Source organism: Mercurialis annua, linkage group LG2 (assembly GCF_937616625.2).
Source record: "Mercurialis annua linkage group LG2, ddMerAnnu1.2, whole genome shotgun sequence".
In the NCBI taxonomy this organism is placed as follows: Eukaryota; Viridiplantae; Streptophyta; class Magnoliopsida; order Malpighiales; family Euphorbiaceae; genus Mercurialis; species Mercurialis annua.
This window is the reverse complement of record NC_065571.1, coordinates 11,551,055-11,614,283: the sequence shown is the minus strand read 5'-3', so window position 1 is coordinate 11,614,283 and position 63,229 is coordinate 11,551,055. Positions and strand designations below refer to the sequence as shown.

The following is a 63,229-nucleotide window of genomic DNA, read 5'->3' as shown; positions in this document are numbered from 1 at the left end:
TTATTTATTTACATTTATTTATTTATTTTATAATAAAAGGCAACTAGTTTTTATATGTTTTGTTTCGAAGCATATTGTATATTTACTTATTTTTAAATTTGGACCCCCCCTAAACGAAATGTCTGCATCCGTCACTGTCGGAGAGTATACTTTTTTTTGGTTTTGGCCAAAAGGACGAGAAAATAAAAATTATGGCGGTGGATGGTAAAGTTGTGGCAGTAAATAGTAACATCCTCTTTTTATTATACTAGTACTTTTATCAATATAGTTATAATTCTCAAATATAATATAATAATTTATTTCGTCTTTTTATAATAATTTAGGGTTATAGCACAATAAATCTCGAGTATTTGAGTAGCCACAATTATAATTATTTCTTGTTTTTTTTATCTTTCCTATGAATAATAATAATGTAGAATAATAATAATGTAGAATAATAATTGATGAAAACCTTAGCTAGAGTACGACATTCCCTTATCCTTTTTGCTTTAAATGTCCTTTAAAACAAAATAAATTATTGTTCTTCTATTTGCTTCCAATTGTTTTAGGATAATATACCATTTATCCAATTAATTATTAATATAGTAATCTTCATAATCATTTTAAGGAATAAAATTTTATATATACACAAATGTGATAAAATGGACAAATGATGTTTTTTTAAATTACCCAATAATTTTATTTTGATCTGATTATATTTTAAAATAAAATACAAAATAAATTTTCTATTAATATAAATATCATAAGTTGTTTTTATAGCCCTTTAATCTAAATTTGGAGAAAATAATTACAATTTTTTACAAGAACCAAAATATTTTAATAAGATACAAATTTGGTTGAGTTAAATATATACTTTCTTAAATAGTTAGGCTTAATATCTTAAAAAACCCCGACCTGTTAGCCCCTCTTCAATCCTACTCTAACGTTGAAAACTGGTCAATTTTATCCTATTTCGCATTTTCTCGTTTTAATTGTACCCCAATTTTTCAATTTTTGACAATTTTTTACTTTAAGGATAAAATCATTCAATTAACTAAATCTAAGGATAAAATCATAGTCTTTTTCATTCGAAAGAGTACAAGTTTTTCATCTTTAAAAACTAACAAAAAACCATATTCTAATAAAACCTAATTTAAACTTTTAATAATTTAACAAAATATACATAAATTTAATATATACACAATAAATTTTATAAATAAATAAATGTCAAATTCATTCCGACGTTTAAACGCCTCCGACTACCTCGCAACCGTCCAAAACTGACTCAAAACCGATCCGAAACCGACCGAAACCGACCCGTCTTTTTTAATTAATAACTAAATTATATAAAGTGAAAATAATATTAAATTATTTTAACTTATTATTGTAAGAAGTTTATTTTAGTTAACATTCTAACTCTAATAATTATCTTAATAATTTTTTAATTAATAGCTATATTTATAAATTAAAAGGGGCATTAACGTAAATATGTTCCCCATGTTCTTTTATATAGTATAGATAAATATGTTGGTTGGTGTTTACATAAGAGTTTTATATATTTTTATAAGTGTTTCATATTTGTTTGATATTTATTATTAGCTTTAGTTCATATGTGTTTAATGATTTTTCAATTTGATTCATAATTTGTAATCTGTTTTAACATTGTTATCTGCTTAGAATATGTATTTTTGCTGCCACAATTTGTTTGCTGCTATTAATTTTGCTAAATTTATGCTTATCAAAATTTGTTAGATCATGCTTTTAGGTGATACAATTGCCCATTAACTCAATAATTTTCTTTTTTTCTTTTTTGATAATTTGGGGAGGGGGAGCGCTTGTGGGAGGAATTGAACCCACGACCTAGCAGTTTGCTGCTCAGCGCTTATACCATGTATGTGTTGCAAACGATACCGGTCCGGTCCATTAATTCAAAAAATCTTCCATGCCCATATATAGTAACAAATTCCCTTCACTTACACAGAAATTTTTATGTAGACTCAGTCTAACATGTTATCCATGGACCAGTCTATTATATTATGAAACGTTATTAAAATAGTGGCATTATCGTAATTTTTTTTATACTTTTGAATAATAATATTACGATAGTACCATTATTTTAATGACGTATCATAATATGATAGGTTTAGTACACGGATGACGTGATGGACTGAATCTACTTAAAAATTTCTCTCAATTACATACTAAGTCATCTTCGTTCGTCATACGAAATGAAAAAAATATGAAACTTTTACGGTCACAAAAATATATTAGGATTATGTTTACATTCTGACTGTATTAATGTAACTTCAGATTATAATGTTTGTATTTGAAAAACTGATATTAAACTCAACACAGAAAATACCAAGGCTCTAGTGCATATTGTGATGAAAAATCAAGCCTTGATGCAGCAGCAACTCTTGTAGTCCACCATTGTCTAGACTCTAGACCACAGTCATGGTGACACCACAGCCATGGTGCAGGCCACGATGACACCACAGGCAGTACTAGGATCAGGGACGGACCTTGATTAAGACGGGAGGTGGCCATGGCCCCTTCAAACAAAAATGTACAATTACGTACATCTTTGATAGATTAATTGTTTTGGAAAATTATAAGCTTAATATTGGACCACTATATTATATATGTATGTAATAAGTTTCACTGGCTACAATTGGGTACATCTTTGATGGATTAATTGTTTTGGAAAATTATAAGTTTAATATTGGACCACCAATAATGTACTTAAGTAATAAGTTTCACTGCCTGTCTTCTAATAACGAAAATATAAAGGCCAAATCTCCACAAAAAGGCTAAATGTTTTATAAAAAAAATACAAAAATCCAAATTTTTCAATTTTATCCAATTTGTCCTAAAACACATAATTTTATTTCGATTTTTGTTCAAACCACAATTTTGAATTGATTATGCATATGTGGTACCTATGTGGTACCTATGTGGCGCTGACAAGCATGTCACACGTATGCCACCTTGACGAATGCAAAGTAAAAAGTCCAAATAAATTCTTAATTTTTTTAAAAATAACATTAAAATATTTACCAATTTTATGTTTATGAAATTTTTAAACATTTTCACCTTCTTCTTCATTTATTTTATCTATAAATAAATAAAATATATAAATTAAAACTAATTAAATAATCATCACGTCCCCCTCGCATACGACAATTTTTCCGATAATTTTTTTTACAAAATTAATTATTTTTTCGAGGAGGCGTGGAGGAGCAGATATGCTCCTCGCCTACTCCTCCGCTTTCCGAAAAAAAATTAAAAATATTTATAAAATAATTAGTGCGTAAAATTTTAATTTTTTAAATTAGTTCGTTTAATTTAGTCAAAAAATGGTGTTAGAGGTGGAACGGTCAAAAAAGACAAACATATTTTTATTATTTAAAAAAAATTAAAAATTAATTTTAATTATAACATAGACTATTTAGAATAGTTTTTAAAATTTGAAACAAAATTAAGGTGATGATTTAAAGTTTAAGGATATAGATTTTTTTTTAAGTAAGAACTTAAATGGAGTTTTAACCTATTAATAAATATGGTGGCACATTATGTGGCACGCCACATCAGTGCTATGTAAGTAAAAGCATGTGTCAATTGTGGTTTGAACAAAATTGAAATGAAATCATATATTTTCAGGACAAATTGGATAAAACTAAAAGATTTGGACTTTTGTGAAACTTTCTTCAAAGATTTGACCTTTTTTGGTCATTTGGCCAAAGATAAATTATACTCCCTGTTCCATTCTAATTGACCAAATTCTCCATTTTAGATGTTCCATTCTACTTAAAAATTTCTATTTATAAAATATTTTTCATACTACTTTTTTTACCTTCATCAATTAATGTATTTTTAAAATATATTTTTAAAAAGTGGTGAAGCATTTAATGTAATATGAAAATACATAAATAAAGTTTTTTAAACAATGTGCAATGGAAATTTTTTCAATTAGAATGAAATAGAGGGAGTAACTTATAATCTACATATGTATTTATGGGCACCACTTTTAACTTAAAATCTCAAATTATTTCTTATTTTATACATATTTACTGATTTGGTTGTCAATTTTTTTATTCTAATTTAAATATTAATTTTATATTTTACTTATATACAATAATGGCACAGTATCATAAATTACTATTTTTATTTAAAATTTTATTTTATAAAATATATTTTTTCCGTTCAATTTTATTTATTTTTTATTTTAAAAACAATTTTACATCAAATTTTCCTTTTTATTCTTCTTTTCTTAACTTAAGATAAATTTTATAAAAATAGTGTTTTCTTTTAATAATTGGGAAAAGGGAAGCGCTTGTGAAAGAAATTATACCCACGACTTAACAGTTTTCTGTCGACGGTTATACAATTTGAATATATCTCATTGGTTATAAAATTAGTATTGAACCCCTGCTACATTCCTTTAGTGTGTAAGGCGAAATAACTATAATTAGCATTATTTGAATTTTTTTTCTTTTTTTTCCTCGAAGGCTAAAATTTCCCTTAATAATAACGAAAATTACATGAACGGTTTCTCAATACATTGAGTCAACTATTCTAGAAAAGATGATAATAGCTGTAAAGATATAGTCATAGGGCTAAATTAATCACCAAAGGTCACCCAATTTTATAGGCGAAAATTAGATTTTTTTTTGAGTTGATTAAACAATTTGTTATAATTAAACTTCAGATGTTAAAGGACATTCTCCTACAATCTCTGATATGATATTATAGAGCATATTCATTTTCTCACCCGTGGACATAGCCTGTGAACGTACTCGATTGGTTAAACCACATGTATTTTATATTCATTTAATTGTTTTTTTTATTAGTCTTTTGTTCAATTCGCTGCGCCTAAACTCACAATAAGTTATTATATTTTATGATTTGAATAAGAAATTTGGATTTATCAGAATTTGCTTTTACATGAACGGGATGATTACATATCGTATATTCTATCCGATCGTTTAAAATCTTACGTACCCAATAGACTAAATCCATATTATTTTTTGATAGACTAAATCCATATATATTATTTGTCTTTATAAAATTGTTGAAAGGGGGCAAAGGTCGTTTTTGCAGCTACTAGTGTTTGATATATAATGAAAGGAGAGAAAAATAATTTAATAATAATTGAAATATTAAGGAATATATGGAGAGAGAAATAGGTGTATGAAAAGGAAGTGAAGGTGACATAATTGAAGTAGAAGAAAACAAAAGGGAGGAAAGTGCATGGAAGCTGTGTTCTTCAATCCTATAATTACTTCTGATTCCAAACCATATTCATTTCTCTTGTCTTCTCATTTGGCCTGTCCTTATACTTATATATATATATATATATATATATATATATATATATTATAATTATAGTTTTATTTACATCCATTTTATGATAAATCAGTGGCTTATATAATGATAAAAGTCTATAATGGAAAATGAAAAAAATGATAGAAGACAAAAATAAAAGAAAAATGTTAGAAAGTGTGTAAATAATTAATCACAAATTATTAATTGGTGATTGATGGTTAAGAACAAGATCATATAGATCGAACCGATGTGGCCATCAATTTACGACTCAATCGGTGAATTAATGATGAAACGTTTTGAACAAAAACAAATAAATATTTATAATTATTTTTCAAATTTATATATGTATTATTTATAATCTCTTTTAGGATAATAAAAAGAAAAAAATATAAATTATATACTAACTGAATTTGTAAAAACATCCGAGTTTTATTTTTTAACAGTTCACCAATCTATACGATTTTTCACATTTTTTGTTTGAAAAGTATTAATAACTTTTGATGTGCGATCAAATTAACTGCTTGTCCGGTTCAGTTTTTAGAAAACTAAACCGATATAAAAGATACTCCACATTTCTTTTTTATTACTTTTAGGAATAACAACATAGAAGAAAAATTTATCTTAAGATCTTTTTATTTTTTATAATTTTTATTATTTTATCTCTAAAAGTTTTTTTTTGTCCTTGCCTCCAAACTCCCAAAGATACCAAATCTTTATGACTTTTATCGGCTATGACCAAACCTTTCAAAATCGGCAAATATAACCGGTTTTTACATATTATGTTTATTTTATAGTCATTTTTGAATCGACTCAGTTGTTTATAAGTATGTCGGCCACGTTAGGTCTAACTCAGAAAAACGTTGGATCGAATTAAAAGATTTGACTATAACTAACACAACACACAAAGGTTTGGCTACAATTGACACAACTCGCCAAGATTTAGTAGTTTATTGTGATTAAATCTTTTCTTAGTTTGCGATTAGATAGATGTTTTCAGGGTGATAAGCCATCATATTTTGCGATGAATACTTTCAGGTGAAACATGAACTGAGGCTAATAAGCATTGCATCTACTCTATCAACCAAAGGATTTTTTTTTCCAGACTAGTTACTGAATATTATAGCTACTGAAGATTTAGATATTTTTTTCATGCTGTGAAAACGTACAAAAAAAGTGAAGAATTATATCTTCCTGATGTTGCCAAATATTTTCTAGATAAGGTATTTCATAAATATCGTTACCGTAACTTTGTGAATAACTATATATCAAGCTATGTGGTCCTTTGCATAGGTCACTAGAATTGCTCTATACATAGATTTTCTTGTTTGCCACCATTTTTCATATGCCGAGTTTTCAAAGAGTATATATTGTTCATTATATAACATTTTATGTCAGTTAAATTCTCTAAATTATTATTTGGCTTAATTCATCTGCATGTCTCTATACTTTGTTCTTTTTATGTATAAGGTCCCTGCACTAAAATACCCCATCATTAAATCTCCGCACTTTAACTTCCATCATCCTCTGTTAACCTTCTGTTAGCGCATGTAGTACATGCGCCGTTAATGACAGTAGAAATCATTTTTGTAGTTTAATATATACAAATAAGATCTCTGCCCTTTTAGTTTTAGATTCTTACATTTTTAATTTTAAGTCCTTATATTTTTAATTTATACAAATAAGGTTTTTGTACTTTGATTTTATAGAAACGAAGTCCCTGTAATTTTTTCATTAAAATAAAAATTTGACTTTATTTTAATAAATATATTTAAAAATTATATAATTTTTAATCAATAATATAAGATGTTGATGCAATTTAATTAAGTTTTTATAATATTTAAATTAATAATAAGAATATAAATTAAATTAATAGAAATATTATAATTTTTTAAACTATATAGTTATAAACTTAATATCCTATTTTTTATAAGATTACTTTATAAAAATAAATAAGATTTAAATATTAGAATATATATCGTAAATGAGATCCTTACTCGAAACATATTCAAAATTAATCTTTTAAAAGTTGAAGGCGACTTAAAAAGAATTAATAAAAAATTAAAAATCCACTCAGACTTCCGTCTTATATGTCTCCTCTAGAAATCGAGGTAGACAACTCGGACTTGTAAGCTTATGTAACATACGCAACTTCAAAATTGATACATATCAAAATTGACGTCTGTTTACATCTCTAAATGCGATGTTCTTAAATTATTTGAAAAAACATTATCGATATAGAATATTATTTTAATATTCAATAAAAATATTAAAATTATTTTTATTTCTCTAAGTTAATTTTTATTTTTTAAAACAAAAATTAAATTCACTTTTAATTTTTAACATAATGAAAAAAATTAATAAATTATATTTTTTATTTAAAGCTGAATAATAATAATTTAAATATTCAACAAAAAAATAATTAAAAAATATATATTTTGACATTATTATTATTTAAATATGCTAAATTCATACTCCTTAAAAATTATAAGTTATAATATTTTATATTTAATTTTGATTTTATTAAACTCAAATTAATACATACTTATACACAATTTCTACATTTAAAAGTAAAGGAACATAAATTAAAAAAATTGAAAGTAGAAAGATCTAAAATAAAAAAATTGAAAGTGCTTTAACGGCGTCAATACTCACTTTAACAAAGGGATCTCGGGATGATGGAAGTGAAAGTGCAGGAATTTAATAATGAGATATTTTAGTGCAAAGACTTTATGTGCAAAAAGAGCAAAGTGCAGGAATACGCAGATGTATTAAATCTTTATAATTAAAGTAGAAAAATGTCCTTCAATCTTATAAGCAATAAAAATTAACATTTAAATTAATTTAATAGATAGCTTTAAAAAAATTAATAATTATGCTTAATTAATATTATTTTGCAGTTTTTTTCCTTCATTTTGTGGCTAATCGTCCCTTTAATTAGCAACTTACACTTTAATTTATAAGTTGATTTGCAAAAATAGAATTAATTGATTATAATTACTAATTTTAAATTTTTTGTCACAAAATTAATTAATAATAAAATGAAATTAGAACCACAATTTATATTTATAATTTATCTTCAACTTTTCAATATTTGGTTATAATGTTTTTACTTTTTATTATTTAAAACAAAATATTATTTTTTAATTTTAAATTTGATTTAACTTACATAACATTCACATGTTATGTATCATCTAAGCAAACCACATCAGCTAACTATAACACCTAAAACATATTAAATATTTAATTTTTAAAAATTATTGCTCACTTCATTCCAAATTTATAGATCCATTTTCATTTTACTTGTTTAAAACGGTCATTTATTATATGAATGATTTATCATTAATCATAAAAAATACATTAAAAAGGCAAAAAAAAAGCCATATGACATATGGAACTTATTACTATATTAAAAAAAATAAGTATCTTTTTGAAAAAATAAACTTATTTTATTTAGATAAAATAAATTAATATACCTATTAATTTGAAACTTAATAATTATTTATTAAAAATAATTGTTTTTATGATCAGTGTTAATTATAATTATTATTTCTTAATATAATAATAATATTGTTATTTATTATAAAATATTATTTTTATTAGAAATTATTATACTTTTAATAAATTTTGTGGAAATTATTAAAAATTCAAAACTAATTTTAATAATTATTTTCACAAAATTACTAAAATTATAAAAAAAATAAACATGAAGCATTACATTTTTTTATTTGATATATTTTTACACATAAATATTATATTTTTATTTAGTTTGAAAAAATTTATAATTATTATTTTTCTAATAATTGTTAGAATTATTATTATTTTTAATAATTGTTTTACATTTTTCTTATTAACGTGACAAGTAATTGATGTGTTAGGTTTGATGATACATAGTAAAATAATAATTAATACAAGATAAATATAGTTCTCATGTAGGAAGATTTATGTATGTTGACATTATTTTGGTTAAAATAGTATAAAATATAAATAATTAAATAAAAGAAATAATAATTATCAGTATATAGATAAATGAGTGATCTGAAAGTTTAATACAAATGAGAAAAACATAGTAACTTAAATTCCTGAGTTATGAAAGAAATTATTACAAGTGATAAAGGTTTTTATTATTATAATTAGGAAATAGTGGGTTTCAATGTGGGATCTATTTGATGTAAGATGACAAATGATTGACCATAGTACATTTTGTTGTCTCATAATAATTGGTAAGAGTAAGCACATTATCATGTAACAAAGTTTTGCACACTAAATGCAGCTTCCTAGATAATGTCGTATATCGTCCATATAGTGAAAAATAGAAAGTGAAAAATATCTAATTTAGATTATAAGAAAGAAAATTATAAAAAATCATACATACATTAGAAATAAAAAATTAAATAGCCAGGGACCAAAATAAAAAAGAACTTCATTAATCAAACGTTAATAGGCCAACTGGTATATGAGAAAGAATATAAAATTCTTAGAAAATACCTATAAAACACTTAAATATTCTTAAAAATATTGACCAAAATTATTGTAAAAATACGGGTTGACAAAAAATTATTGTAAAAATACAGTTTTCATTTGCAAAAATACAGTTTAATTTTTTTAATAATTTACCATTGATTTACTAAACATCATTTTTATTATAAGTTTACTAACAATTTACTGACAGTCTAATATTGATTGACTAAAAAAGCAATTTACCATTTTTTGTTTTTTAAATTATAAAATGTTAAAATAAATTAAGTTAGTATACTAATGGTTTACTATTGATTATTTCAACATAAAGCTATTTATGGCCAATTTTTAGTGCATGATATCCCCCTCTCTTATAATCTTCAGTTCCCTTCATCATCTCAATTGTAATCACTTTCTTCACTAAGATCTACATTTATATCCTCCGTCATTGAACCATCTAAAACGCCAAAATGGTTCATCCGACTGCCGTTTTCCTCAAACCCACGAGAATTAAAGTTACAATATGGCTTAATAAATAAAAAAATAAATATTTAAATGTATTATTTTTAACTACTAAAGTTCACTATATAAATATATTTAAATAAAAAAAATCCCAGGTGTATAAATAGATTAAACCTACAAATTGTAATATTTCCATTTTAATATTTGTATTTGATTTAAACCGAACATAACCAAATTAATTTTATAAAAAATTAAATGTTTAGAATTGAACTAAATCAAACCAATTAGATTCAATTGATTTTTGATTTGGTTTGATCATTTAATTTATTGTGATTCTTACCTTTATTAAAATCGAATTATTATTTTTGCTAACAAATTCAAAACAAACTAAATAACAAAATTTATAATTTCCAATTTAATCAAATTATATCTATTGATTTGATTGGAGTAATCAATTATTGGTTCAATTTTACAAACCCTTAACTTCATTTACTCTTCGGTCAACTTAAGCAAATATTTTTAAGGAATAATGTCATAAAAATTCACCAACTTTACACATTTTTGCAATTTAATTACGTTTTTTGAAACTAGTAATAAATATACACCAACTTTCATTTTTTAAATTCATACACGGTGCTGAGGTGGCAATCATTCATTGGTGTAATTTGCTGAGTTAGAGGTTATTTTTAACCGATGAATGAATGCTACGTCAACACCGTGTATGGATTTGGAAAAAAAATGAAAATTGGTATATCTTTGTGATAAGTTTTAAAAGACGTGATCAAATTGAAAATACATATTAAGTTGGTGAATTTTTATAACACTAACCCTATTTTCAGTAGTATCATATTATAATTTACGCTTCTATGTAAAAAGATTATAATTAATTTTTTTATTTTTATATAATTAAAAAATTATTATGATATTAACTAACGGGGGCATCTTATATAGAGATTAAGCTGTCATTACATCTACTAATTCCATAAATTAATTACAAATTACAATTCCTTCTCTTTTTGTTTTTGCAATTCTTGTTTTAGGTGAAGTTTTTCATGCTTCATGTGCCCAGTAATGGCAAGCAACATGGCATAATGTTATTGACAACGTGCAATGTCAGTTATTAAGACAAATTTTCTACTGTAAGTCTGATAAACATAGAACACAAAAAATGTAAACTATGATCTTATAAGCTTTCATTTAACAATAAAATTAATTTTCAATTTAAAACCTCATTTTCATGATTTAATGTTTGAAATGTGAGTACAATTTATTAGTGTATAAATTTAGTTTTATAAAATATAAATTATGAAATTGACCACAATCACTGGTAGGCAAGTAAGGACAAAATATTATCATTTAAAAAATACAATACATCTTAATTTTCTAATATATTCAATTTTAAAAATAAAAATAAAATGAAAAATTAAAAATATACGGTCCATTAATAAATAAACTTCACGAAAGCTTAATACATTTTGGTTTTGAAGAAAAGGTCAACGCGCCTCCTAAATTTATTACACAGAGTCATTTAATTTATTTTTTATTTTTTTGAGTAACTAACTTCAAAATTCTCCATTTTTGATCAGATAACCTCATAATTGTACTTTTAAAACACGTGAATTAAAATCGAAGACGAAGGATGCGAATTGTTTTAGAAAGTTCACTAATTGTTGCGACAAAATTATTTTAAACTTATTTTTTACAATAAAAATATAAATTATGAAATTATCTAATATAAAAATGAAGAGTTTTGAGATTAATTGTTTAAAAAAATTTAAAATTAGATTAAATAATTTTATGTTACAAGTTGAGGGATCCCGTCGATCTTTAATTAATTTGATTTTATATAGATAAGTTGAGCACACATACCATTTCAGCTATAATATTTAATCGGTAATACACGTTTGTCAATTATTGACAACCCATCAGTTGCAAAAAATGGTAAAAGAAGGGTGATTTAAACATCTTGTTAATTTTTGTTTCAATACCGATTCAAAATTTAATTACACGACAAACTTAAAAGAATTGTTGAATTTGAAAATATCCTCAATTTATTTTGTTCACCCAACCAATAAGCTAAAGATAAAATTGATGAGTTTTGTTTTTGTCAAAGATGGTAATCGACTTTTTAGAATCTCAATTGTTAGTTTGTTAGTTACCGAGGCGTGGTTCGAACCCACAACCTCTTGATGAATTGAAGAATTAGAAAATTAATACCGATGCAACGGTTTCCATGGAGAAGAAGCTATCTGTTCCTAGTGCAGTTTGTAGGAATTCTAAAGGCGCTGTTATTCGATGTGGTGTGTCAATGTTATATGGCTGCATTAATGGAGAAATTGCAGAAATAAAAGCAGTAAATTTTGATCTCCAACTTGCAAGGGACCTAATGGCTGCTCGTGTTATTTTTGAGATGGATGCGCAGAATGTGGCAAACAAGCTCTAAAACCATGATGGCGCTGTAGATTATTTGCAAGTCTTAGTTGAAGACTGCCTTGCGGAAAGTGAAGGGAGATATGTGAGTTTTCAGTTTGAAAGTCGTAAGTGTAAATAAGTGGTTCATTTTTTGGCCAAATGGGGTATTTTTTCGGTAAAATTCCTTATCCGATTAATGAGCTTGTAACTGTTTTTGTTCATTAATGAAAAACTATTTGTTTCTAAAAAAAAATTCCTTTATCATCCTTGGAAAAAAAATACAATTAGTGAACTCTTAGCTCAATTATGAATCATTTCTATATGTCACTAAGTGATATAGAACTCAGTATGATTCCACCTTTCAAATTTTATATTTTAATTTTAATTATAACCATTTATTTAAATTTGAGTAGAACATCCTTTATATTGTTTCAGGATAAATTTTTTATAATAGAAATGTAAATTAGAATAATATAAATCAATATAAAAAATATATTGATTTTTTTCCGCTCCAATTTAAACAAATAGCTATAATTGTTTAAAATTGAAAAATGAGATAAAATTGACAATTTTGAAAGGGTAGATCACAAATAAAAAAATAGGAAAAGTGAGGTCGTTTTGGATGATTATACCACTAGCTTTTAATTAAATAATTTAAATATTTATAACTTTGATCATTTTAACACACACACATATACATATATATTTAAAAAATTAAACAATGTATCCTTTGGATTTAATGTGTTCTGATTTTCTTTTTCAAATTCAATTCAATTAAAGTCATAAATTTCTCTCTAACTAGCCGGACATAAAGCCATGTCGCGTTGGACTACACACATTTTAAATATAATTGTTTCAATTTATAAAATTAATGAACAAAAGAAGAAATTTATTAAAAAATATGTCTATTAGAATAGTCAAAGTTATAAATATATAAAATTATTTTTACCTTCACCCTTTAAATTTATTGATTAGAGATCAAACACAAAATTAAAAAATACAAGAATCAAAGCATATTAAATAATTGAATCAGACAAATTTTGGTTCCTTTTAATTTGAAATTATCAAAATTTAATTTTTGATTTATTTCGGTTAAAAAAAAAGTAAAAGTTTCAATTTTTTCAGTTTGCTAAAATTTAAAAATTTAAAATTTAGAATTAGTTTTATTTAGACAAATTTTAATATCATTTTAATTTAGTTAAATCTAAAATTTAAAAAATTTAAAATTTGAATTGTATAAACAATCATATCAAAATGAATTATCGAACTTTTGGATTAATGGACTTCAAAATATGAATTATTTTATTATGTTCGAATATTGTTTTTTACACTTTTGCTTCAAACAAAATTTAAAAAATCAAATTTAATCAATAATATTTTATTATCGATTTAAAATATTCAAAATTTAATGAAATTGGTATGGTTTAGTCTTAAAAGATAAATAATAATATGATATGATTCAATTTAGTGTGTGTTTAATTCAACTTCTCGATGGAGCTTTTAATTTTTACTTTTTAAAAAAAATTTTACTTTAGTATTCGGTAAAGTTTTTTTATAAGTTGTTGGTAACTAACCTTCAACAGTTTCTATTAAAACAAACTCCAATTTAAAGTTTTTTTTGCCAACAACGGATAACTGCTTTGATTTTATTAATTATTTAGATAAAATTATTTCTATTAAAATATATTATTTTAATAATAAATAAAATCATTCAATTATTTTTAAATGATTATTAAAAAATTATACTATCTATATTATTGGTAGCTATAATTAAATAATTTATTATAAATTTATTTTTAATATTAATCATTTTCAATTATTTTTAAATTTAATATAAATTATTTAATATATATATATATATATATATATATATATATATATATATATGTATATCTACTATATATATATAAAGCAGGACGTTTTTTCCCATGGTTTGAGAGATTGACACTTGGCACAATCCTATTTGTTTTAAAAAATATTATTTTAATTGCTTTGAAAAAATATTTGCCATATTTAAAATATTTACTAACTATAATAGGCTAATTACTAAGGTAGTAACAAATGTATTAAATGCTAATAAAAGTATCAATAATTTCGAAAAAATCTAAAATGGTCAATAAATTGTATAGCTCATAAACTTTGGTCAAATAACCTAAGAATAAGTATGCCTTTAATAAAAAAAAACCTAAGAGTAATTATCAAAATTAATTTTACAGTTACAAAATTTAAAATTCAGTTGATAAGTTTTTTATACTCTCTTATTCATTAGATTTTTTTTCTTTACAATTCTTTAGTTGTTCTAATTTCTTCTTCTTTGTTCTATTATTCAAATACTATGCCCTAACTAATAATTTTTTATGCAGATATTAACAAGACTTGCTGAATGAAGAATAAATCAACAGGTTTTATCACCATCTTTGTCTTCAAATTTTTATATTTTTTGTTCTCTTTTATCTTTTTTTTATTCGTATCTAGCGCTCTTATAATCATTCTCATATTTGTTTTTTGTTCTTTTGACATTTATATACCATTGTTTTTAAATTAATATGGCAAGATCTACATTTTTAGTTAATATTTGACACTCTCACAATCATCTCATACATTTTTGTTTTAAATCTTCTTTTCTAAATGAGTGTGGCAAGAATAAATTGATTTATTAATCTAATTTGGCAATATTTGTTTTTTTTTTAATTTCTCCATTTTTTTTTTAAATTATAGGTAATATTGGAGAATTTAATACATCAATTGATTTCCTATTCAAATTTGGTATTTGGTAACATTTTTCTTTAAAATTAAAAAATAATTCTTTTTAATTGGTATGGCAAAATCGGTGAAGTTGAAACATTACTTGATTTTCTAATCTAATTTACATATGGCAAGATCGACATTTTTTTAGTTGATAGTTGACACTCTCACGATCATCTCATATATACTTCTTTTTAATTTTTATTTCTAAATGGATGTGGTAAAAATAAATTGATTTATTAATATAATTTGGCAATATTTTTTTTTTAAATGTCTCCATATTTGTGTTTAATCTATATGGTAACATTGAAGAATTTAATACATCAATTGATTTTCTATTCAAATTTGGTAACATTTTTTTCTTTAAAATTGAAAATTGATTCTTTATAATTGGTATGGCAAAATGGGTGAAGTTGAAAATTACTTAGTTTTCTAATAATTATGTCTTCTAAATTGTTAAATTACTTCATTTTATTTGTTATTATAAATTTGGTCAAATTTAATGCATGTGTTGGTTTGATGAGCTAATTTGTTTTATTTGTATTTGACAAAGGAAAAGTGATTAAAATTTAAAATAGAGAAAATAATAAATTATAATCATGCTCATATTAATTTTTTTTAAAATTTTTACAACATTCCTTTTTAATTGGTATAGTAAGATTTAATTGACTTGTTTAATTAATTTTAAAATATTTTTTTCTTAAAATTGCAATATCATTTTATTGAAACAAAATTGCAATGACATAGTTTTTGATTGATAAGGTAAATTGACGAATTTAAAGTTTAGTTATTATTTTTTTTTGAATAAAGTTTAGTTAGTTTTAAAAGCTTATAACTATGACTTTGATTTTAACAAAATTCTTTGAATTTGGTAACAGTTGACAGTTTTAAAATATAAAAATAATATTAATTATCAATTGTGTAGTATATCAGTATTTGTTTTTTGAATTTTAATTTATAATTTAATAACAAACAAAATAAATTGATATAACAAATTTTAATAATAGTTTAAAAATTAAATAAAAAACGTGCAACGCACGGGACAAATGCTAGTATATATATATATATATATATATATAAACATTATATCCTTGAAGTTCATTTAATATAGTAATAATAACAACTAGTAAGATCTCATCAAATAAATATGAATAAATGGTCAACGCGGCTCTCAAACTTATATCTCAAAATCAAATAAATTCATTTTAACTTTTTTGCGTTAATTAGATACAAAATTTATACTTTCAGGGTCAAATAAGTCATTTGAGTCAATTAGACTCCAAATTTGCGTTTCAAATTAAATAAATTCACATTTTGAGATGTACAATTTTGAGATTATTGACTAAAATTAAAAGATTTTTAATCTAATTGACCTAAAATGTTAAAATGGACTTATTTAATTTCGAAAACACAAGTTTTGGATGTAATTGAGCCAAAAAATTAAAATGAGCTTATTTGATCCCGAGACACAAATGTTAGACTCGCGTTGACCCTCTATTCATATGTCTATCAACTTACAACAATTGGTTATAAAAAATAACTCAACCAAACAGACTCTAAAATTAATGCACATCCTACTAGAAAATATTAGAAATTCATTATCAATTAAGATTGATTATTTTTACTTCTCATTGTACAACAAAAATATGAACGTTTTAAAGGTATTTTGGCATATAAAAAAGTTTTCCGTACTTACCTCTTAACATTTTACAAAACTACAATTTTGAAGTAGAAAAAAACAACTACAAACCTCTCAAATATACTTTACATATATAACTCTCTCTCTGTCATCCCCTCCACAATCTTCACTTACCAACCAAACCAAATACTTCTCTCTCTTCCTTTTCAATTTTCTTTCATGGCTACTCATACTCAAGAAATCTCACGTGCCCCTCACATGCAATATTTCACAGACGATGACGACAGTGACAGCGTGGCAACAGAAGAAGAAGAGGAACAAGATGAAGAAGAACAAGAACAAGAAGATAAAGTAATCAACAAATACAATTCCAAGAATACCCTTTTCATGTTAAGCAGACGTTTTGTACCTCAAAGAAGTGGGCGGTGGTGGACATTAGGGCAAGTTTTAGACCCGAAAGCTAAGTGGGTTCAAGAATGGAACCGGGTATTTCTTCTGGTTTGTGCTACGGGTCTTTTTGTAGATCCTCTCTTCTTCTACGCTCTGTCTGTGAGTGACACCTGCATGTGTCTCTTCATTGACGGGTGGTTTGCTATTACTGTGACGGTTCTCCGGTGCATGACCGATGCTTTGCACGTCTGGAACATGTGGTTACAGCTTAATATGGCTAAGAAACCGTCCGCCAGAGGTGGTGGTGTTGGCGGCGGAGATGGAGATAAAAGCGGGCAACAGTCTAGTAGCCCTAGCTCAGTGGCCCTGAGAAACTTGAAGGGAATGAAAGGATTTCTGTTTGATCTGTTTGTTATTCTTCCTCTACCACAGGTCAGTAATTTTTATTAACATTTTCATTTCAAATTTTTCATTTAGGTTCAACTTCATTCAGGATAATTACTAATATACATATAAAAGAATTAGTAATTGCGTTTAACATTTTTCAAGCAATTCATAAAAAAAAAACATTTTCAAGCAATTAAGCAAAATCAAAGGGATGCAGGTAGGGCAGATGTGCTTTGATTTGTTAGCTAATTAGCACAAATATTTATACAATAAATGTTTTTTGTTTTATAAATATGTCAAAAATTTGACATTTCGGATACAAAATTTTATTTATAACATAGAAAATCTGAAATGATGTGTGTCCATGTTTAAAATTTCCGTTCTATCACATCCGCATCGATACTACATAGATCATCAATCACCGATTGTTTTTCTATCAGTTGTGATATAGTTTTCTCTTTTTAATAATTTCATAACATCTATCTTGTTGCAAAACATAAACATAAACTGAGGCGAAAATAATAATTTTTAAAATTTAAAAAGCATAAATATAGCAAAAAAACTACAAATAAGTGTATAAAAATATTATAATTCAATAAAAATAAAAATATAATTCTTATAGATAAGTTTTTAGATTATTGTTATATAAATTTTTAATTAATGAATGGATATTAATTTTTTATTATTTATTTAAGCAGCTTCACAAAATATTTTATGATTTTTTGAAAAACAAAGATATTCAAATTGGGAAAACTAAGTTTATCAAAATTTTCATAGCATCTTTCTCTAATCAGTAATCAGTAATCACCAACCTTTTTTGTTTTAAATCCGTGAATAATGATGGTGATTATCACGTTGATATAGAAATTAATCTCCATTATTTGCATAAAATGACAAGTGAGGATGCAAATATAGAAGAGTAGCAGTATTGGAGTTAATGTATTTGTCAAGTAGCGTTAGAGGTGACAAATGGTTGCGTTATTTTATTTTATTTTTAACTCTATGCATGCAATTTCACTTCTATAGAGGGCAGAGCCACCATGTGAGCTACCTATGTCGTTTTATTGATTTAAGCAAAAAGGGTATAATTGGCAAATAGAAACAAACAAGGGTTTTTCATAACTTCAATTATATGCCTCCACCCTACTCTCTTTCTTTTTAATTCTATCAATTAAATTTTTTTATTTATAAAAAAATTAATTTTTATGATAGATTTATTTTTATTTGGAGAATAATAAAACTTTTTTAAGAACAACATATTTAAAAAAACTTAAATGAATAATTTCTTAAATTAGCATGAGTTCTTTTTCCAGTTATGGACTAATTAGTCATATTAATAAATTAAAAAACTTAAATACATTATATATTTATTTATTAGACCTTTCGTCTTGTTTTTTTTATTGGATATAATTGACACAAATTATGTGGACCAAACTGTCAAATTTTTTTTCAAGATATATTTAAAAAATAAATTATAATTTGAATATATAAACTTATTTTTTCTAAATTTAATGTTAGAAATACCCACCATAACAAATTCCCAAGTCAAAACTATGTATCGTATCACATTATTTTTGCTAAATGAGAAATTGAAAATTATTAAGATTTAATACAAAATTATTACATCTTCTTTCTAGGAGTAAAAATATTTAAACCTTGAATTGACCAAATGCAAAATATTAAAGTACACAACAAAGAGAGTGTGGCAAGTTACATCAAGTACCTATAACATTTTTTTTACATTTTCAGAAAAATAAATTGTATTTTGTTAAAATTTAGAAATAACACCAATTAAAACACCCCAAAAAACAATAAGCTATAATTGAATTATAGTATAAACGCTGGGCATTATTTTATTAGATCATGAGTTCAACTCCTCGCACAAAAATTTTCCCCTCCCAATTATCAAACCGCCCCTAATTGACAGAGAACAAGCATTATGTGATCATATTCACATGTTTTCAGGCAGCAGTAAAAATGGGGTTTCAAGCAGGACAGTAAAATGTGTGGACTTTATATAAATTCATATTTAGATGGGCCATTGGTACAATTAATTAGATTAATTTCCTTTTTTTGAGTCTTCCCAAACTACAATATAAAAGTATCACTGTACCTATAACGTAAATAGGATCAACAAAATTTGTCACAGAAAAAAGATTGCTGGAAACCTTGATATAGTAAGATTTGAATTTTCGGTTTGTTAGCATCACACGCCATTCTCTAGTATATTAATATTTAAGAAAAAAAAATGCAAATTAGTCCTAAATATTATTCTAGAAGAACAAGTAAATCCTTTTAAATTTTTATTTTATTTTAAATAGACTCTCAAAATCTTAAAAACAGTTCAATTATATCCTCTTGTGAAATTATTTCCTCATTTTTCTCCCGTCATATCAAAGCTGAAGATATTCGAAAAAAAAAACACAATGTTATGATTTTCATTGTATACGGATTTTAACTTAAAAGAAAATTGTTATATTGCAGATTGTGCTGTGGGTAGTAATTCCGTCACTGTTAGAAAAAGGATCGGTGACACTAGTGATGACAGTATTATTGATAATGTTCCTCTTCCAGTACCTTCCGAAGATCTATCACTCGGTTTGCCTGCTCCGACGAATGCAAAATCTGTCAGGCTATATTTTTGGGACTGTTTGGTGGGGAATTGCCCTTAACATGATTGCTTACTTTGTTGCCTCTCATGTAAGTGTTCACCTTTATTCGTATCGTATATACTTATCCATATCTTTACTTAAGTTTTAAGTTTAAATTAACGTCGTTACAAGAAATACTATAATTAGTAACGATAGTTTTATAGCCGGAATAATTAATCTTGCTCCTCAAAGGTATTCTATAGCCGTAATTTTAATAATTATAATAGATTTTATAGTACTAGATTTTATTGTTATCATTATTATATTTTCAACAGTGAATTTAATTTTGTTTTTTATACTTGGAAAAATAAATATGATGAAATTGACATATATTATAAATAAATATAAAAAATTATATTTTGTTCTAGTAATTTCACATTTTTAGTCAATTATATTCAAGAAACAAATTAAAAAATGAAGAGCGTAATTAATAAAAAAAAATAGAAATAATTTAATATTTTAAGTAGTTTTTATGACAATGTAGTCCATATATGAAGAAAAATTAATAATAAAAATAAAAATATTTTAAAAACAGCATAAAATTTGAAATATAATTTTTTAAAATCTTTTATGACGTTTTCTCCAATTATGGACTAATTTATCATAAAAACTGGTTAAGAAATTAAAATAAATTTTACTTTTATCAATTAAATCTTTCATTTTTTTTAATGTGTGAATATAGTTGACACAAATTATAAAATTAATAAATCAAAATGTCAATTTTTTTTAAACAAGATATATCCGATAAATCCATAGTATATAGTTTTAGTCCTTTAGATATATCCGATAAATCAATGACTCGTTTTAAATTGATGTGGCGCAATATTGTTCGTTTACATATACACAATTTATCTACATGGTGCATACAACCTTGCGTCATGTCAGTTCCTAATAAGTCGTGAGTATATATATTTGACTAAAATTTAAAAGGCGATGAATCAAACTGGTAAGATTTAAAGATTACGACATACTTGGCAAAAATATTAAAATTGTGGTTAGCGTAATTGTTTTTAAGAGTGCTAATAAACGGGCGCCGGTATGCAGGCAGCAGGAGCATGTTGGTACTTACTAGGAATACAAAGGGCAGCAAAATGCTTGAAAGAACAATGCAGAGAAACACAGGGCTGTGGGCTGAGATTATTATCTTGTAAAGATGCTATTTACTATGGCGGAGCAGCAAGCAAGTTCAGAGATGGAGGCAGATTGGCCTGGGCAGATAACAAAGTAGCCAGGGCTACTTGCTTGGACAGCAGTGATAATTATGATTTTGGTGCTTATAAATGGACCGTCCAGCTTGTTTCTAATGATAATCGTTTGGAGAAAATTCTTTTTCCCATCTTTTGGGGACTCATGACCCTCAGGTATTTTTTTTTCTCTTCTTTTTCTTTAGCATTAATTAATATATTTGGACTTAATCACTGAAAATCCTTCCACCTTTAACCCCTTTAGCAAATATACCCTGACGTAGGAATTTCTCCAATTTTGAGTGATTAGGCCATATATTATAATAGTGATGGAATTGATCAACTTATTTTTCGTTCAATTATATTCAACCAACAAATGGAAAGACCAAGAATCTAGTTAATAAATATAATATATACAATTCAGCATCTCAAGTTATTTTTGTGGCACAATAATCCGCTCGATATCTACTGTTATTTTTCTGGAAAAATAGTCTGTATCTGAAAAAAATTATAAAGTTTTTGACAGTAAGATAAAATATTCATAATTTTTTTTGATAAATTTTTATATATAACTTTTTAATTATTCTGAATTTTTCTGTTCCAAAATAGACAAATATATTGTAAAAATAAGTTAAGAGAAAAAGTAAATTTATTTTAATAATTAGATTCTTCATCTATATAATTTCTTGCTTGAATAAATTGAAACAAATTAAAACATTAGTGAATCGAGTTGATTTAATTTTTTTCATTACAGCCAAAATTATAATTTTTTGCCATATTTAGTTTTGAATACATTAATCCATTTTGCCTAGTTGATTTTTTTTCCTGATCAAAATGAATTAAATGATTGTATTAATTTTTGTTATTTATGTGTTATGATCAGCACATTTGGGAACCTAGAGAGCACAACAGAATGGTTGGAAGTTGTTTTCAATATCATTGTTCTGACAAGTGGGCTCCTTTTGGTTACTATGTTGATTGGAAATATCAAGGTACGTAGGTCCAACATTTAATCGGAGAAGAAGAGTGCTTATCTACATAAAATGTGTTCAGTTTTATTTGATTTAGGCTTATCCCCTTAAAATTCCCCCACCTTTTACCCCCAATTCGTTTACACTCCCACATTGTAAAACCACCAAATATACCCAAATTACGACCTTTCACTTTCAATTGCACCCTCAAACATTAAATTACCCTCTTTTTACTTTAAAAATGTTCAAATCAATACTTTAAATTTTAGCATATATTTTAAAATAGGACTTAATATTTTATTTAAAACAAAAATAAACCTATTTTTTCAAGTGAAAAAAGATCAATTTAATGCTTGAGGGTGCAATTGAAAGTGAAAGGTCGTAATTTGGGTATATTTGGTGGTTTTGCAATGTGAGGGTGCAAACGAATTGAGGGTAAAAGGTGAGGGGTTTTTAAAGGAATAAGCCTCTGATTTATAACTCAGCCCCTCAACTTTTCGGATAATAAATTGATAAAAATAAATTAAATAAGAAAAATATTATTTTCTAAAAGGCGAGACTGTTTTGGTAAATTTATTTCCAATGAAGTGAGTTATAATATTTAAATATAAAAAATTTGGATTTTAATATTTTATTATCACTATGATTCAAAATGACACCTATTTTCAAGAAGATGAAAACAAAAATAAAAAGATTTGATGGGATTCTCATTCGCATAATTGAGTTCTACTGAATTAATATGTTTGTAGAATTTTTGTCCTAGTATGGCTAACAGGCAAAATGAGTGTACAATGTTACCTCAATCAGTACAATTCCAATTAATGCAATATCGTCTCTTTATATTGTTTGAGTAAATTGTCATTACGGTCCTTAAAGTTATGAGTCACTCTCATATTAATTTAATTTACTCTATTTTAACAATTTAATCCATAATTCTATAAAATAAAATCAATTACATATAATATTATATTTTTAAAGTGCACAGAAAGAAAGATTAATTTTTTTAGTTAATATGTATTTAAATATATTTATATTTTATGCCGATTTCATTAAGTTGTGGTTGTGCTTGATTATTTTTGGGTATGAAGGTTTTCTTACATGCGACGACATCAAAGAAGCAAGCAATGCAATTGAAGATGAGAAATATAGAATGGTGGATGAAGAAAAGACAGTTGCCTCAAGATTTCAGGCACCGCGTACGTAACTATGAGCGGCAGCGTTGGGCAGCAATGCGCGGTGTCGATGAATGTGAGATGATCAGCAACCTGCCCGAGGGACTTAGGAGGGATATCAAGTACCATCTTTGTCTTGACTTAGTTAGACAGGTAATTTACAAATTTCACCTCTAGATTCAAATTGAAAACAAAAATGTATACTGCTGATCATCTATGGTTGTACCTTAGTACATTAATTTCTAACATTTATAATCTATTTTCAGGTACCGCTTTTCCAACATATGGACGATCTAGTTCTGGAGAACATTTGTGACCGCGTCAAGTCGCTCATTTTCACAAAAGGCGAAACGGTAAGTTTCAATAATACTGGCAATTCATTTTCAGCTCAAATGGATGTTTTTTTAAAAGAAATTAGAAGTTAATAGTTAGATGTTAGGTTTCCATTTTTTTATATCAGTCGAGCAGGGTTCGAACCCATGATCTCATAGTACGCTTAAAAAGACTAGCCAATAGACTAGGCTGTCCGTGGCTCCAACTTAAATCTAGTCATTAAGGCCTGACCATTCATAAAATTCAAACATTTACTAATATTCTTATCAGTTTTAATCTGAATTTTTATTTTTTTCAATTAACTTATAATTTTGGAAAACATTATTTCAATCAAATCAAATAATTTCAATTAAATTTGATTCCACTTACGTAACAATTATTGAACTGTTACCTTATCCTGATGCAATTTGATAGACTTGGCTATAATAAACAACAACGTCGCTTCGTTTATAATTTTGTATTTGTTAGAAGAATGAAATTGTAAAAGTTAATTATTTTGAAAATAGTAATCACTTAGTTTGTTTTTAAATTTATTAAGAAATTAATGTTTTTTTTAATACATCACATGTTAAAGATGATAAAATTTCCATTAAATAGTCAAAATAATTCAATTCAAAGATATTATTGTATTTTACTTTCCTCTTAAAAATACTTATAATTTTTCCAAACTTTTCTAGAGATAAATTTACTACTTTCCGAAAATTTCAACTTCATTGATTGCCTTACTCCCAACCCAGCAAGGCTAATATTTCATTTCTTTCATATATCAAAATCAGATTTAATTGAAACTTACAATTGAAATAAAAAACCTTAAATCACACTATAATTATTAAAAACGACAAATATTTGAATATTTTATAGATAACAAGAGAAGGAGACCCTGTACAAAGAATGTTGTTCGTAGTAAGAGGACATCTCCAAAGCAGCCAAGTACTCCGAGATGGCGTAAAAAGCTGTTGCATGTTAGGCCCCGGTAACTTCAGCGGCGACGAGCTCTTATCGTGGTGTTTACGACGCCCCTTCATCGAAAGACTCCCGCCATCATCCTCCACGCTCGTCACCCTCGAAACCACGGAAGCATTCGGTCTCGAAGCTGAAGATGTCAAATATGTGACTCAGCATTTTAGGTATACATTTGTGAATGAACGAGTCAAGAGAAGTGCCAGGTATTACTCGCCAGGGTGGCGAACATGGGCAGCTGTCGCGATTCAATTGGCTTGGAGACGGTATAGGCATCGGTTGACTCTTACTTCATTGTCTTTTATTAGACCTAGAAGACCGTTGTCGAGGTGTTCTTCTTTGGGTGAAGATCGGTTGAGGCTTTATACTGCCTTGTTGACTTCTCCTAAGCCTAATCAGGATCATTTTGATTTTTGATTATGGAGTTTTATTGATTATTATATCAAAATCTGTAAAGATTTAAAGCAGATTTTTGGGTGTCAAGATGTTAATTATTTATAACCTTTCCAAGAAAAAGATGTTATTTATATGTAAAGTTAGTTTTTTTTATTGGTCATTTTAGTGAATATTGTAGTTTCTGTTTTGACTTAAATTTGCGCTTAAGTAATTAATTTATCTTTAGAAAATTATGATAAATATTTCGCTAAAGACAATATTTTTAATTTGATGTAAATAATTAGTAACAAAAGGAATATTTTTCGTTGATCAATTATTAATTACTGCCAAGAAGATACACTAATCACTGCCGCCACCAACCTTGGGGCTAGCCAAGTGGCACTATGTTTACCGCTAAAATAATATACTAGATAAATATAAATTATTATTTTTTGATGCCTTAGTATATAAATTTCTTGACTTTGGAATTTAACTAATTTTTAAACCTTGGATGATTAGGATTATCACACTACAGAATCTTCATTATATTTTATTCATTTGGTCTGCTATAGAAGGCTTATCATGATTTGGTTGATAGCATTATCTTTATTTTTTTCTATTATGTTGATAATTTAATAGGTTTATCATAATTGATTAGGTTCGTCCTTTTTCAGATACAATAAATATTTTAAAATCAACTTAGTAATAAAATATTTTAAATTGTTTGTTTTAATCTTCACTAATATTTTTATTTAAAACTAACTTTTAGTCACATAATATGATTGTTTATTTCATTCACTATTATTTATATATCTTAAAGTACATACACTATTTAATTTCATTTCATCAAACAACACTCTTTTATCATTATAAATTTGTATATTAATCTAAATAAGTAAAAAAGATAACACTATTTTCAGAGTATTAAAGGAATAAAGTAAATTTTTTTATTTTGACAAAATTATATGTTCTCCGCTTTTTTATCAATAAATTAATTATGTCAAATTTTTTATTTTATTATTAATATCAATTATTGCTACGGTAATAACGTCATCTAATCAGTAGCGAAGCCACATGGTTAATACACCTTTCTAAGAAAAAAATTGAACCAATATATTGAATTCATTAGGCTAAACAATGCAATTAAATTATTTTTCAACATAAATTGACCACCTTAAGTTTATATTTTATATAAAATATTAAATCCGCCTCCCTTTCGAATAATTTCTGGCTGCGCCCCTGCATATAATAAAAATAAATCTTAATAATTTGGAAACAAATTAAAAAGAAGTTGTTTTCATCTTAATGAGAGAAGTTGAATATAAATAGACTTCTTATATATACTAAATTCCTAAAAAAATTAAGTATTACAAGCACCAATTATATCATTCACGTTTTCTCTCACAATCACAATTTCTTTTTGGAGTCTTTATAGCCACATGGCTAGAGGACCTTTCTGCAATGATGCTAATCTTGACACCAGCGGCGGCGGAGGAGGTGGCGGCGGCGGTGGTTACACTAAGCTAAGCAGAAGAGAATTTACTTCTTCTTCTTCATCACCACCACCACCATCAAATTTGAGGTGTATTTATATGAAGCCAATAACAGAAGATGTATTTTTTGGTAAGGATGATGGGAGAGATATGAAAGAAATTACAGGCGAGGATTATATATTGGAGTGTTACAGAAGGGAAAAAGCATTGAAGAGTTTCAAGAAAAAGAAAAAGAGTAGGTTTTGTTTTGCAAGTTGTTTTGATTTCTTGAAAGTTTTATTTTCTACTAAATTCTAGTTTGTATATATGAATTTAATTTTCTTGGAAAATTTAGCTGCTACTAAGTCAAGTTTAGGCTAGTTTATGCAAAATATGTAAATCTGTGATAAACTGAATTAAAATCAGTTTTGAGTTTATGTGTTTGACATGGAAATTTGAGAATTGCATATAAAATAAGAAGAAGAATATAATCCTGTAGTTACCAGCTTGATTCGTCAAGAATTTATATTGTTGATATAATTTTTATGTAATGATTCAACTTTACTTGCGGTAAACATAATAGCTAAAACAGAACATAAGCAAAACTCAGCAAAATTCTTTGTTATCAGAAGCCATAAAATGAGTAAATTTATTTGCCAGTTTCTGCACAATACCGCCCCCCCTGAACCTCTATTATAGTTTCTGTCTCCAGAATATTAATGAGCTGCAAATTATCACTTTCTGTAATGATAGTCTGAATACTGATGCCATTAGCAAGTTGGAGTGAGAGTAATAATGCCTCTAGTCTCCCTCCACCCTCCGCGATTACTACCTCCTTCCGACCCCAACAAGCGATTTCCGCAATATTAGTGACCACACTCAAGTTGTTGCGGCCAACATACCAGGCCAACTCCCCCCAGTGCCTGTTTCAAGTCTTTCCAGCACCTCCATTTAGCTTGAACCGCCCCAGATGAGGTTTCTATCAATGAAGAGATGGCGTCGGAGACTCTCATGACACCATTTTGATCAGAATTACCATTATTCGATTTTGAGTATATTAAATTTGTTTATATGATTTGAATGTGCGTCCAATTATCTATTTTAATAGAGTATGAATCAACAATTTGCATTGTTAACCAAATAAAGACTAATAATCGCTTAATAAATTCCAGGTCAACAAAACATCTAGGAATCAATTTTACTTATATACACTCGGTTTTAGAATTTATACATATAAATGGAATAAAATCAATATTATCTAGAAACTCAAGCGTTAGATGCTTATTTAGATACATATTCATTTCTTACCATTAACAGTCAAATGAGAGTTATATGCCAGATTTTATTGTATGAATACATGTTTATCAACTTTTTAGTTTATTTTCAGTTATTTCTAGTTTTGACAATTTTATTGTGTTCATGAATACAATTTTTTTAGTATGATGTACATTATTTCATGCATTCACAAGTGAGTGAAATATACTAATCGGTTACTAGATGGCGATTCCATTATAATTCATGTCACCAAACTGCTATAAGTTTGAGCAAAACCAAGCACTTTGGATTCACAAATCGCTCGACTCGTTTTCAATATCGTTTCAACAAGTTGTTCGGATATTTTTCATCCCCCAACAGTTCCAAAAAAATGTGTTATGTTGGTCAGGGCGGACACGATTTTTCATCCCCCAACAGTTCCAGAAAGTGATCAACATATATATAGTCTTTCAGTTGTGCCGCGCTTCCCTGCAATAGCAGAAAGGCAAGCAAGAGAACCTTAATCCAGCAGTGACTTCATTACAACTTGCAAGGGATCCATTCAAGAAACAAGCAAAATGAAGTGTAAAAAACTCGAAAGGATCTTTCATAATCAATGATTACAAAAAATCTTCATACAGATCTACAAAAGAAAAAGAGAGATGCATAACATAATGATAGCATATACCAATTCTTTCAAATTCTTCAGTTTCCTGCAGTTTGTTTTAATGACGATCCAAGTAATTACAGAAGGACAAGATACTCAAATCAAAAAAACTTAAAATATTGCACGGAAACTTCTCTTATCTTACGATCCGGCGTTTCGTTTCCATTCTCAGAAATGCTTCTAAAACTCTATATTTATAATAAATTCTTGTAAAAATATCATTTTGATGTTTTCTGTTTCTGTACTGCATAAATGAGCAGAAACCAGGCTTCACTACTCAAACTGTGGTAATCTGCTGTATTAAAAAATAACTGGAAAACCGAATTGCAAGGTAGGCATGTAGTATTAGAAATTCACGTTTCTGTTAAGTGTAGTTTATTTAAGTTTTGTTGAGCCAGACAAAAGGGGAAAGAAAACACAGTACACTGAGATAAGAAAAGTAAAAATAAACATAACTGAACTGATTAATACACTCGAGGAACAACGAAAATATTAATATTTGATGTAACTGAAATCAACTCCAATACATTTTGACCCTCATTACTATCAAGTTCACAGACATTACTGGTATGACTACACGGACAAGTTGAAGGATATTGCAGAGCAGAATACAATAGAACATCTGACCTACTTTTCTAGGTCTAGCATAATGAATAAGGATATCAATACAACCTTTCCAACAACAAAAAATCTGTTCGGTCATATGCTTCCTAAGATAGCTACAATAAAGAATTCCAGATTCAACAGTTACAAGTTACAACCTATGTAGAATGGAAACAGAGACGTTGAAGTGGGAAATGCCGAAATGGCGAAACAATATATTTTACAAGAATAGATTTTAAATATAGAGTTTCGGAGTTTTAAAAGAGTTTCCGAAACGAAAATGAAACACCGAAACATAATATTCGAAAAGTTTTTGTGAAACATAGTTACCAATGAGAGGATTCCCATCCTTACGCTTAAGAGGAAGATAAGGAGTCATCAATTACTTTGAGAAAGAACTCAACTTCCATGATGGGATTCGGTCACTTCTTTCTCATTGCTGCTTTCTACTTTGCTTTGCATTTCTAGAAGCTTCTGTTGTTCATCCTCCGTCTCTTCTGCTATTACTTCCTGTGCAGGCTTAGGCTTACTTGTGGACTGCTGATACATAATCCCACCGAGCATGCAAATAAGAAGCCCCACTGTCCCAATAAATGATGAATGCTTATCCCATATAACAAAATTGATTACCACCGTCAATAGCTTGTTCACTACTCCGAGAACAGTAAATCCTGTTGCAGAAATCGCCCTCCGGCAGGAAAATCCAAAGAAAGAGATTGATAAACCAAACAAGCAAGATAACCCAACAGGCAGCAACACTCCAAAGGAGTACCAATCTGACTCATCCGAGAATTCATGCTTTATCTTCTTCAGTTCACCCATTATAAGTAATTCCATGGGAAAGAGTAAAAGAGCCTCTAAATTGTTGTACAACACAAGACCCCATGTATTTAAACCTATGGTCATAACAACATGCTTTATGTACACAAAATCTACAGTCATGCTCACCAAATAAGCTAAAGCCCAACTGTAAGCTGTGACGGTAAACTGATAATCCGTTAGAACATACAGCACACTTCCACCAAAAATAGTGGTAAGTGAGAGCCACGTCTTCAATGCCGGCCACGGTTGGTGCAAAAAAAAGGTTTCACCTATTGCAACAAATATAGGAACTACAGAGCGAAAGACTATGAAGGTATCGACATTGGCATGGAGTAAGAGCTCACTGTTGGTAAACAGCGAGAGGTAAAACATAATTGCTGCGGGTAGAAAATGCCACATTGTCAAAAGGTCAAGACGGTCATGCTCAAGAATTTTAAAGCATCCGCATAGAAGGACACCGGCGGCACTAGTGAAATACTGAAGAGCAGTCAGAGCTCCAGGATACGGGAATTTCATTACCGCCCATTTGTTTATGATGGAAAGCAAAGACGCTGAGATGCAATACCCAGCAGCTATGCCATAGATAGAGGAGAGATGCAGCAACCCCGTATACCACGTATTGTGCATATCATCATTGGTACTAGTTGAGGCTCCTGAACTTTTCTCAATATCAACGACTTCAGTTTTTTCCACATCGACATCAGACATCTGAAAATGAGCAGAATATGAATTTTAAACTAAAATCATATACACCTTTGCCTGGAATAGAATCACATATAATATAATAATTAAATTAAATTCAGTTATAGCAAAGGGTAATCATCTGTTTCCATCAAATCAAACCCGAATTCAACTTCGACCTCTCTGAACATTGGAATTCACTAGTAAGAAATTGATTCAATTGAATTCTTTCATTGTAATACTCATCCAAACACTATCATAGTTGCTAAGCAGGGCGGACCTAAAACGAGCTTATGGTGGGCAGCTGTCCAACTTATTATTTAGAAACTTTGAAAAAATATGAATATAGAATTTAATAGTATAGTTTTTCCGCCTTAAAATTCATAGCATTACGGTATTACCACCTTAAAATTCATATTTTATCTAGTGTTTCCATCTTGCAAACTTTCAATACAATTTTGCCCACTTCACAAAAAATCTGAATCTGCCACTATTGCTAAGTAAATATAATATGCATAAACCAACATCTCACAATGCGAAGAATGTAACTTTTTAATACGATTAAAAGTTGTAGCATGTGAAGTAGAATTCTTTGCAATATTTATCAACGAATTGCTAGAAAGAGACGGACATTATTAGATTCAAATGATTATAATTGAAGCTTGCATACTATGATATAATAATAGTGTATAATAAGGAGAAGAAGAGAAAGACTTACCTCGAGAGTTCAGGCACGGTGGCCTTTAACGGCGAGCTGCAGCGTTTGGCGGCGATCCACACGGTGTCGCCGACAGCCTGCCTGCCTCTTACAGAAACAGAAGTACTATCTTTGTATTTCTTCCTTTTTGTTTGCTTTTTTGAAATATTATTTTGCGAGCCCAAGTTATAATCTTTTGGGCCTACTATGGGCTGATTTATTGACCCAAATAAGGAACATTTCAAGCTTTGATGACCAGTCCAAATTAAACTTGGGGCTCTGTTGTCTGCTGCGATTCTGCGAAAAAAACCACCACAAATTAAACTTGGGGTGTTTTTTTCCAAGAATTTTAGCAAAACAAATGCTAATATTTTAATTTTATAGTGACTTAATATCATTTTTTAAAAGTTTATAAAAAAAATTCTAACGTGTTTCGTTTTGGCATTTTGTAGACCAAATCTGTTTTCCGACAATTTTGTCCTCTTTTTTGGGCTACATAGTGCAAAAACACAAAAAATTATAATTTTATTTAGAACAATTTTAAAGGTTGGAATTTAATATGCTTATACATGTATCTAATATGGATGACACCTATGCACAAAATTGCCGAAAAATAGTTTGAGCTATAAAATGTAAAAATTAAAAAAGTTAGTATTTGTTCAGTAACTTTTTAAACAATAGGATTAAATCGCTATAAGTTGAAATGTTAAGATTTATTTTTCCAATAACTTTTTTTTATGCTAGTTGAAATTAAGTTTTTATAAGTAAAAATCTCCACAAAATAATATTGTTGGATCATTAATTTTTATTGCTGTATAGAGATATTAATTAATGGCTAATAGTCTTAAAAACTATCCACCTTTACTTTATTTTAATAACACTTATTTTATAATTTCATCTATTTTACCCTTTTTCGTATTTTTGACTTTCAATACCACCCTAAATTGAAAAAATTAGACGATTCTAATACTATAAGGATGAAAATAGTCAAAACAACTATTATATCGTTTTTTTTCTACTTGAAAAAAATTTAAATAGATCTTTTATCTTTAAAACAATTCAAATAAATCTTAAATAAATCTTTAATTAAATATACAATTAATTAGTTTTATAAATTTTATAAAAAAATTAAATAAATTAAAAACCGATAAACGGTTCCGATGCTTATCTTTAGAGATATTATCCTTATCGGGATGATACATGGTCCCTCGAACCTCGAGAGCGGGATTGTGTCTCAGTGTAATCTCGCAAGTTTCTTTTCTAAGACCTTCATAAGCCTTTTTAATCATAAAGTTTATTGTGCTTCGTTCATCTATTAAAATTCTTCCATGTTTTAATTTTCCACAATCATCGTCACTGCCAGGGCATCATTGTGCGGACTTTTAATGTTCTCAAAGTCTTTCGTGCTATCGCCGGAGTATATTTTATCATAAGATTAAAAAATGAAAAGGACCGGCCGATTGCAACCTGTTAAATCGAAAACTTACCAATTGTCAGTCTAATCCAAAAATTGTTAAAAAAATTGAAATCCTGCTTCAGTTGAATTGAACGGGTAGTTAAACTGGTTATTGACCTGTTGAATCGCCCAGTCAAACCTGATAAAAAAAATCAAGCGACAAAATATTATGTGTTAAATAATTAAATTTTTTCGTCAATTTTATATTTATTGATTTTGATTTTTTTTTAATAATTGTAAAAGAGAGAATGCTTGTTGAAGGATTTAAATTCACAATCTAGGTGCATAACACTTGCACCATTTGAGCTATAATTTATTGCTTATTGGATTTTAATTTGTAAAGCAATTTGTAAATAAAGCTGTGTATCTTGTTCTATTTTGATATATTGAAATAATGTTATTTTTACATTTATAACTGTTTGAATTAAGAGAAGATTGTTTTTATATAAGAAAAAGAAAAAAAATAGTGAAGCAAATTCATAAGGGGTGGTTCATTGACCACAAAGTATATGTTAGTTGATTTACCACAATTTAGTTTCGTATTGATTTAGCTCTTAAACTTATACTTTTGATCAATTAACATTAAAATTAAATTATTTTAATCGATTGATCCTTTCATCTTGTCAATTTTTATTAGTTAGATCATATATGAAATTAGTTTAAAATTAAATAAAAATAATTATAATATTTTTTTAAAATATAAATAAAATTAAAATTAGCAAAATATTTTTGAAAATTATCTATTTTTAATTTTCTTATCAAATAATATTTTCATAATATATAAAAAATCAGTTATGAATAAATATAGATTATTTATCTTATAAATTAATTATTGGTATGTATAGATTAGATCAAGATTAAATAAAATTACTTTAATCGGTTATTATAGAATATTTAATTTTTTTATTTAGTTTAAGTTTAGTTTAGACTAAAAATAAGCTGAGGGGTTTAGTTGTATTTTATTTATGTCATTAAAACTTCTAATACTATTAATTTGATCGAATTGATAAAAATGGATAAGTTGAAAGAGTTAAATGATAAAAAAAAATATTTTAATGCTCATTGACTACAACTTATTAGATTAAAGAGCAAATTGATCCTTATAAAATAAATATTATTGGAGATAAATTACACGCACTGAGTCGAGTGTGAAAATGAGACAAATTGATAAAAAGTAAAAGACAAATTGAGAACTAAATTAACCATAAAATTAAAAATTACGCTAATCAGTCATCGTTTATAAATTGAAGGAGTTTTATGAAAAAGAGCATGATGTCTTGAGATGAAAGGAATTAAAAAATGAAGGAAAAGTTTTTCTTCTTTCTTTCTTTCTTTCTTTCTTTCTTTATTTAACGTTTAAAGAAAAAATGATAACAAAATAAGAAAGGAATTATTAAAGAAAATGTTAGGCTATGACAGACTTAAAGGACTTAAAAGCTGTAAATTGAGTTGGCTCGGCAGGTTCTGGAGCAGCTGAGCCCCTGAATAGCAAAATTGCAAGACTACCAACTTGGAAATAAATAAAACTGCCGGAGCAATGAGTCACAAATGACCCAAAATTAGTTCCTACTATGCATTGCCATCCTCCTCCATACGTCCTATCAAATTCCTGCATCCACCACAAAAAGAAATATTACAATTTAGAATTATATAACACGCTAGGGTTCGCGATTCGTTTTGAAATTAACCCTAAAATAAGTTACATTTAGAAATCAGTTTCCGGGTCGGAATATTTTTCTTCGCACCCCAACTCTCAACTAAACTCGAAATTCCCGTCTCGCTTGACTAGTTACGTTCCTACTGAAAATAAAGAATGAGAAGGACATTAAGTTGGGGAAATTAATTTACCATTTTAATAAAACGAGCAATTTCAGTAGCTTGAGTAACATCAAAGAAATCTAATGCTTTGGAAGCAAGATGAACTGCATCTTGTTGCATCGTTTCAAGCATATCAGTCTCATCAATTACAGCTTTACCTTCTAACATGCTTAACTATTTTGAGAATTAATTCTGAAATTCTTGAAAGAAATTTTGGATATTGAGCTAACTTATGGATGAATTAGAAGTTATTGGCTAGTATTTATAGTATTATAGTAGCAAAGAATAAAGGGCTGGCGGTAGCAGTGTTGAGCAAATGACGGATTCTGATTAAAAACCGACCAATTTAATTAAAATTAAATTAATTTATTATTTTGTATTTTTGTTCTAATCGATCGAGTTAACTAAATAAATTGTAATCTAAGTAATCGAAATATTAAAATTAATTCAATTACACCGATAAAAATATATAAATAAAATACTTATTGGTCTACTGAATTTTTTTAAAATTTAATCATATCTGAATTAATTTTTATTTATTAACTGAGATATTATGAATAAGCAGAACTTTTAACTGAATTCAATCAAATTTATTGGTTACTTTAGTTAATTCTGTTTAATCGAATTTTTATTCTATTCCAAGTGCTGGTGGGTCAGCCACGTATATGGTTCTCCAAGCTTCATGGCCAGTAACTAACTGATGCTATGGAATCCTTTTGATACCAAATGCCTCAAATATGCCACTAATTTTTCACAATGTCAAGCTTTTTGTAATATAGAACTAGAGGTGCATGCAAATTTCTGATTTTAGAGCATATTTTATTACAAATTTACGAGGTTACAAATCTTTTGGGTCCCACCGACACGTGGTCCGCAGTTTGTGGCTTGTCGACGGGATTATGCCATGTGTCGGCCAGCTGGTTATTTCTTTTTAGTTTTGTTCGAGTTATATAATACTGGTTTGGTTGTATGTAAAGAAGATAGATTGATGAATTGTGTTCCACAAGACTCATGTAACATGTTTGTTGTATAATGGCCAAAAGAAGTTGTTAGAATGTGATTCCAAGACAATGCCAAAGTAATTGAAATGGGTGGATGCAGTTGCGGAATCTAATTTTCAGTCGGGGGCACAAAATTTTGTTTCCCGTTGCGCTATTTTTTGTAAGGCCGATTACTTTTATAAATCTTTTGAAAAAAAAAATTATCTAAAAATTTGGTTTAGATGCTCTTATGAGCGAAAATAAAAGAACAGATAAATTTGATAAATGAGCTTTATTTATCATTAAAAATTTGGTCCAGGAGCTTTTATGGATGAACTAGGTAAACTAACTTCATTTAATTTTGAAAAATGGGTCTGAGACCCCTTATGAAAAATTAAGTAAACAAATTTTACTTAGCTTCTGAAATTTGGTGCTTTGGGTATTTGGATGGTTTTGGTAAATCTATCAAATTTGAAAATCAGGGAATTTAAAATTCTGCTTAATTCAAAAAGAGTTGGTTTCCTATTTCACTTTATAAAATTTGGATTTAGTATTTATTAAATGAAATAGCGTCTGAATAAAAGGTCTTTGATTTATACAGATTTTATTTTATAAAATTTGGTTTGGAATAGTTTGATACTTTGATTGTACATTGAATTTGAATTTTAAATTTTGGATTTAATTGGTTGATGGGTTTTTTTTTTTTAGAATCAAATTGTAATTCAATTAAATAAAGCTGCAAAATCAGCCATTACATAAGTATGAATTTCTGGAGGGACAGACCCTCTCCAGACAGTGTGATCAGTCAGCTCCATAAGAGCTTTTCTAGCCAAGTAGTGAGCAGCTAAATTAGCTTTCCTGCTTAAAAAACAGAAACCTAAGCAGCTACCATCTTTCACCATGTTCAAACAATCTCTGGCTATAAGACTAACATCATTGCAAGGCCAATCAGTGTTGTTGAAGGTATCTACTACACTCTTAGAATCAGAGTTGATAATAAAAGGAGTTAGATTTTCTTCTTTCGCCAAAGCAATCCCATTTCTAACCGCCACAGCTTCTCCCACATCAATCTCAGCGAGCCCTTCATAATTCCAGATACCTGAAGCTCTAACATTACCCTGCCAGTCAATGATAATTGCTCCAGTACCATATTTTCCATTTCTCATATCAAAACCAGCATCCACCTTAACACAGAAAGTGTTTTGTCTTGGTGGGATCCATCTTCTGTCTGTCTCTTTAATCTGCTTCTGCATACTCCTCTGGTTTCCTTTTTTAATCTTGCTTTGAATCTTCTGATACGTATCAATGTAATCCACAGACCAATCTAGAACTTGCTCCACTGGTTTGCTTTTCTTGCCAAAAAGACAACTATTTCTATTATTCCATATACTCCACAGCAAAGTTATGAAAATACAGAAATCAGATGTTTTAACACTTCTGTACACATGCAGCATTAATTCCACAACTTTCCAATCTGACCCAGGCTCTATCCTATCTGCAACATTCCAAGTCCTCCAAACCTTCCTCGCTTCCTCACAGAACTAGAAAACATGAATGAGAGTCTCATTTTCCTCTTTGCAACAACAGCAAGTAACATCAATCACCATCCCTCTTCTACTAAGACAAGTTTTAACAGGAAGCCATTCATGAAACAATTTCCAAGCGAAAATTTTAATCTTAGATGGAATCTCTAATTTCCAGAAATGTTTCCACCATTTTATATTCTCTTCCCTGTTAGATGCAGAAACCCTCCCCTTCATTTGAGTAGCTACATAGTACCCACTTCTAACATTGAATTTCCCTTTCTTGTCATAATGCCATCGCAACACATCTCTTTGGGGAGTTTTAGCTAGAGGAATTTTTAAAATGCAGTCTGCATCATCAGTACAGAAATTCTCCATGATCAACTTTTTATTCCATGAACCATCCTCAGAAATCAACTCCTTCACTTTTGCATCAAAACCAAGCTTATGACTACTAAAATTTTTGAAGGTAGTTTCTCTTTGTAGCCATTTATCAGTGTATATCCTGATATCATTACCATCTCCAACTCTCCACCTCATTCCTTCTACCAGAACTTCCTTAGCCCAAACTATGCTCTTCCAGATGTAAGAACTAGTTCTGGGACAAGTAGCTTGCATAAAGCTAGTGTTTTTGAAGTATCTCCATTTGAACATTCTACTCAAGATACAATCAGGTTCCATCACAATTTTCCATCCATGCTTTGCAAGCAGGCTTCTATTAAAACTCTCCACATCTCTGAAACCCATACCCCCATGGCACTTAGCTTTGCACAGCTCTCTCCATTTAGACCAATGTATTTTCTTGTCACCATTTACACTCCCCCACCAGAAGCTATTACAGATATTTTCAATTTGCACAATTAACCCTTTAGGTAATCTGAAACAACTCATGTAGTAAGTAGGAATTGCTTGAATAATAGCTTTTAACAGGACTTCTTTACCACCTGCAGAAAACAGACTACCTTTCCATGCTTGGAGTCTCTGCTTAATACTATCCAGAATAGATTTGAAACTATCCTTCTTCTTCCTTCCCACAGAAGATGGTAAACCCAGATACTTTTCATGACACTTCACCACAGATATTTGGAGGATCTGCTGAAGTTCCTCTTGTAAACCAGCAGTAATGCCCTTTCCAAAGCATAGTGCAGATTTATCCAGGTTTATTACCTGACCCGAGGCTTTGCCATACACCTCAAGTATATTTTTGATCACAGTCACCTCCTGCACTGAAGCTCTGCCAAAGAGTAGACTGTCATCTGCAAAAAACAGATGAGATATGTGGCATTGATCTCCAAATTCAATTCCCTTCAGATTCCCATCCTCAACGGCTCTATTGATCAAGCAAGACAGGCCCTGTGCACATATTAAAAAAAGATAGGGGGAAAGAGGGTCCCCCTGTCTTAATCCTCTTCTTGGATTAACTTTCCCTTTTACAGAACCATTAACAAGAAAGGAAAAGTTCACAGAATTAATACAATTCATCAGTTTATGCACCCAACTATCACAGAAACCCATACTTCTCATCATGGCCTCTAAAAAACTCCACTCTACTCTATCATAAGCTTTAGACATATCCAATTTAAGGGCTAGAGGGACTTTAGTCTTTCTTTTTGAGTTTTTTATAACATGAATACACTCAAAGCCTATAATAGCACTATCCAAAATCTGCCTACCAGGCACAAAAGCACTTTGTGCAACATCAATAACAACATTCAGCACCAATTTAAACCTATTAGCCAAGGTTTTAGCTATAATTTTATATAGAACAGAGCAAAGACTAATAGGCCTAAAATCTTTCATTCTAACAGCTTTTTTAATCTTAGGAACAAGAGCAATTATGGTCTCATTAATACAATGTAAATCAGCTTTATCATTAAGGGATTTTAGACACACCTTAGTAATATCTCCTCCCACAATCTCCTAATACTTCTGGAAAAACATGGCTGGAAAGCCATCCTTACCCGGTGCCTTTGTAGGACCCATCTCCTTCAGAGCCTGAAACACCTCTTGTTCTGTAAACTCAGCACACAGTAGTCTATTCATCTCATCAGTCACAGAATTATTGACATACTTTGTGACCTCTTCAATTTCTGTTTCCTGGGGATCAGCAGTAGTAAAGAGAATATTGAAATAATTTTGAATAATCTCTTTTACCTCCCCAAGATTTTCCTTCCAGTTCCCATTTTCATCTTCCAAGCCAAGAATAGAATTTCTCACTCTTCTATTAGTAGCTTTTCTGTGAAAATATTTTGTATTGTTGTCTCCAAAAGCCAACCAATCAGCTCTTGACTTCTGCTTCCACATAACCTCCTCCTGCAGCATCAACTCTTCTAACCTTCCCTCCAAAGATCTCACAAGCTCAGAAGAAATTGAAGCAACCTCAGAGCCAAGCACACTCATTAGCTCTTTTTTGACTTGTTTAATTTCTTTTTGCACATCACCAACTGTCTCTCTGCCCCAGTTTTTGAAGTTCATCTCACACAGTTTTAATTTCTTAACAATGTCAGTCAAAGACTGAGCTTCATTATCCATGCTCCAAGAGTCTTTAACTAACTCTTTAAACTCTTCCTTCAAGGTCCAACTTTTTTCAAAATGAAACCTATTCCTTCTCCTTCTGTCTCTTCTTTGCTCTGCTTCTCTTTTCCTACTCCACAACAGAATGGGTTTATGATCAGAGCCCCCCACCTCTAGATGCTCTACCAAACAGTTTGGATTCAGATTTTTCCAACATATGTTAATTAGAAATCTATTTAATTTCTCTCTGACAATCTCGGTCCCACGCTTACCCCACCAAGTGAAACCTCCCCTTTTATCTCCTGCATCAAATAAGCCACTATCATTTAGAACATTTTTGAAATTTTGAATTAAATAATTTGGTTTCTCTGCACCCCCTGTCTTCTCAGAACTATCCAGAATCTCATTATAGTCACCTCCACACACCCAAGGCCCGTTGAACATCATACTAAGGCGCTTTAACAAAGTCCAGGAATGCACGCGTTGGGACTGAATTGGATTTCCATAAAAACCTGTGAATCTCCAATGCCCCATGTTATCCCCTTGCACCAAAACATCAATATACCATTTTAAGGAACTGACAATAGAAACATCAAGGGAGCTGTCCCAAAAAAGAGCCAAACCCCCCCCCCCCTTACCTTCACTGTCCACCCCAAAACAACCTTCCATCTTCATTTTCCTTTGAACTTCAAACAGATTCCTACATTGCATACGAGTCTCCATTAAAAACACCAAGTTGGGTTGATATTTGTGAATATGTTCACAAAGTTTTGAGAATGTCCTTGGGGAACCCAACCCTTGGACATTCCAGCTAAGTGTTTTCATTGGACTCGGCGGACCTGCTCAGCAGGTTCCACCGTTGAATCAAGAATGTTAACCTCCCCATTAGAACAGTCTTTCTGATAAGATAGTTCACCTGGTACTTCATCTCCCTTCTCACTGTACTCAAAACCCTTTTTCTCAGTAAATAAACCATGACTTCCTTTGTTTGTTATATCTAGTAACGGTAACAAATTAGAAAAGTTCTTTTTGTTTTTTGGCCCCTTCTTAAAAGAGCCTGGACTACTTCCCAGTTTCATTTTGGTCTTGGGCCCAGATTTGAGCCCATCTTTTGCCTTCGAATTTTGTTTTTTCCGCGCCAAATTTTCCTTCCCCTGATCTGCGTATATTTTTTCAATATTGACTTCCATCAAATCCGTTATGGCAACCTTATCACCCCCCTTCTTCAAGTTATTATTCAAATTTGAATTTAGAGAATTCAAATCTGAAGGAATCATATTAGGAAAAATATGATTTTCCCCTTCATTATTCTCCTGACTTTTCGGCATATCATTAGATTTCCTAATATGGGTTATCTTCTCCACCCCACCATGAACCTCCATTGATGTACCAATTCCAGGTCCCTGAACCTCTCTCCTTTCTACCATATTCTGAATCCCAGCAGTTCTGGGTCGTTTACTTCTTACTCCATTGCCCTGAGCAAATCCAGCACGTATGAGTTCAGAATACTTATATCCTTTCTCATATGTCTCCACATGACATTCTAGGATAGGGTGTCCCAGTATGCCACATTTGAAACATAGATCGGGTAATTTTTCATATCTCAGCGCTGCAACCACCATATTCCCTTTATCATCCACTCTAACACGCAGGCCTCTTTTCAGAGGTTTAAGAATATTCACTTTCACTCTAACTCTGATATACTTCCCTAAGCAGTCCCCTGTTGCACCAGGATCTACATCTTCCACCTCCCCAATTTGCGAACCCAGTGATCCGCCTGCCTCAATATTAAAGCACATAAGAGGTAGATTATGAATCTGGATCCAAAAAGGGGCAACTCCGAACTTCGCACTTCGATAGTCCCCCATTCCAACAGGTTCTTCCAGCACAATCAGAAAATCCTGGAAAGTCCATGGACCTCCCTTCAACACTCTTCGTCTGTCCTCTAAATTCCCAAAATGGATCACAAAGATATTGATGTCCACTACCTCCACCGTCAGTGGTTCCTTTGTTCTCCATATGAAATTTAGTGTATTAATCAATCCTTCTCTACTAACTCTTTTGGTTGATAAAACTTTTCCAAAAAGTGACAAAGCCACCTTCTGTTCTCCTATCGACCTCGCTGCCACTTCAAGATCACAATCCACAATATCATCATCATCTGATAATGATAACGACTGACATAATTCTGGTAAATCCATTACGAAGAGATGTTTTCTCTAGAAACTAGAGAGAAAAGGCTATTCTTTCTTTTTTAGAGAGAGAAACTTCTAAAAATTATTGGTTGATGGGGTTAGCCCTTACATAATTACATTGATAATGCCTGAATCATAAATATTATTTTAGATAATTCTCTTAAGGGTAATAATTAAACTGAGTGCATGAGGGGCCGACTTTAGTCTCCATAATATAAGATAAATCTTTGATAAATCTCCTCACTTACAAGTAGAAACAATCGAGGTACTAGATTGTAAATGATATTTTTTATAAAAAAATTCACCATTCAGTGCAGAGACATGTTCGCTTTATCAAAGACATCAATTTATAAAAGGCCAACCAAAAGAGTATATGAGAAGAGAAGACCTATTACAATACAACATATAGTGGTATGAACGGTAAATTGATAATATTAATAAGGATTAATGTCAATAAAATACTAAACCTTTTGTAAGTTTCGTCAGTTATATCCAAATCTTTCAAAACCGGCTAGTTCAGTCAATTTCGGAATATATTAAACTTTTTTTAGCCACTCACTCCCACATTGCTGCCAACTCAGCATAAGTCACTGAATTTTTTTTTAACAGAGATAAATTCATATTAAAGAAGAAGATTAAAGTACAAATATGAAAGTCATACAACAACAAACAAATACATGGTCTTTCAAATACTCTAATCTAATAAGAAAATATGACACAATAAAAAATACAAGCAGAAGATAATAATCGAAAAAGAAAAATTAAGAACCAAATCCCGCTAAGGTGACGCAACGAAGAACAAAATCCCGTTGGAGTGGCGTCTTAACTTGATTCTCGATCGACTATGCCGTTAAACCGCTTGATCATTTAAAGCTTCAAATCTTGTAGGCACATTCTTCATCATGAATTTAAAGTTAAAAAACCATCAACAACCATCAAAGCATATATTAAAAAAACAAACAATTAAAATAAAATATTGAAGAAAATCTTCAATATTTAAAGGTTCATGGATCATCATCTAGATAAGAAGCTTTTAACATGCAAACCATGAAAAACTTCAAAAAAAAATTCTTTGAATCATAGATCCTTAACATGCAAATCAAAAAATCTTGATAGAACCAAGATTTTTCAAAAAGCATAAAAAATAACCCATAAAACACACCAAACTCCATCTATGAAGTAATTATTTGAAATAAAAACAACATAACAATAAAAATTAAAGAAAAGGGTGGTGGAGGAGGTGGTTTTCCGGCCAAAAGGCCAAAAAACCACCCCCTTTATGCTAAGTTTGTTGAGTTTTTAGCTAGAGAGAAGGGGGAGGGTTTTTCTAGAGAGAAGTCACTGAATAAAATAACAAACCTTTACGAATTTAGCAATTTCGGGATATTTAAAAAAAATCGTCGTTCGTGAATCAAAACAAAAGAGTTGTCATCTCACCCGCTACATTGCTGCTAACTCAGTAGAAGTCATTAAGTGAAACCGAGTTAACAACATTCATAAACCCAACCAAACCAAAAGCATCTCTAACCAAATTATATGATAAACAAACCAAACTCAAATTCAATTTCAAATTGAAAATCTAGTTAAATCCAAATTTAAATTAAATCCAAATTCAAAAATAAAATCTACTTAAATTTAAATTTAAATTTAAAATCTAATTAAATCTAAATTAAATTAATTTATTTGAACAATTTATTAAAATTTATTTAAAATTCTATTTATAAAATATCAATTTATCTCGAAATTTAATTTTTTGTTCCGAAATTTTTTTATTATAAATTTTAATTTCGCTACCGCCATCGCACACTCCGACCAAGTAGCTCCATTAATGTAGAAGACGATAGCTGCTTGCAATAATGGATAAGACAAATTTAGCCTTCTCTAGCTATAGAGAAGACAAAAATGTTGTTCGTCTTCTCTTTTGGAAAAGATGAATTATGGTGGCCAAAGTGGGAGTGATGAGGCGGTGGTGGACGAAGTGAGAGACATTAGTTTCTGGTTTAACTGGTTCGACTAACTCATCCGGTCCGAGTTTTAAACACTAGTTTAAATGCTCCGCATGATTAGTTATGTCACTAAAATCACTTGAAAAAATAATTCGCCTATGGTATGAGTTCAGATGATGCAGCTCATCTAAAAAAATGATATGCTCTATAGCGTTGTTAGTAGCATAGATAAGAACATGCGGAATGGAATGACCAAATAAGGAGAAATCGATACAAATCCAACAAATACCCTTCAAATAAGGCCTAATGTCTTAAAAAAAAACCCCGACCTTTTAGCCCCTTTTCAATCATACCCTGACGTTGAAAATTTATCAATTTTACCCTATTTTGCATTTTTGTGTTTCAATTGTACCCTGAAAAATTAAATTAACGTCTTTTGCGTTTGGAAATTTGTTTAGAACATTCTCCATGTCTCGCATATATTAATTGTATATTTTTAAAATTTATTTAAATTTAGTTAAATTAATTAAGATTTAAATTAGTGTTAATTTGATTATGGTTTTTAATTAGTTTTTAAAAATAAAGTACTTATTTGTACTTTTTTGAATAAAAAAGAATTTAATTTCATGTTTATACTTAATTAATCGAATGATTTTATCATTTAAGTAAAAAAATTAATAAAAATTAAAATATTGGGGTACAATTGAAAACGGAAAATTCAAAAATGGGTAAAATTGATAAATTTTCAACGTCGGGGTAGAATTGAAAAAAAAATTAAAGGTGAGGGGTTTTTGAGTGATTAGGCCTTCAAATAACCATTTTATTCAATATAATGGAATTTCAAATAAGAAGAATACCTCTTAAAGCCCTAGTCGAGGGAATGAAAGAGAATGCAAAATCCAAATTATGCCAGAGATTACGAATTAGAAAATCATCAATTAATTTATTCTTAGATTCCAACAAACCCAAAAAAGCGTTCTTATGTTGAGAAACAAATTTAAAATATAACGATGTTTCTGGGAGCTCGAAAGACCTCCTCTGCAATTCTAGGAAATAAAAGATAATAACATGGACATAAAAGAGAAATACACCTAGAGTGGAAACAAAATCAAACCCTTGTGTTTCCTCGGTCCTTGATGATATTTTCCTATAATTAGGTCATATTAATATCCATGTGTGCTTCATTAAAAACCCGCCAATTTCCCAAAATTTAAAAGCTTTAAACCCTGGGGAGAGAACACAATCTACCACTTTATCCTTGTGTATACAGTTCCTATTCTTAATAATCGAGTTTGATAGATGTGGCTCAATATCATGCTCTGATGCTGAGAAGGATAATAGGTTTCCAGTATTTTCAATTTTTATTGAAGGTACGTTTTTGTTGTTTCATTATAGAGGTAACGTTCGTAGTGATAATAGAATAGCTGATAACAATTGTTGTCTAAATCGTGTCTAAACAAAAGATTTTGAACCAAATATAGAGAAGACGACATGGTAAGTCGTACTTGAATGAGATTCTTTTTGTGGTGCAACCAAAGCAGGGGTTTGGCCAGATAGCAACTTGTTAGCAATATCGTCAATTGTTGTAATATCATGACCAGAAAGAGCTATAGAGTTGTCCTCATTTAAAGGTGAAATAAATGAGTGATTTTTCATTATCCGTAGGTTGCTCCAAATCAGTAATGATCAGATATTGTGCATCCACTAACAAGAACGGGCTTGTCTGTTTCAAAGACAAATATGGTAAAGCTAGAACCATTGTGGTTTACCTTCACTTTCTTGTTAACAAAATCCCTCTTGACTGATATTAGAGAACCAACATCCCATCTATCTTTCAAAATCACCTCTTAATGTATTTTTAAAGTTTCCAGAATTTGGTTGCCAACAAAAGTGAAAATATTGCTCTGACCATAGGCGCAATGAAACGCCAATAACATTAATCCAAGTCAGATGATATCCCGAAGAAGTATATATCGCTCCCTCCTAGAGTGAAAATCTTATCAAAGGTAATGTCTATGTCTTATAGAATATCTTCAATATGCAGAATTTGATCTAGAGAATCTAATCGTACCACCACTAAATGTTAAGTCCAATCCAAATAATCAGGCAACACAACTGAATGTTGATTAGCCGGTATAGCAGTAAAGGTTGAAGGCAATTGATTCGGGTTTTGGATAACATCGGTGTAGCTTCTATTATCTTGGAAAGCTTGCTTAACAGGTCTCTTTGGTGCCGCTATTTTAGGTGTTTCTTTGCTGCCATATAAAATTGATTGCGTATCATGAAAGCGTGCAATATAAGCCCTAAGTCTGAATTTGCTAATCGATATAATACTGAGCTGGGATAGAACAAATTGAGTTGTAGACACTACTAGAAATCCTGCTTTTAGCGACAGATTTTTCCGTCGCTAAAAATAGAAAATCTTTCGGTAAACGTGTTTCCCGACGAATACATTCTGTCAAAAAAATGGCCGCAAATTTATTTAGCGTCGGGATAGACGGTCCACCATTAAATCATTTTGGGCCATCGCCAATGATGTACTTGTGCGACGACTTTGACGACAGCCCATGACGAATTTGCGACGGTTTCCTTCGCCCCCAAATTGGCGACAGTTTCATGCCGTCGCCAAATCTGTCGCTAAAATGACTAGATCCGTCGCTAGTAGGTAATTGAAACCCACTGTTTCAATTACCAACATGTTTAGTGACAAGTTTTCTATATTCGTCGCTAAAAGGTGGTAAGTGAAACTATACTTCACTTAACATTCATTTTAGTGACAAAAATATAATCGTCGCAAAACTTTGCCGAAGGATGTGGTATTCTGTCGGTAAATTCCGCTGTAATTTGGCAGGGAGATGTCCCACCTAATTAGCGACGGAATAAAGACGAATTGGCGGGACATCTTCCCGCCTAAAATTTTCAACAATTAGCGACATATAGTTAACCTGTCGCTAAGTCCGTGCTAAAATTGAATTTATCGACAGATTCTATATTCGTCGGTAAATCCATGATTTTTATTAGTGAGGTTCAGTCGAAGGACTAATAAATCCAAAATTTATTTTTATTTTTTACAAAATTATAATTTTTTTAAATTATAATTATTATGAGTTGTATAATTAGTAATTGGATTAAACGGATTCGCGAATGGCTTATTTATTTTGTATTATAAATTGGTTTATAAGTATTCGATACAAATCCATCAACTTCCAATTTAGATTTGATAATTTTATGTATTTGGCAAATCGACTTATTATGGCATATAATCTATCTTGATAATCCTAATTATCGAGAGGTTGGGAGTTGGATTAGAGATTCAGCTAGGGCTGAAATAAAATCTGACCAAAATAATAATTGAAAAGGTGTGGCAACCCCAGAATTGTATATTGCTTGACATGTAACATTACTTGTCAAAGAAACCTTCTCACAGAGAATGCCAACTCTCACTGACTGAGTGACAGCCAACCCACAACTAATAACAACGTGTCACCGACCAATTCGTGTCGGTGACGCAACTGTCACCCGACCTAACTCCGCCACCTTTCCTAAAACAAAGAATTGTCTAAACATAGAACCAAACCTTGTTCGTAAATTATTATTAACTCCTTCATTTTCTCTTCACCATCAACTTTTTCTTGTTCCATTTCGTTTCTTTTCTTCAACCCTTTAGCTCTCTCTCTTCTTTATTTTTTGATCCTTCATTCTGTTGGTTACACCACATTGTTCAATCTTTCTCGTCAAGGCGGCCGGCCGGCGAGAGTTATCAATGGCGCCGCCGCGTCTTTTTTCCTGCTTCGGCAAGCGAAGTTCCTCTTCCACCTCTTCCTCAAGTAAAAGCAACGTAACAGTGGATGCATCAGCCGAGGAGCAACGCCGCGCCGGAGCTATTCTTGTGGAGTTATTCTCTTCACAGGGCTGCGCTACGTCGCCGGAGGCGGAGCTGCTGGTATCGAGGCTGGGGAGAGGGGACTTTGCGCTTGAGACTCCGGTGATTGTGTTGGGTTTTCATGTGGATTATTGGGATTATATGGGTTGGAAAGACCCGTTTGGAAGTAGTCAATGGACGGTTAGACAGAAGGCTTATGTTGAAGCGTTGAAGCTTGATACGATGTTTACACCGCAGGTTGTTGTTCAGGGTAAAGCTCAGTGTGTGGCTAATGAGGAAGAAGCTCTTTTGTCTACTATCATGTCTGCTCCTAAATTTCCTTCTCCCACTTTTCAGGTTAGCTTTTATTTTCGTTTTTATTGCTATTTTAAAATAGACTTCATTGCATATTAGATTTTGATTTTTCATATGTATTACCGATCATCATTTAAAGAAAAATTATTCAATGTAATCGATGCGTCACCATGTCATTCACATGCTTTATCCATGCTTTTTTTTTTAAGTTCGATTCAACACAACTTATAATAAACCAATAAACATTTTCAATAGAAAATCGTTAAATATTTACATTTGTCTAACGCCTCATTGGTTTCTTGCACGAATAATGTGATACAACCGCTGCGTTGCATAATTATTTTTAATATATGTATATCACAAAATTTGTGTGATCTAGAATTTAGAAGTTATGAGATTTGAATTGGAATTTTTGCAAGAAAATAAAATGGTTTAGCTCAAGCAATAAGGGAGTCATCTAAAATTAATAGATTTTCAACTCGATTCACTATTGATTGATGAGAGTAAAATTTTTTAATTCTTTTTAAAAGGAAAAAAAATAATAAATTTTGGAAAGACTCGATTTCAAGACTTTGAAAGATTCCTATTCAGCGCATACTTCATTTGAGGTAAAGCTCATAGGCATGCTCATAATCTATTGAACTTCCTACACAAACAATTATAAATCATACAAAATTAGAGCATTTATATAAGTATATAATTAAAGCTAGATCTAATTTTCCAATCAAATCATATTCCTATAGTTGTTAACCACCATTGCCATTTTACCCCAACAGGCAACCTTCCAAAAGCCAACACCAGAATCATTACAAGTGAGTTTAACAGGAGCATTAAGAAGTAAAGTAGACAGCAATGGTGCTAACATAATGGTAGCTCTGTACGAGAACGGATTGGTAACCGACTGCCCTAAAGGCGAAAACAAAAATCGTGTTCTGTCTAGTGACTACGTTGTTCGAAACCTACAAAAGCTCATCACTGTCAAAGATATTTCTCCCAAGAAAACTATCTCAGGAACTCTTACTTTTCCTCTTTGGCAAGGTTTCAATAGCACCAAGTGTGGGATTGCTGTGTTTGTTCAAGATAATTCTCATCAAATTTTTGGTTCTCAGAGTTTTCAGTTGCCAGATACCATATGATGATATGAAAAAAAAAATTACATTCAATTATGCACTTTTTTCTTAATTTAGGGTTTTTGTGTACAGGTTTGTGTTAGATTCAAATTTTTTTCTTTTTTTTCCTCTATATGTGGGTGTTTCTGAATTTTTGGTAATTTATTTGATCACAAGAAGAATTGAGACTATGTAGTGAATTTTATTTTTCTTGATGTGTTTATTTTTTTGTGGAAGCCAGATTTTGTGATGTAGCAATCGTTTTTCGGCTGTCACGAATGCATCTTTTGTCTGATAATCTCTCATTGAAATAGCAATAAGTTTAATAATAAAATTAAAAAAATGATAATTAACACTACAAGAAATTTGATCTTTTGAAAACGGCAGTTATCGTTATGAAAACTCAAAATATGGTTGTTAAAATTTTTGAAACGAATCAAAATTTGATCAATAAAATACAAAGAAATGCAATAGTTCGGAAACCTGGTAAACCCTCTATTTTATGGCTTATTCGCTTTGATTTAGTTCATTGGTTAAGTGCATTATATTTATTTCATTGTCATAGCTAGATATATGATTAAAAAAATGGATCAATTACGCCTCTATTTTCTATGATGTATTCACTTTGATTTAGTTAATTTTGATTTTCTTTCATTTTTATTAAAATAAATGGCTACAGCTGAAATTCAAAATTGAAAAATTTAATAAAATTAACGATTTAAAAAATTTGGGCCATAAACAAAAAAAAAACAGAAGGTAAAGTATTATCAATAATTGGGATTTTTGATATTTGGGTGTCTCATAGGCACCCAAATTTCTATTGTTGTGTCTCTTTTGGAATTAATTTCAAAAGAGTGCCTGAACCAACATGTTCCGCATTTCTAGAATGCGGAACACCACTAATTTTGACCCAAAATAGCGGTGTTCCGCATTTTAGGAATGCGGAACCCCACATCCAGGCACTCTTTCGGAATTATTTCCGAAAGAGGCACAAATATCAAAAACCCCAATAATTAAGCCTATATATATATTTCTTTTTCATAATTGATATACATAGAATTAAGTTCTTTTTACATATGACATTACATGGTATAGTCCCTATCTAAACATATTATTCTGATTGATAACTTGGTCTATTATGCTTGTAACATTATTGAGACTCAGGAGCGCGTATTCATGAATTGTGAATTTGCTTGTTTGATTTGGGATGTTGTGCTTCAAAAACCTTGTTTATTAGAATGTATATTAGTGGTTTTTATCGTTCTTACCATGAAGTTGTCATATTGTCATTATTTTCATGATTTTCATTCTAGAAACATGTTTTAAAATGTTTTTATCTTTTTTATGCACATGTTTTGAATATATTGATTTTCAAAGTTTTAATTGGGCGTTTTGATCGTTTTATTTTCGGGCCAATCCTGAACTGATTCGGTTCCTGAGTTGGGTGGCACCGCTGCCTGTTTGAGTGGCGCCGCTGTCGGTTCGAGTGGCGGCACCTTCACTTGCACCAGCGGTATAAGAGTCGAACCCGTCGATTAAAGTTATTTAATCTGTATATATATATATATATATATATATATATATATATATATATATATATATAATGTATTTATTATTACATATATTATATTTATTATACATAAAATATTATTTTATGTTTTTTAATTAAAATTTATTTCAATTAACATTTTAGTTCACATAATATTTATTAAATATGTTTTATTTCATTATTTCTTACAATAATATCTGTGTGTTATTTTATTTTTGAATCATACTTTTTAGTTAGTAATTTCAATTTTTTTCTTGAACCGTCTACTAATTCGGAACCGGTCGGTTCCGAACCGGTCCAGAACTGTCACTTAGACGGTTCCGGATCGGTTCCATTTTTTCATGAACCGCGATCCGGCGGGTACGAACCGAAACCGCCGATTTATGAATTGTAACCACTTCTAATGTGGTATGTGTCTTGATATTCAACAAGTAATTAGTAATTTACTAACTATAATGACATAAACTATCAAGGCAAATCTCACTTCAGTAAAATTTTGGCGGTGTCAAAAATAATCAATGGCAGGGACAGTTAAAATATAAATTTTAAGTACTTGAATTTAAACTTTATAAACAGTAAAAAAAAAGGAGTAAAGTTCGAAAACCATCTGTAAAAATTACCCATAAAAATTCGATTTTGAAACACAGGGAGAAACTCCAAAAGTGTGGTCTAAGATTCTCTTGAAGGTAACATTTCGAACAAAGGATCAATTGACCCCTTCAATTTGACACGAAATATCAAATGAGTCATTTTGGATGTTTTTGGGTCAAATAAACTTGTAACTTGCGTTTTTAGCTCAAATCGGCACCACTGACATAAAAACACCCTAAAAAGAGAGTGAGATTGTTAAATCCAAAAATTAATTCTAATTAAATACAATCAAAATTATAATTAACACTAATTAAACTTAATTATTCCAATTTAACACCTAAACCTAATCTAATCCTTGCCGCCGCCGAGAATCCTTGCTACCGCAGGAATCCCTCAACGCCGCCCGGACATGAGAACAGGTTGTTCTCACCGTTCTAGGGATTTTTTCAAACTTTCTTCATTTTTTCAGAGAGTGTAACACACTTACTTACTTGAGAGTGGGGGAGGGGCCTTTTAACGTAGAAATGCAAGTTGCGGGTCTGCTTGATTCAAAAACGTCCAAAATGACTTTTTTAATATTTCGTGCCAAATTGAGAGGGTGAATCGATCCTTTGTTCATTACATTTCTTATCGAGTGGGATGTAGGAATAAATTCTTATGTTATAGAAGAATCTTCAGTTCCATGCTGTGTTGTCCCCTTTTCAAGCTTTTAAATTTGAGAAAATTACACATATGGGCTGATAGCGGGCTTTTATTACAAAATTGCTAAGGCTGTCAAAATATTTCAATTGTGCTAACTTTTTGTTTACATTAAAATACTAAAAACGGGATTATATTACATGTTGTACGAGAAGCATCTCTACCTTACATGTGTCGTTCCAATTACAATCAACCTACTTTTTCCATCTTTTCAATCTCACCCTCTCCACACCAATTTCAAATTCTGAGCAGTGGTAGAGTGTTCTTTGGCGTTGTCTTGTGACTTTATTTCCTCTTCTTTCCATGGATATTCAGATACTCTATACGGAGACAACGATCTCGCAGCTCGCCGGCGGCTCGCACTAGATATTAAACTCGCCGGACTTCTATCTATACCTCTTTGATTTCGAGTATTTTCAGCAGCTGTAGCAAATGGATCTGAATAATCTTTCTTCTTCCTCGGCGAGAAAGCCTCATGAAACATCTTTTTCCATTGAGCTAGCGGCGATCTTGGCGACAAAAGAGGACTCTTGTCTTCGTACTGTAGTATTGGAGGAGGCATCAGCGGCTTGATTTTATCTCCGTCGAAAAGATCTTCAGCAGAAAGAGAAGCTTCTCCTAACTCAGACCTGAAATCAAAAGCGAATTCATTCCCTTTCGGCGACGGAGATCTATGCGTACCAGGTCTTTCCTCCAAATTAAAAGCAAATCTGCCGCTGTTACTATCTTCAAACTCGTCAAAAATACGATAAAAGTCAGCGATTCTGGAGGGGCTGGAAGGACCACTGAGAGAAAAATCACCCAAACGCCTGGGCGTAGACGGAGCGCTCAAGACGGAGCATTGTTTCTCTTTACTATTTTTCTACTTAATTTCTCTTTAAGCTTCTTATTCTACTTCTGGGTCTGCTTGTTTTTATAAAAAGTTGCATTCTTTTATCTGGGTACTCAATTTTTTCAGCACAAAAAATATGAAAGTTCAACATTCTCTCATGCTATCTTGGTTGAATTTGTGCTTTGAATTTGTTTATAACTGAAATTGGTTAATTATAAAAGCCCATTTTAGTTTCAGCATAATTTTCTTTTAAGCTTAATTTATTGTTTCTTAAATGACTGCTCTTAATTAAGCTAATTAAGGTGGTGGAGATGATGTGGAACAGAAATACCAATAATTCTGCAACCTTCAACAGCTCCCATCAACACAATTTTCCAACTTGGCATGGCTAAGATGCTCTGTGCATGGACAAGCTTGTACCTCAAAATATTTTACACTTTGAATGTTTCAAACTTCTTACAGTTTCATAGATTTGTCTTTTTTTTTTTGGTTTTTAGTCACTTATGGAGAAGTATGTGTACACTATCCTTGAATGATTCCTTTAATGTGTTGTAAAAAAAAATTGATTCATAGTAAAATAGATGTATTATTAAAATTATATTCGTTATGTATTTTTTACGTATTTAAGATGTATTTTTTAATATATATTAAGATGTATTATTTAAATAAAATATTGTCAAATTTTATATAACGAATACATTGTTGATACATTTTTAATACATCTCTAATACATTTTCGACACATCTCTGATATATTAGATAATTATAAATTTATTATTTAAGAAAAATAGTTAATCGACGCATACATGAGTTAATCTTTTTTTAAAAAAAATCTTGGATGAAAAGTGAACTAGATGTAGTAAATTGAAGTTTAATTAATTGAAATAAATTAAATTTTTAATTTTTTATTTGTTATTTTTGATTTTATCGATTTAATTGAATCAACCGATGAATATTTTATACATACAAAAGATATTTAAAAAACATATTTGATACATCTACGATACATATACGATACACCTCAATTACATATCCAATACATTTGCAATACATATTTGATACATATTCGTTGTTCGGAACTTTTTTCTTATTGTCTTTTTTAAGTTTTATTACTAACATTTATACATTTCAAAGACTTATCAAAAAAATTATTACATACATTACATATATATTTTATATACATATTTGATATATCTCTGATAAATAATTTATATATATGATAGATATATTTTTAAAATGTATTAAACAGACACATCGTTGATATATAATTTATACATGATATATACATCCTTAATATGTCTTTTAAATATATTTTTAGATACATCTTTCTTATACAATTAAAACATCTCGGATACATCAACAATACATATTACAAACAGCTCACAGAATATTTATATATATGTTTTTTAGATGTATATGTTAGATACATCTTTCATATACAATTAAAACATGATAAAGATATCCTTAATACATACCATTGATTAATATTTTATTCAATTTGGAGAGCATGTGGCATATTTTTATTTTAATATATGTTATTGATACATTTCAACTACCCGTAAATTATATATTCAATGCGTTAAATATATAACTCAAATACAGCTCAAATGAATTTAAATAAATGAATTATTTATTTCAAAATTTAAAATAGTAATTAACAAAAGAACAATGCAAGCATCGAACATGTAATAGGAAGACACATTTTTTATAGATACTTTTTTTATAACATAATTTATGTATTTTTAGAATATATAATAAATTGTATCTTTTAATTTAAAATATATTATACATATACCTTAGAGGCATATAAATAATAAATATAAATAATATATATGTGTGTGTGTGTATTTATATATTTATAATTGTTTTAAAAATAAGGAAAAATGATAAAAAAAATATTTCTGATACATTGCGGATACATAACAGATACATAAATGATACATGTTTGAATGTTTAACTTGTGGCTGATGCATTTTTTTGACACGCGCGTCAAACACATGTCTGAGCGCGCGTCAGACGCAGATCTGACACGTTTCTGACGCGTTTTGACCAATTTTGACACGTTTTTGACTTTTTTTCATTTGTTTTGAGTGTGCCATGTGTTGCATACTCATTGGAAAGGTATTAAATGTAAAGTTTTAATTCTTTTAGGTGTTGATGTAATATTTCAGCAAACTTAGCATTTTTGTTATTTTCTTCCTTTTTTTGAATAGTTTTGTCATTTACTCTTTAAATTTGTACAATTAATTTGTGGGTCTTCCTCATTATGTTTGGTTCAATATTTTTTGCAAAAATGAAGGGAAGGTCCACACTTCGCACAATAAAAGAAGCAGAAAAAGAAATTCCGTTGCCGGGACTTGAACCCGGGTCTTTCGGGTGAGAGCCGAATATCCTGACCAACTAGACTACAACGGATTCATGTTAGTTGATTATGAGTAAAACACTTTTTACAAACAGGTTTGGTTTCTGATTTTCATCTCTCATCGATCCAGATCAAACTGTTCGTTAAATCTGAAAAAGACCAACCTCAACAATCACTAAGAAAAGTTTAAGATTAACAAACAATTCTTTTCATTTTTTTTCTTACCAATAGAAGGGAGGAAACTTAATGAAGAATAAATTTGATAATGATTAATTTATGAAAGCAACAAGATGGAAAGCGAAAGGAATTGATATGGTGGAAAGAAGTGGGGATTTTATCCCTTTTCATGTGGTTCATGATCTTACCTACATTTGCTGCCAACACATAGCTTTTGGAAAGCATCAATACAATACATCATTGGGGGGGCTAATTAGATACACAATGCATGTGTAATCATACAAGGGTATAGTTTTTAGATCTCCTTCCTTTTGTGGTTCTTATTAAAGCATACATAACACTTGGCAGCTATCAAACATTATAAAATTGTAGGCCTGAATTCTAACTCTACAAGTTTCATTAACCATATATCTGACATTATGGTCGTAAATTCAATTCCTCTCATAAATTAAAAAAAAATCATCCTCCCCAATGATTTAAAAGAACAATATATTTGCATTTATCCTTTGGAGTTGAATATGAATTAAAACTCGAATTTAATAGAACTTCAACTCGACTCAACTGCACCATTACTACACGACAAAGAGCTAACTGAAGAAAGAAAAGCCATAATAGCTACAGGATGCTGTTCGCAAAAGAATTGCCGAAACAGAAAAGCTTTTTGCCCAATCGATCACTCTTAAAACAATAGCTGATCTCAAAAAATATACAGGAATGAGAATAGGTATCACGCAAGGGAAGGATATATTACAGGTTGATCAGAATAAATGTAAAAGATGTACTATAATATGATCAACTATAACTTCCAAATGCTCAAACATGAGTGCCAGGTTCCTAAAAGAATATACAAACAAAAGCTGACAATATTTACTTATTTCCCTTGCAAGACAAGGTAAAAGCTCAAATCTGTACTCTGACATTGCAAATTGTTCCATCCCACAAATAAGAGACGTAGTTCCTCCTTCCAAGCCCCCTCGTAGCAATCTCTGCATCGACCTCCATTGCATTCAACTTAAGGGTCTATCTAGTCTAACACACTAATCTATCCGATGCAATTACAAGGCAATTAATCCCAACTCATGCAGAGTCGACTGCTTCAACCTTTTGTCGAGCCAAGTATTTTTCTCTCCGCTCTTTCTGAAGAATATATGAACAAAACAGGGTACAATCAGACCAGATATCGGAATTAGAAGCTTGAGCATTCATGTGAAATCAAATAATATACATACCCATTCATCTATTACAAGACCTTCCCCAACGACACGAGGCCCGGAGTCGGGTGGAGGCTTCTTACGTGCTTCATCAGCAGCTTCAGCTTCAGCTAACTGACGCTTCAGTTTCTCCAATGCCTTCAAAAGATACCACAGTTGTTTGTTACTGGATGAGATTTTATTCAAATTTACAAAATTAGTGAGATTAACATATGTTTTTACTTACAGGACTAGGATGTTCTACATCCAAAAACACCACCCGCATTATTCTCTCAACTGTTACTTGATCCTTTTGTTCATCAAACTGCAAGTGATTCATGTCCGAAAAGAAATGTCATATCAGGTTGCTTGTAAAAGTGCAGAAAACCCCATTTCATGCAACCTAACTCAACCGAGAAATAGGCTAATGATGAAGGATCTTATACAAAAGAAAGGGTGCATTGTGCAACCAGTAGAATCCAGAACCTATAGAAAATTTAAAAAATAAAAGACCTCGAATAGCATGCATATTAATCCCCCCCCCCCCTTATCCATAAAGCTTAAGTTGCAAGGAATAAGTCCAATACTCTATACTTATTAGAAAAACTCTATGGCAGCAGCTAGGAATTGTAGTTTCATATTCTTCTTTTGCATAAGAAACAAACATAGCAACACATAAAGGTAAGATAAGGAGGTCCCACAGTATACCAATGGAATATTGTAAACTAGGGAACTTGTCAGTTTCTGGTATAACTAAATTATTGTGTAAGTAACAGTTCACATATAGCTGTCTTTACAAACAAAAAAAGTATTGTTCGGCAAGTCAACCAAAATGTAAATGAACATCTCACAAATCAAATAGCAAGAAAATGATGGAGCAAATAGATCTATAAAATGATGGAGTAAGTCACATGCATTTCCATTCATATAACGTCCTATTTAATGATATGCAAATTTTGTAGTATAAATGCAATTTAACTAGGTAAGTTGATATATGAAAATTTCATAGAGAATGGACATACTCCTAAATTAATAGAAGAATTGTATCAACTTCCACAAGTTTTAAACCTTTTAGATAAAATAACAAAGGACTTACCAACTCAGGTACATATTCTGTCCCTCCATTCACCTTCAAACTCATGATCTTAAACTTAACCTTGCTCTTCTGATCTATTACTTTTTCATTGTTTTCCGGAAGTTCCACAAATTTAAACACTGCCCAATTCAAACATAAAAATAAGAATCTCATAACATTCACATAACAAATGTACAAAAACTCAAGCCAACAATTTAAAGCTGTCATGTTATAATGGCAGTTACTTTACCAGTCGCAATGAGGATTTCTCCTGGAGCCAGAATGCCGCCTGGAGGCCGCATGAAGCAACTTTTTGGTGCAGTTGTTTGGAACTAAATCAATGGAACACAAACCCATTAGAAGTAATAAATAAATTCACCCTAACATCAAAAACCATGGGATGGCCATGGCCACTCCAACTTCTAAAAAAAATTAAAATTAGTAGCAGAACTTTTTATATTTTAAAATTTGGCCCCTTTATTTTTAAAAATTCCCTCCATACTATACATATTGTAATTTGGCCCTCCCAATGTTAAAATCTCATTAATCATCATAACACCACATTATGCTCTAAAATCAAAAATCCATGTTCCAATGTCAAAATAGGAGTACCAAACATACAAATAGAGTAAACAAAAGAAAAATAACAAAAAAGCATTATTTGTTAACTAATTGATTAACCAACTACTATTATTTACTTACATTATATGTGCAGATATACAACAGTCATAATAATTCCAATGTGACGAAGTACAATCATTTTAAAAAAAAGAACTTAAATCTTTCTAGCCTCTACTTACAGTAAGAATAATTATCACAGCAACAAGCAACAAATGAATGAGACGTTTGCATCGTTAAAATATTTAATAATAATGACGTGGAACAACCGTTGCGTATAATAGACACTCATTAACTAAAAAATTAAATTAAAGCACAATCATATGCAAATATGGTACACATTTATAGACTAAAGTAAAAAAAATATACCTTGAAGGCAACATGTGACTTGCTAGTATTTTTTAATCTTATTGCACTCTGCACTTGCTTCCCTGCCTCATCTATAAATATAATAATAAACGTTACAACAGTAAAAAAATAAAAGTTGACCTAAACAAACAAAAGTCAATGCTTAATAAAATAATAAAATTACTACTATTCCGATAAAGAAAACTAAAACGACGGCGCATACTTACAAGGGAAGTAAAGATTATTAGAAGGATCAAGACGAAGTCTCCGCCGAGCCGGTAGTAGAGATCTAGCAATTAACGACACCGTTTTCGAACTATCCTTCTTCTTATTATCATTTCCATTCACCTCACCGTGTCGGTAACTCCCACTATTAACACCGTTACCGTTATTGTTACTATAATAAGCTTGGCTTAAGTTCTGTGTAGAAGAAGCAGAAGACGACGTCGTATTATTACTTCCGGTTTGCCAAAACGGACATAAGCTGAACACAGCTCTCTTCTTTTTGGTCTTTCTCCGGTCAGTAGTCACCGCCATCGCCGGTGGCCGGAACTATCTGGTTTCTCTCACTAGATTATTGAAATATTCTCTCTCTAAAGATCGTTAAAGTATAATTTGTTGGATTGGTGTTATGAAAGAGGTGGTGGAAAGCGTGGGATTAGTTTTGGTTTTGTCTTCTCTCTCACGAGTTATTTAAACTTGACAAGTCTCGGATTTCAAATGGGATTATTATGAAAAACATTTTTTAGTTTTTGTTTTTGTTTTTAAGTCCGTGCGATGACGTGGCTGTACTCATGGGTGTGCATAGGGTAATTTGGCTTGGCTGGCATTAAAATTATTAAAAAAATCAATATAATAATAATTATATTAACTATTTTTCTTTTAAAAAAAACTAACTTAATGGATTAAGATATTTTTATAACAGGTGTAGGAGAGCAATATTGTACTCACTACCTCGGCAATTTGCTATCCAACGTTTATACCATCATATTTAGATATTTAATATTATTAATTGTATGTTTTAAAAATATTAATAATAGTATATTTTAAAAAAATTGAGGTTATATTAATTGTTTTATTAAACAGTTGATTATTAATGACAACTAAAAAATGTAATACGGCCTTCATCTTATAAAAATAGACAAATGTATATTTTGAACATTCCAAAATATTGGCTATTTAAATAAAAACAATCATACTGATACTTAAATTTAACCGTTGAAAATAAAATAACACATTCGCCTATACTTTTAAGACGCTTAAAATAGAAATTTATCTATCTTATATAAGATGGATAGAGTATTTAATTTATTTATTTAATATTTTATTCATAACAAACTTTATTTATTTCTAAGGGACGAACATCTTATAAAAAGTTGAAGTTAATGAAGAATTAATTTAATATTTCAACTTAACTATTGAAATTAAATTAATAAATTTATTTATATTTTATGACGTCAAAATAACAACTTCATATATTTTTGTGGGATAAAAATAATACTACTCCATAATTTATTAATTTAAAAAAAAAGTTAAATCAAATTAAAGTATAAATATTTACTAGTTTGTTTGAATAGGATTAACTGAAATATAAGCATCCTTTTAAAATTCCAGATATGATATTAAATATTAAATTCTTTTCGCAAAAACTTACTCCTCTCCAATTATAAAATAAAATAAAAATTAAAAGCATTACATTTAATTTTAAATTTAAATTAAATTGTAATACAATATATTTAAACTTTCAAATATGCAAACAAAACTATATTTATAAACTTAAGTATAATTTGATAATTCAAATTTTTTAAAATTTTCATAATTTGGTCCGGTTGAGTTTTTGTTTTGTCTGTTCGGTTCAGTGCACACCCTAGTGGTACGTGTGAAAACTAGGTAATTAAGGGCAGTCATCGAATAGAAGTGGGGTAATGGAGAGGTTTAATTTGCGTTGGTTAACTAATGAATTGGTAATTAAGAGAGATAATAATTAGGTGGAAGCATTTACAGTTGTCGGCTAGGTTTGTTGGTGCAGGTTAGTTGGGAAGTTGGGTATTGATTAAGTTAATAATAATGACATTCCCTTCTTTTTATACTACTTCTTTAATACTAACACTACTATAATGTAAAACAAATCTACTATCAATGGTTATCAAGGTTTACATTTACTGATCCATTTGTCAACTGATTGATAGGCTTATTATTATTATTATTATTATATTTTCAGAAAAGGCTTATTTTTATTTTAAATATTTAAATTATTAATTTACTTTTATTTTATAAGATAATTAGATAAATAATTAAAATGTTTTTAATATAACTAATTTTCGTCAACTAACTTAAATTTATATGCTTGATAATAATAAGGGTTAATCGCAAATTAATACACGAACTTTACCCTAATTTGCAATTACAACACGAACTTTGAAACTTGGCAATTTAATACACCAACTTTCATTTTTTTGGCAAATTAGTACACCGACCAATCATACAACAACACGTGGCTGTATATGAGAATGTCCACGTTAGTGTTTTTCCAGTTCGGTGTACCAATTTGCCAAGAAATGAAAGTTGATGTACCAATTTGCCAAGTTTTAAAGATCGTGTTGTAATTGCAAATTAGGGTATAGTTCGTGTATTAATTTGCAATTAACCCTAATAATAATAATAAATAATAATAATAAATAATCTTAATATTAAAAGTAATTTTATGTGAATTTTGTGATTCATTTTGTTCTAGAACCGTCGCCAGTTTGTCTAGCATAATAGTGATGGCGCCAGTTCTATGGATGTGCTCGATTCCGGTTAAATTTTTTGAGTCTGAGTTGAGGAATGACGTTGTCAACTAGATTGGTGCCGATACTAAGAAGATTGATTGCATCACTTTAAAGTGGGGGAGATGCCACTATAAAGTGGTGGCGAGGCCACCAAAATCCGGTTCGCGGGAGTTCGGCGTTTGGTTCGGTTTTTCTGCAAAAAACAACACAAAAACGTAGAAAAAAACATGCTGAAACATTTTGCGATTGAAAATATAATGTTTAAAAGTGATTTAAACATCCTAAAGACATGTTTTTAGGTTGATTTCATGGCAAGTATGGCAAAAAAAACTATGAATATGGCAAACTTGGCAATTTATGGCTAAACATGCATTTCAACATCAGATTTGAACAAATTTAACATATAATGATTAAAATTCGAGGAAACATCCTATAAATATGTTTCTAAGTCAATTTCATGAAATTATACTGAAAGACTAAAAACATAGCAATTATGGCAAAAATATTGAAAAATAAGCTAAATATGCATCATAATTCATATAATACAACAAATATGATATATATGCAAGAAAAGATGATAAGAGATGATATTGAGTCCTCAAAAATATTGTTTTGAGTCATTGAGTCGTATTCTAACAGTCCGGATGTATAGTTCAGCTTGGGATCGGTGTGCAAAAGTGTATGCTTGATTGATTGAAGCGTATTAGCTTGTTTGATTGGTGAAACATCAATAGTGTGTGTGAAGATGGTGGTTCGGCCAGGGCAGTGTAAAAATTAAGGTTTATGTGTTTTGATATGTACTGGTGCCACCTCCTACTAGGCTGAGTCAATGGTCTATTTATAGTGATCAGATTAGGGTTATGGATTATAGAGTTAAAAGTGTGAAAGTGTGAAGTGATAAGTTTAAAACTCTATCTTAGATAATTAATTAATTTAATTTGTATTCATCAGCATATGACATAAAAAAGGGGTTGAAAGGCTGTTTTAGTGTCCGAAAGTGTTAAAAAAATGTTTTTAAGACCCTAAAGGTTTGGATATGGTCAATTTATCTTGTCAAACTTGCAAATTGGCCCATAAACTTTTAAGATATTGAATTAGTCTAATTTATTAGACTTAGATCACAATCTCTTTTGGATTTTTATAGGCTATCTGCGGCTAATTACGTTTCAATCCTTAAAGTTTGCAACTGCGCACTGATCTAGCCCGCTTGAATTCAGACATGCTAATTGTTAGCTCGTCTCTTGGACGAATTTCTCTAGTAATTATCATTGGACGCTTCAGTCCCCTATCATTTTTTATCTATTCGGAAAATAGCTGTCTTCAATAATAAATATATGAAATTATGATAATAGTATGCTACAGTTATGATAATAGATAGAAGGTTATGATAATTGTATGAATAATGTTTATGATTATAGTACGATAAGATTACGATAAGGCATGATAAAAGGTTATGATAATAGTATGAATAATGTTTATGATAATAATATGATAAGATTATGATAAGGTATGCTAAAAGGTTATAATAACATACATCATAAGATAATGTTATGACAATATTTATGGTACTGTTATGATAAAGTATAATTTAATAATGTTATGATAATACTGTTATGAAAAAAGATTATGATAATAGTATGATAAATTACGTAAAATAATTTTAC

The 63,229-nt window shown here is 29.8% G+C and overlaps 7 protein-coding genes and 1 non-coding gene across 9 annotated transcripts; 3 read left to right on the top strand and 5 right to left on the bottom strand.

Annotated features, from left to right (window-relative positions):
* Positions 1–17,112: 17,112 nt before the first annotated feature.
* On the top strand, positions 17,113–25,631 carry LOC126669320 (cyclic nucleotide-gated ion channel 4). Its single transcript, XM_050362764.2, has 7 exons — positions 17,113–17,839; positions 20,279–20,494; positions 21,490–21,806; positions 22,513–22,621; positions 23,689–23,925; positions 24,039–24,125; positions 24,967–25,631. The coding sequence occupies exons 1-7, from the start codon at positions 17,237–17,239 to the stop codon at positions 25,480–25,482; spliced, it is 2,085 nt and encodes a 694-aa protein (XP_050218721.1). The 5' UTR covers positions 17,113–17,236; the 3' UTR covers positions 25,483–25,631.
* A 1,155-nt stretch (positions 25,632–26,786) lies between these two features.
* Positions 26,787–27,476, top strand: LOC126669406 (uncharacterized). Its single transcript, XM_050362868.2, has one exon. It carries the CDS (start codon positions 26,880–26,882, stop codon positions 27,228–27,230), a length of 351 nt encoding a protein of 116 aa, XP_050218825.1. The 5' UTR covers positions 26,787–26,879; the 3' UTR covers positions 27,231–27,476.
* A 1,836-nt stretch (positions 27,477–29,312) lies between these two features.
* Positions 29,313–31,991, bottom strand: LOC126669831 (GDP-mannose transporter GONST3-like). The gene is made up of 2 exons (XM_050363397.2): positions 31,658–31,991; positions 29,313–30,966 (listed from the first exon to the last, which is right to left on the bottom strand). The coding sequence occupies exon 2, from the start codon at positions 30,964–30,966 to the stop codon at positions 29,836–29,838; it is 1,131 nt and encodes a 376-aa protein (XP_050219354.1). The 5' UTR covers positions 31,658–31,991; the 3' UTR covers positions 29,313–29,835.
* Positions 31,992–32,738: 747 nt separating this feature from the next.
* On the bottom strand, positions 32,739–35,155 carry LOC126669832 (dynein light chain 1, cytoplasmic). 2 transcript variants are annotated; one of them, XM_050363398.2, is made up of 3 exons: positions 34,941–35,155; positions 34,603–34,701; positions 32,739–33,103 (listed from the first exon to the last, which is right to left on the bottom strand). In XM_050363398.2, exons 1-3 carry the CDS (start codon positions 35,076–35,078, stop codon positions 32,990–32,992), a joined length of 351 nt encoding a protein of 116 aa, XP_050219355.1. In that variant the 5' UTR covers positions 35,079–35,155; the 3' UTR covers positions 32,739–32,989. The 2 variants fall into 2 exon arrangements, with proteins under 2 accessions (XP_050219355.1, XP_050219356.1); XM_050363399.2 differs by lacking the exon at positions 32,739–33,103 and having other exon boundaries at positions 34,441–34,701; positions 34,941–35,152.
* Positions 35,156–47,503: 12,348 nt separating this feature from the next.
* Positions 47,504–49,545, top strand: LOC126666714 (uncharacterized). Its single transcript, XM_050359566.2, has 2 exons — positions 47,504–48,287; positions 49,022–49,545. Exons 1-2 carry the CDS (start codon positions 47,832–47,834, stop codon positions 49,379–49,381), a joined length of 816 nt encoding a protein of 271 aa, XP_050215523.1. The 5' UTR covers positions 47,504–47,831; the 3' UTR covers positions 49,382–49,545.
* A 2,784-nt stretch (positions 49,546–52,329) lies between these two features.
* On the bottom strand, positions 52,330–53,411 carry LOC126668174 (uncharacterized). The gene is made up of 2 exons (XM_050361386.2): positions 53,357–53,411; positions 52,330–53,042 (listed from the first exon to the last, which is right to left on the bottom strand). Exons 1-2 carry the CDS (start codon positions 53,409–53,411, stop codon positions 52,411–52,413), a joined length of 687 nt encoding a protein of 228 aa, XP_050217343.1. The 3' UTR covers positions 52,330–52,410.
* A 1,955-nt stretch (positions 53,412–55,366) lies between these two features.
* TRNAE-CUC (transfer RNA glutamic acid (anticodon CUC)) lies at positions 55,367–55,439 on the bottom strand. Its single transcript has one exon. It is a non-coding gene; the product is annotated as a tRNA-Glu (tRNA).
* An 888-nt stretch (positions 55,440–56,327) lies between these two features.
* LOC126669465 (vesicle-associated protein 4-1-like) lies at positions 56,328–59,484 on the bottom strand. The gene is made up of 7 exons (XM_050362937.2): positions 59,022–59,484; positions 58,816–58,886; positions 58,079–58,160; positions 57,850–57,968; positions 57,001–57,078; positions 56,793–56,912; positions 56,328–56,700 (listed from the first exon to the last, which is right to left on the bottom strand). Exons 1-7 carry the CDS (start codon positions 59,329–59,331, stop codon positions 56,641–56,643), a joined length of 840 nt encoding a protein of 279 aa, XP_050218894.1. The 5' UTR covers positions 59,332–59,484; the 3' UTR covers positions 56,328–56,640.
* Between the last annotated feature and the right edge of the window lie 3,745 nt (positions 59,485–63,229).

Excerpts from the sequence above, each read along its gene's own strand:
- LOC126669320 (XM_050362764.2), top strand. The coding sequence starts at position 17,237 with ATGGCTACTCATACTCAAGAAATCTCACGTGCCCCTCACATGCAATAT. Across the intron at positions 22,622-23,688 it reads TGTTGATTGGAAATATCAAG|GTTTTCTTACATGCGACGAC; the intron begins GTACGTAGGTCC and ends TTGGGTATGAAG. Across the intron at positions 23,926-24,038 it reads GTCTTGACTTAGTTAGACAG|GTACCGCTTTTCCAACATAT; the intron begins GTAATTTACAAA and ends ATCTATTTTCAG.
- LOC126669406 (XM_050362868.2), top strand. The coding sequence starts at position 26,880 with ATGGCTAGAGGACCTTTCTGCAATGATGCTAATCTTGACACCAGCGGC.
- LOC126669831 (XM_050363397.2), bottom strand. The coding sequence starts at position 30,966 with ATGTCTGATGTCGATGTGGAAAAAACTGAAGTCGTTGATATTGAGAAA.
- LOC126669832 (XM_050363398.2), bottom strand. The coding sequence starts at position 35,078 with ATGTTAGAAGGTAAAGCTGTAATTGATGAGACTGATATGCTTGAAACG. Across the intron at positions 34,702-34,940 it reads TTGCTCGTTTTATTAAAATG|GAATTTGATAGGACGTATGG; the intron begins GTAAATTAATTT and ends TGGTGGATGCAG. Across the intron at positions 33,104-34,602 it reads GCAGTTTTATTTATTTCCAA|GTTGCAATCGGCCGGTCCTT; the intron begins GTTGGTAGTCTT and ends TCGATTTAACAG.
- LOC126666714 (XM_050359566.2), top strand. The coding sequence starts at position 47,832 with ATGGCGCCGCCGCGTCTTTTTTCCTGCTTCGGCAAGCGAAGTTCCTCT. Across the intron at positions 48,288-49,021 it reads TTCCTTCTCCCACTTTTCAG|GCAACCTTCCAAAAGCCAAC; the intron begins GTTAGCTTTTAT and ends TTACCCCAACAG.
- LOC126668174 (XM_050361386.2), bottom strand. The coding sequence starts at position 53,411 with ATGCCAAGTTGGAAAATTGTGTTGATGGGAGCTGTTGAAGGTTGCAGA. Across the intron at positions 53,043-53,356 it reads TGAAGGTTGCAGAATTATTG|AGAAACAATGCTCCGTCTTG; the intron begins GTATTTCTGTTC and ends AAAATAGTAAAG.
- LOC126669465 (XM_050362937.2), bottom strand. The coding sequence starts at position 59,331 with ATGGCGGTGACTACTGACCGGAGAAAGACCAAAAAGAAGAGAGCTGTG. Across the intron at positions 57,969-58,078 it reads AGAAATCCTCATTGCGACTG|TGTTTAAATTTGTGGAACTT; the intron begins GTAAAGTAACTG and ends TGAATTGGGCAG. Across the intron at positions 56,701-56,792 it reads GTCTTGTAATAGATGAATGG|AAAGAGCGGAGAGAAAAATA; the intron begins GTATGTATATTA and ends TATATTCTTCAG.